The following is a 72,089-nucleotide window of genomic DNA, read 5'->3' on the forward strand; positions in this document are numbered from 1 at the left end:
TAAGGTGCTGGCTTTGACTTATACAGCTTGGGACTGCAATGCCTGACAAAGCGCCTCTTCTGCTATGAAGCCACCCATACACTATGGTCAGCATCTGAGGCCCTTCTCCAAGTGCCTCCTCTGAGGAAGGAGGCTTGCAACAAGGGAGAGGGCCTTCTCCGTGGTGCTCCCCCCAGTCTGCCGGTTGCCAACATAGCCATCTTCTCCGCATCAGATTAAGACACCTCCCTCACAGGCATCTGACAGCATATGATGGGATTTTAATGTCAGTTGTTTTATCAGGTCCTGGTATCTCATTGTAATTATTTTAGATGTTTTAAATTGTTTTTAAATGTTGCATGTTAACATTTTTAATATGTTTTGTAGTTTGTGAACTGCTTAGAAAGCTTTGGCTATTAGCATGGGTGTTGATAAGGAGAGGCCCACCTTGGCACAGGCCCCAGGTCTTCTGAGCAGCCCCAACTGCCATCGTCTTCCTTCATGCAAGTCTGCTTCTTCCCTCTGAGCTCAATCTCCTTGCAGTTACTAAGGAGGCCTCAGTACTCGCTCTATTAGAAGACCAATAGGAAGGGTAGTCTGCATGCACCAGCCTTTTAAACTAAGGGGAGACTGCCACCTTTCGTTCCACTCATTTTCTCTCTCTCTCCCACTTCTTTTCTGCCCTTACATGCCCACTGCTGGGAGCTTGCACGCAATAACTTTTAGAAGAGGGAGAGGGAAGGGAAGGAAGATCTCCATGTGAAATGTCACACAGCATCTGAGTTTACTGCCCCAAACTGGAACCTTTTGCTTCTGCAAAAATTTAGTAGCTTCAGTGCAGCAAAAGATTCATTCTCCCCCTTTAAGTTCTTCTAAATAGCTGCAGGCCTCAAGATTATTCCAAAAGGAGGGTTAAGATGATGTGACATCGTGATCAAGGAAGCACTGGGGCTTTTAAATAAGTTTTACAGTTTTAAAATTGATTGTAGCTGATTGTAGTTCAGATCACGAACTTCTTATTGCACAATTTAGAATCAGGCTAAAGAGAATAGGGAAGACCAGATCAGTTAGATACAGTCAGGGCCAGAAATATTGGAACAAGGATAACTGTTTTGGCAGTTGGCCTCTGTACACCACCACCTTGAAGTTGAAAGGAAACACACCCAAATGGGAGCGAAATCAGGACTTTCAGCTGTAATTCAAGGGGTGTGACAAAAGTGAGGCACTAACCATTCAGGAAAGACAGCCAGTGGCATACACACACACCCATCGTTGGTGGCTCATAAGAAATGGAACAAACCAACATCATTTCAAACTTAAGGATCGCCTTTAATACCTGGATGAAAATCCTTTGCAGTCAATGACTGCCTGAAGTCTGGAACCCATGGACATGACCCAATGCTGAGTTTCCTCCCTCGGGATGCTTTGCCAGGCCTTTACTGCAGCTGCCTTCAGCTGCTGCTTGTTTGTGGGTCTTTCTGCCTTCAGTCTTGTCTTCAGGAAGTGAAAAGCATGCTCTATTGGGTGGAGATCGGGTGACTGACTTGACCATTGAAGAACAAACTCTTGGGTAGCTTTTGCTGTATGCTTTGGGTCATTATCCATCTGCAATATGAAGCGGCATCCTATCAGTTTGGCAGCATTCGGCTGAATCAGAGCAGAAAGTATAGCCCTATACACTTCAGAATTCATCCTGCTGCTTTTATCAGCAGTCAGGTCATCAATCAACACCAGTGACCCAGTTCCATTGGCAGCCATACATGCCCATGCCATAACACTGCCTCCACCATGTTTGACAGATGATGTGGTATGCTTTGGAGCTGTTCCTTTCCTTCTCCATAGTTTTCTCTTCCCATCATTCTGGTACAAGTTAATCTTGGTTTCATCAGTCCAAAGAATCTTATTCCAGAACTGGGCAGGCTTTTTGAGGTGTTTGCTGGCAAAGGCTAATCTGGCCTTTCGGTTCTTGAGCGTTACCAGTGGTTTGCACCTTGTTGTGAAGCCTCTGTATTTACAGTCATAAAGCCATCTCTTGACTGTAGATGTTGACAATGACATGCCTACCTCCTCAAGAGCATTCTTGACCTGGCTAGATGTTGTGAAAGGGTTCCTCTTCACCATGAGCAGCATTCTGCGGTCATCCACTGTAGTTGTCTTCTGTGGTCTTCCAGGCCTTTTGCTGTTGCTGAGCTTGCCAGTTAATTCCTTCTTTTCCAGGATGTTCCAAACTGTTGTGTTGGCCACTCCCACTGTTTTTGCTATCTCTCTGATGGGTTTATTTTGTTTCCTCAGCCTAATGATGGCCTCCTTCACTCGCATGGACACCTCTTTGGCCCTCATGTTGGGAGTTCCAGTGAACAGCTACCAAAAGCAAATGTAACACTCAGAACCACCTCCAGGTCTTTCATCTGCTTGATTGGTCATGGGGTACCCAGGAAATAGGCCACACCTGGCTATGCAGCTGCTTGTCAGCCATTCGTTCCATTACTTATGAACCACCAACGATGGGGGAGGGGTGTATGCCACTGGCTGTCCTTCCTGAATGGTTAGTGCCCCACTTTTGTCCAACCCCTTGAATTACAGCTGAAAGTCCTGACTTCGCTCCCATCTGGGTGTGTTTCCTTTCAACTTCAATGTTGGTAGTGTACAGAGGCCAACTGCCAAAACAGTTATCCTTGTTCCAATATTTCTGGCCCTGACTGTATGAGCTCACTAATATTCCTAATGAATATGCAGTGGAGGTGAAGAATAGATTTAAGGGACTAGATGTAGTAGATAGGGTCCTGGAAGAACTATAGACAGAAGTTCGCAACATTGTTCAGGAGGCAACAACAAAAAACGTCCCAAAGAAAAAGAAAACCAAGAAGGCAAGATGGCTGTCTGCTGAGACACTGGAAGTAGCCCAAGAAAGAAGAAAAGCAAAAGGCAACAGTGATAGGGGGAGATATGCCCAAATAAATGCAAAATTCCAGAAGTTAGCCAGAAGAGATAAGGAATTATTTTTAAACAAGCAATGCGCGGAAGCGGAAGAAGATAATAGAATAGGAAGGACAAGAGACCTCTTCCAGAAAATTAGAAACATCGAAGGTAAATTCCAGGCAAAAATAGGTATGATCAAAAACAAAGATGGCAAGGACCTAACAGAAGCAGAAGAGATCAAGAAAAGGTGGCAAGAATATACGGAAGATCTGTATAGGAAGGATAATAATATCGGGGATAGATTTGACGGTGTGGTCAGTGAGCTAGAGCCAGACATCCTGAAGAGTGAGGTTGAATGGGCCTTAAGAAGCATTGCTAATAACAAGGCAGCAGGAGATGACGGTATGCCAGCTGAACTGTTTAAAATCCTGCAAGATGATGCTGTCAAGGTGATGCATGCCATATGCCAGCAAATTTGGAAAACACAAGAATGGCCAACAGATTGGAAAAAATTAACTTCTATCCCCATACCAAAAAAGGGAAGCACCAAAGAATGTTCAAACTATCGAACAGTGGCACTTATTTCACATGCCACTAAGATAATGCTCAAGATCTTGCAAGGTAGACTCCAGCAATTCATGGAACAAGAATTGCCAGATGTACAAGCTGAGTTTCGAAAAGGCAAAGGAACTAGAGACCAAATTGCCAATATCCGCTGGATAATGGAGAAAGCCAGGGAGTTTCAGAAAAACATCTATTTCTGTTTTATTGACTATTCTAAAGCCTTTGACTGTGTGGATCATAACAAATTGTGGCAAGTTCTTGGTGGTATGGGGATACCAAGTCATCTTGTCTGCCTCCTGAGGAATCTGTATAACGACCAAGTAACAACGGTAAGAACAGACCACGGAACAACGGACTGGTTTAAGATTGGGAAAGGAGTATGGCAGGGTTGTATACTCTCACCCTGCCTATTCAACCTGTATGCAGAACACATCATGCGACGTGCTGGGCTTGATGAAGCCAAGGCTGGAGTTAAAATCGCTGGAAGAAACATTAACCATCTCAGATATGCAGATGATACCACTTTGATGACTGAAAGCAAGGAGGAGCTGAGGAACCTTATGACGATGGTGAAAGAAGAAAGTGCAAAAGCTGGGTTGCAGTTAAACCTCAAAAAAACCAAGATTATGGCAACCAGCTTGATTGATAACTGGCAAATAGAGGGAGAAAACGTGGAGGCAGGGACAGACTTTGTCTTTCTAGGCGCAAAGATTACTGCAGACGCTGACTGTAGCCCAGAAATCAGAAGACGTTTACTTCTTGGGAGGACAGCAATGACAAATCTTGATAAAATAGCTAAGAGCAGAGACATCACACTGACAACAAAGGTCCACATAGTTAAAGCAGTGGTATTCCCCGTAGTAACCTATGGATGCAAGAGCTGGACCATAAGGAAGGCTGAGCGAAGGAAGATAGATGCTTTTGAACTGTGGTGCTGGAGGAAAATTCTGAGAGTGCCTTGGACTGCAAGAAGATCAACCCAGTCCATAGTCCAGGAAATAAAGCCAGACTGCTCACTTGAGGGAATGATATTAAAGGCAAAACTGAAGTACTTTGGCCACATAGTGAGAAGACAGGATACCCTGGAGAAGATGCTGATGCTAGGGAAAGTGGAAGGCCAAAGGAAGAGGGGCTGACCAAGGGCAAGATGGATGGATGATATTCTGGAGGTGATTGACTCGACCTTGGGGGAGCTGGGGGTGGTGCGGCTGACAGGAAGCTCTGGCGTGGGCTGGTCCATGAAGTCATGAAGAGTCGGAAGCAACTGACTGAATAAACAACAACAACAAACGGTTTTTAAAAAGCAAGAAAAAGCCTTCAGCCACCTTGCCTCATACAATTAATTTGTGCAATCCTTACAAGCCCTCCGCAGCCTCCTAAATTCCTCTGAAGTATTACCTCTCTGAAAGGAGCCACTTGACTTAGGGAATTCTCTCTACCCCCCACCTGCATTTTCAGTCACCATTCTTCTTTTCTTCTTCTCACCCCTGTCCTGGTCTGTCTCTTTGTTATTCCATCCAGAGCCTATTTGATAGGCTAAAGAAGTTCTGAACTGTATTTGACTTTATACAAACAGACAAGAGGTTGGTTTTTCTCCTCTTCCTCGAAGACTTAGATGAGGAGGAGGAGGAGAAAAACCAGCCTCTTGTCTGTTTGTATAACGGTTCACATAGTTGCAGAGGAACAAATCTGGAGTTGTTTTTTGTCAGTTGTCATTAACCAGCAACAGGAAGGGCTGTAGCTCAGTGGTACAGTACATGCTCGGCATGGAGAAGGTTCTAGGTTCAATCCCCATTGTCTCCAGATAGGGCTAGTAAAGAATTCCGCCTGAAACCCAGGAGAGATGCTGCCAGTCAGTGTCAACAATACTGGGCTAGATGGACCAATGTTTTGACAGGTTCCTATGTTCCTATTATCAGAAAGCTTTAATAAAAATAGAGGGGTTGGAAGTGGAGGGGAGATAAATACTGCTCACACATACAGTCCTATGTATGCCTACTTAGAAGTAAGCCCCATTGTTTAATGAGTCTTATCCCCAGGAAAGTGTGCATAGGATTCCAGCCCAAGTTATTTTTGCAGGGAGGTTTGCAGCCTGAGCTTCTGTGTGTTTACTCAGAAATAAGTCCTGAGTTGTGAGCATGGTACTGCCGGCTTAATACACTTCTCACCCAATTCCAGTCCAGTCCTATGCATGTTTTGTCATTTGTGTTTTTTTTCATTTTGCATGAACTCTAGCTTCAGTGGTGAGGAAAAGGCACTTAGTACATGCTCAAAGTTTCTCCATAACTTAGCCCTAGTTTTGAAAACAGACTCCTTGGCTGAATCCTAGTGAAGTCTTGGTGCAAATGAAGTTCTGGGGAGGAAGATACAATCAGAGCTTGTACATAATAAGGAGGAGGTAGAGGAGACATCTATTTCTATGAAGCATCTGTTTTTATGAAGAGTTGCTGGAGGATAGAACTACGAGGAGGGATTATGGAAGGGAATGGAATTGGTAGGGGAGAATGTAAGTGCTCTGTGGTGAAAGTATTCTGCATATGCTCAGAGGCAATCTATATTTAAGAACGTAAGAGCCGTGCTGCGTCATACTAAGATCCATCTAGTCCAGCATTCTCTTCACACAGTGACCAGCCAGCCGCCCATGGGAAATCCACAAGCAGGACATAAGTACAAACAGCACCCTCCCACCCAAGGTCCTCTTCATTGGTGAAATGTAAATAAATTCTAGTAATTTATGCATGCAATAATTTTATATATATATATATATATATATATATATATATATACACACACACACACACACATACATACATACATACACACACACACACACAAGTATATAAAAAAATACCTCAATGCACATGCATTGATTTCAAACCAAGTCTGAACCCCAAGCAGAATTGGACAGTCTTTATGTCCCAAAATAACATATTTTGCTTTAGTTTTGCTGAGAGCTGCAGGAGGAGGGAGGGATATGATTCAATGAGTTACAGGTCCATCTTCTAATCCGACGACACATTTTTTTTACCATGAGCTCCCATCACTGTGCTTCGGGGGAGGGCAAGGATGGGACCATAAGATAGCCATTCTTCCAATGTCAGCACACTTAACTATGGAACAGCCTTAAGCTTGATTTCAAGCATCATAATTCCCTAGCCCCTGCTCCTATCCTTATTCTGGGGGACACCTCTAATTATCTGCATTTTCACAAAAATGTACCCAAAAACTATGGGGGGGTGAAGGGAAGGGAAAGGAAAGCAAATCACTCCCTCCCCCAAATTGCAGAGCTCCCCTTCTAATGAACTGCTGCACCTATCCTTCTGAAACTTTGCAGGTTTCTTATTTAAGCTGTCTGTAACTTTCAGAGCAATGGTCTACAAGGAACATAGGGAAATAAGTATGTCCTCTTTTGGAGACCCTCAAAATGTCAAGGCTACCCTTGCACAAAAACCCCTGGGTAGGGGTGTACGAAACCCACTCACCCGTCTGGTCTGGGGCATCTGCTGGGGGGGGGGTGATCCGTCCCTCCCCCCGGAATCCTTCCTGGCCAGCTCCGCTCTGCGGCGAGTCTGCGGAGCCGCCAGCCAGGCCCATCTGCAGCCACGCAAATGCATCCATTCGCGTCTGCAGCCCAGCAGCGGATGGATGCGGATGGGCCCGGACCGGCCGGTGCCAGGTAGGGACCATCCTTACCGGACTTCACGGGGTGGCGGAGGGGAGCAGTCCATTCTGCCACTAACTCCGGGGGGCCGGATTCTAAAGAATCCAGCCTCACTGGAGTCCATGGCAGATTTCTCTGCCATCCCTACCCCTGGGGCTATCATTCTGCAATTTAGCAGACATTATTTCCTCTGATGGGGCAACAAATCCTGAAATTTCCATCCATTCTTCCAAGGAATAAAAAAGTTATTGGCAGTTCCCTTTAAAAGAAAATCAAAATATAAAGGCACATAGCACAAAAAACCCTGCACCTATTTTCTGACATTGGGCGGGTATAAACCCCTCCTAGGGGGCAACTATGCCTGCAACTATTATACAGTTCTGATCAAGAGAAAAAAGCTACAGTGTTGTTATTTCCCACGATAGTCAATAGGAAGAATAAAGACTCAATGTTCTGAACCTTGACTTGGGTTTGGTATTGAGCTGAAGTGGACTGACTCCAAATTGGCCCAAGCAGTAGTGTTAGATAAAAAGTTCTTGCTTCTGGTTGAAAGAAAGAAAGGATGCCAGGCAGGCAGCAGTGGATCCAACACTATTTTATTGATCGTTTTGCAAAACGGGTGCAGAGCAGTCTGGACCCCGAAGCACGTGTGCAAAAACCTTTTATACCTTATTACTTCTATTGTTCTCACCAGTAACCAATGAAACAGTCAGCACATCAGCTTACCAAGCCAATAGCCAATAAACAGCCAGTACACCAGCTTACCAAGCCGTTAGTCATGAGCGCGTCAGTATGGTTCCCTTCTTGCTCCGCCTACATTTTTCCCACCACTCGGGCTTCTACGTAACTGAGGCACCAACCAGTTATGGAGTCTCTTTGTCTAACAATTCCCTCCTTTAAGTCTTTACTCACGTCTTAAAGCGTCTTAAAACGGAGCCTCTTTATTGGTACAATAAAGCAAGAGCTTCTGTTTTGACAGAGCGGTTTCAATTAATCGCTGGGATAAGCCTCTGACACAGGGGATAATGCAGCAACCAAATAGTACTAAGACTCCGGCCGTTACTGCAAGCGAGATGAGGATCGAGGCCACTAGGTGTTTCCATTTTCCAAACCATCTTTCCAACCAGGCAGTCACAGGGTTGTTAATTCCTGAATTCTCGGCTAATTCCTCGGATAAGGCATTGAGGCCCCGTAAGGCCCTTGTTACTGTGCCGTCTGGAGCAGTGTTGTTAGGGATGAAGGTGCAACATCGCCCACCTAGCATAATACAAACCCCTCCTTTTTCTGCTAACATCATATCAAGAACACGCCGATTTTCCCAGGCCATTTGGCTAGTGGCATCTAGCTGCTCAGCCAATCCCTTTACAGCATCATGGGTGTAGTTTATAAACCTTTGTTGATTATAATAAATGTAATTGATCCAATCTACATTTTTGTTAATTGTCACCCACCAAAACAAGGTAGACTCAAATTCTGCAGCGATTTGATTCCTCCCTTTGAATTCATCTGGTACTCCCCGTGGCACCCCTACAGAGTCAATGTATATTTGATCATCAAAAGGGGTTACCAACCGCTTCCGTCGGGGTTGGCTAGTTCTTTCTGCTGGATGATATGCAATTGAAAAGGGGACCGCCAATTGGACTAATCCACAAGTTCCGGACCAATTAGAGGGCAACACTTCATATAACTCTAGACCTCCACAGTACCACCAGAGATCAGCCCGTGGGATTGGAAGGGAATTATTCCTAAAGCAGGTGGAATTAACACATTTTATTTTGCTTGTCAAGTTCCCCAAGTGCTCCCCCGTCCCTGTAAGGTCCTGGTGTATGCATCCAGTATGGTTTCTTTGTTGCAAAAAAACTATGGAAGGTCTAACACGATTCTTTAATTTGAGAGGAGGGTATAGCTTATTGAGAGTCTGGCACTCCTCTTCCCCCCATGCGTCAGGGTGTTGGAACAAGTGGATCATACAGGTGAGGAGGGAGGGAGTGTCCCATCCTAGAGGAAAAGGCATCACTTTCGCTACCGATCTTCCTGCAGCACAAACAAAACAGTCAGACTTATTTAAGGATTTGGCAGTATACTTTACCCATTCTAACCACACATTGTCAATTTCCTCTGTTATTGGGATTCCTAACCTGGCTTTCCAGGGACGCTTCTCTCCCTCGGGGATTTGCACCAAAGGTGGTTTGGGAATTTGCACTAGAGGTGGTTTGGGAGGCGCAGGTGTGGCGTTTTGGGGTTTTATTTTAAAGCTGTCAAGCCTAAACCCTTGAGGCATCACCACCCATGTTAATATTTCTTTGACTAGCATTATCAACACCACCCACAATACTTGCTTCATATTACAGGTTTTTTGTAATTCGAACCCGAGCTTTTCCCAGATGTTGTGACTTATATATTACAGGCGATTGTGGCTCCTGGGTGGCTTCTTCGCCTGTGTCCCTGGCAGCTTCTGGGGAGGTGTCAGGGAGCAGAGGACCGTTGCCCGTGTCCTCCTGTTCTTTCCGGGTGACAGGAGGAAGCAGGGGTCGTCTGAATGGCTTCAACCGACTGCAATGTGTCCATTTGCTAGAACCTACAAGTTTTACACATGAATGACTGATTGGTCCCACTAGGTTGGGTCCTTCCCACCCCTCCTTTAAAGCTTCTTTATTCCACTTTTTCAGCAATACTTCATCTCCCGGTTGGAAAAGATGGATGGGAGCATCTAGCGGCAATCTCTGGAATGGGACAGAGTAGGCTCGTAGCTGTGAAAGAACAGACTGTAGAGAAGTTAACTGGCCCCTTAACATTTGATCTCCCATTTCCCATTTGACCTCCTCCCTCCTTCCACAGTGTACCCGAGGCGGGAATCCAAATATTAGCTCGAAGGGGGACAGCTTTATGTCTTTTCTTGGCATTTTTCGAAGCTTTGTCAAAGCTATTGGCAGAGCCTCAACCCAAGTGAGTCTTACCCCTTGCTGGAGCTTGGTTAGAGTCTCCTTGAGACTCCGATTGGTTCTTTCAACTTGCCCACTCGCCTGGGGTCTCCAGGGGCAGTGTAGGTGCCACTCTACCCCCAGGGCTCGAGCCAACCCTTGCGTAACAGCTGAGGTGAAATGTGAGCCTTGGTCGGATTCTATAACTTCAGGCAAGGGAACCGGGGCACCACCTCCTGTAACAACTTAGCAACTACAGTTTTTGCCTGACAGTTTCTTCATGGGAACGCTTCTACCCACCCCGTCATTTGACACACTATTACAAGCAAATACCTGTAACCCCTACACGGTGGCATTTCAGCAAAATCAATCTGTACCCTCTGGAAGGGATAGTACGCCCATGGTCGCCCTCCTTTTGGTGGAGGGGGTGCCCTGGGGGAGTTAGTTTTCTGACAGACCTCGCAGGTTGTGGCTAGTTGATGGGCGCGTACAGTTAGGCCAGGAGAGACAAATAGCCTCTTGCAATAGTCAATCATGGCTGATGCCCCAGGGTGTCCAAGAGAATGATGCACTTGTTTCAGGATAGCTCCCTGCAGGGTCTGCGGGAGTAGCAGTCTTCCACCCGTCATTTGGATCCATCCATCGTCACGGGGACTCACTTTGTGTTCTTGTGCCATTTGCAACTCAGAGGGGGAGTATATGGGGCGCTCTTCCCTTCTGGGTAGGACAAGGAATGTTCCTTGGATTCCTTCCCTGGCTGCTGTCTTCGCAGCCTCATCAGCTCTTTGATTTCCTTGCTTCCACTTTTCCTCCTTTTCCCTTCCATGGGCTCGGATGTGGATAACAGCCACTTGTAAGGGTAACTGAAGGGCATCTAAGAGGTCCACAATTAAGCCGCCACTGGCATCTAGGGATCCATTTGCTGTGAGGAATCCCCTCTCTTTCCATAACTGCCCGTGAGCGTGTACAACGGCAAAAGCATACTTACTGTCAGTGTAAATATTTACCCGCTTTCCTTTGCCTGCCTGCAAAGCTCTTGTCAGGGCCACCAGTTCAGCGGATTGGGCAGAGAAATGAGGAGGCAGTCGTTCTTCATGGACACTCTTGCTTTGGGTGACGACAGCCGCCCCTGTGTAATGCTTTCCGTCTAGCATATAACTGGACCCATCTACAAACAAATCTTCGGCTCCCTCTAGTGGTTCATCTTCAAGATCTGGCCGACCCTTGGTATCTAAATCCAGCACTTCAAGACAATCATGATCTGGGAACCCCGGCCCACGTGTGGCCTGTATTGCTGGTAACAGGGTGGCGATATTGAAGCTAGAGCAGGCCTTGAAAGTGAGGCTTTCGTTCATTAGCAAGCCTATTTCATATCAGGAATGCCGAGCCGGGTTAAGGAATTTGCTTCCTCCCCCTGACCCTAGGATTTGTGGCACCCCATGTGGCACCCAGACTTCGATGGTCCCTCCCATTGTCATCTTTTCAGCTTCAGTACAGATTAAGGCCGTCGCTGCTACTGCTCTAAAGCAACTTGGCCATCCTCGTACAACAACATCAAGGACTTTGGAGTAGTAGCCCACTGGCCTCCAGGAAGGGCCCGTCCGTTGGCAGAGTACTCCCGAGGCTACGCCCTTATTCTCATGCACGTAGAGTCTAAACGGTCGACTGGGATTTGGCATGGCGAGGGCTGGTGGTGACACAAGGGCAGCTTTAAGGCTGAGGAAAGACTTATTCATTTCTTTAGTCCATTTCCATTTGTCTAATTTGTCTTTTTGCAGTGCCTCATATAATGGCCATGCTATTTCCCCATAGTCGGCTATCCATAGCCGACAGAATCCGGTTAATCCCAGGTAGGCCCTTAGCTCGCAGGGGGACATAGGGACAGGTGTGTCACAAATGACTTCAACTCTTTCTGATCCCAAGCTTCGGGTCCCCTTGGCTAGGTGGTAACCTAGGAATTTTACAGTTGGTTGAACTAACTGCACCTTCTCCCTTGACACCTTATAGCCCCCCTCTGCTAGATGATTAAAGAGGGAAATTGTCCCATTTAGGCACATGTCCTTAGCCTTGGCTGAAATCAGGAGGTCGTCACAGTACTGGAGGAGGTGCACCTCAAGGTGTTGATGGACCCAAGGCTCGAGGTCCCTTTGAAGTTGCTGGCCAAAAACGACTGGTGAAAGATTTAGCCCCTGAGGGATCACTGTCCAGGTTAGTTGAACCTTCAACTCACTCTCTGGGCTTTCCCACTCAAAAGCGAACAAAGGCCTCGAATCAGGGTGGAGTGGGATGCTAAAGAAAGCGTCTTTTAGGTCTATGACAGTGAACCATGCATGATCTCCTGGAATTCTTATGAGAAGGGTGTGTGGGTTAGGGACCACAGGGTGGGGGGCCTCAATTTGCTGGTTAATGAGGCAGAGGTCTTGCACAAGGCGAAAACCCTTGCCCCCCCTTTTTGACACAGCGAGAATGGGCGTGTTGTAGGGGGACATTATCTCGATGAGTCGACCTTCCTCTCGGAGCTTCGTTATCACTGGTTGTAGACCCAGCTTCCCTTGATGGGAAAGGGGATATTGTTTCACATGGACTGGTTTTGCCCCCTCCTTGAGAGGAATTTTGTACGGTGCTGCCGATTTGGCACTAGAGGCCCCTCCAACCCCGGCCCAAACCTGTGGATTGACTCTGTTTTCTATTAAGCACCAGTCTTCATTTGCCTCTGAGGTGGGTTCCTCTATGGCCCTAAGAAGGGCCATTTGATAGTTGCTGCTCTGTTGCCTGGGGAGCCATTCTTCCATTCTTCCATCAGGAGTGAAAGTGATCTCAATTTGGAGCTTAGTCAATAAGTCCCTCCCTAACAATGCCACCGGACAGGAGGGGGTACAGACAAACGCGTGCTCTAGTTGTGTTTCTCCAACTTTAGTAAACAAAGGACGAGAGAGGGGCACTCGCATTGCCCTTCCCTCGACCCCCATTATGGTGGTAGTTCCCCCACTTCCCGTTGGTGGCTTGTTCAAGGGGAGTATGGACAAGGCAGCCCCTGTGTCTACAAGGGCATCGTAGGAGCGGCCCCCAACTTTAATTTTGACCATGGGGTCCCGTCTTGCCTCGGAGACGGCCAAGAGGGGGCCGGGCCCCGGTCTGTCCTAATCTCTTTCTTGTTCATACAACACTCTTTGTTCTTCCCCCTTGCTTTCTTTCTCTTTCTGTTTTAGGGCTTCACAGTCTTGCTTCCAGTGTCCAATCTTTCTACAAAAAGCGCACTGATCTTTTGCTAAGGGAGGCCCTTTTCTGTTCCCCTTTCCACCACCCTTCTTAATCCCTCCTTTTTCTGGTCTGAGAATGGCAGCAAGTAGTTTTGCTTGCCTCTTATCTTTTTCTTTCTCCTCCTCCTCCTCTCGTCTTCCATAAACTTTCTGGGCTACCTCAACCAGGACTCCCAAATCAGCCGCCAGTCCTCCTTCGACTTTTTGTAACTTCTTTCTAATATCTTGGCAGCTATTTCCTACAAACTGCGTTGTGAGAATTCATAGGTTATTTGGGTCGTTCAGGTCGATGTCAGTATATTTAGCAAAGGCTTCTCTCAGCCTTTGGAGGAAAACGGCGGGGGGTTCGCTTTTGTTCTGTTTTAACGTCAAAACCTTTTGCAGATTGGGGGCCCTTCGAGCGGCCTGTTTCATGCCCGCCAAGACAAGCCGAAAGTATTCGGCATGTAATTGCCTTTGCGCTGCCGTGGCCACTCCCCAGTCAGGCCTCCCAATGGGCAAAACCTCTGCCACCCGCTCTTCAGTCGCCTGGGGGTTCTCCTCTCTAAATCTAGTTCGCGCCCCCGCAAGAATAGTCAGTTTCTGACTACGGAAACAAGTGTTCAACAACATCTGTGTGTCGTCCCAGGTAGGACTGTGTGTGAGCCTCACATTTTCCATTAAGGACAACAATGGGCCAGGGTCCTCCTCAAAGGGAGGATTGAACTGTTTCCAATTGTACAGATCAGACGTCGTAAAGGGGACGTAAACAAACATTGTCCCCTGAGGGTGTTGGGCGGTAGGATCGGGGACCTCTCTAATAGCGAAAGTTAATTTTACTGGTGGCTGAGGGTCCTTTCGTAAATTGTAATTAGGCCCTCCTTTGGTTTCCCCCTCTTTATCAGGCGCCTCTTCCTGAGTTCGAGGCCCCCAAGCACCCCTCATCTCTTTGAAATTTTTCTCGAGGGCATCCAAACGATCTTGGAGAGAGTCCTCGAACTCAGTCATAGACCCAGGGCTGGACCTTGGCTCACGGGGGGGGTCCATCTCGGGAATTTTTAATGGTTGCAACTCTTGGACAGGCTCCCTTGGAGGAAATGGAGGCTGGGGCAGGCATGGTTCCCCCGCGACAGCCGTCCCATAGGGAGGAGGAAGTAATGGATCCTCGGGGGCCGTAACTACCACCTTAGGTGTCCCTTTCCTCGTCAATTTTTTTCCAGTTATCACAGGGAGGGCCAAGGACATACAGTTCACTACCCACGGGGCGGGCCTGCCGCCGAGGGGCACGCAAGTTGCCCATGAATCAATATAGGGAAACTAGTCCCAACTTCCCCTCTGTGTTACTACTATATGCACAGCAGATACCAGGGTTGGGTCAAAAGACCCCTCGGGTGGCCATTTGGGTTCTAATACCGGCCATTCCCGGGCACAAAGAAAGACAAGGCGATCCTTTGTCATTTTAGTTCCATAATCTTGTTTGAAATGTGACCAGTTGCGCAAACTACACTCCAAGGGCGTATGGGACTCTTCCGAGGGCCTGGATTGGGACCCGCCCATGACGGTGGGATTTCACTCAACAAATCTCGCGCTTCGCCCTCCTCTGACCCAGCCCGTCGCCGAGACAAGGAAATGCAGATCAGGGCTCCTCACTCGCTTCGCCCGTAGGCGTCTCACACAATCACAAATGAACCACCGTCCCGCGTGTGTCCCCTAAAGTAAGTTGTTTCACTTACCCCAAGGCCTCCTCTGTCCCGCCCACAGCCGCGTCCAGCTGCCTATTAATCCACTGCCGGTGCCAAAAAGGGGTGATCACGTCTCCTTCTCCCTCTGACGTTGGTCTCCAAGCGCCTCCGCCGACGTGAGGAGAAGGCAGTGTAAAACAACCGCCTGTGGCCACTCCTCCTCCGCGGCCCCTCGGCTCAGTGCAAAGGGGACGCGCCCCGAAGCAGGATCCGAGTCACGGCACCAAATTGTTAGATAAAAAGTTCTTGCTTCTGGTTGAAAGAAAGAAAGGATGCCAGGCAGGCAGCAGTGGATCCAACACTATTTTATTGATCGTTTTGCAAAACGGGTGCAGAGCAGTCTGGACCCCGAAGCACGTGTGCAAAAACCTTTTATACCTTATTACTTCTATTGTTCTCACCAGTAACCAATGAAACAGTCAGCACATCAGCTTACCAAGCCAATAGCCAATAAACAGCCAGTACACCAGCTTACCAAGCCGTTAGTCATGAGCGCGTCAGTATGGTTCCCTTCTTGCTCCGCCTACATTTTTCCCGCCACTCGGGCTTCTCCGTAACTGAGGCGCCAACTGATTATGGAGTCTCTTTGTCTAACAGTAGCAAGAGGTTTTCCAAACCACTGAATCAGGGTTGAAGGGGAAGGGGTGTCAGTGTACACTTCTTATGTATATATGTATCTTATACACACACACACATATTTTAGAGGTGGGCACTGACCCCTCCACCCCACATCAACTCAGACATACACACACACATTTGTGTTAAATGAGCCTGTACTGGATCTTTTAAGAACCTAGCAACGCCCCTGGCTATTAGGTGGTATAGAAATGAAATAAACAAATGAAATGAAAACCAGCACTTTGATTTGTGCAGAGAGACAAACCTGGAATCAGTGGCCTTTAATACTAGAGTAACATGTTCACAACCGTCAGGGCTAGTTAACAGCCTGGCCACTCTATTCTGCACCAGTTTTAAGTTTTCAAGCACTTTCAGAGACAGCCAATTCCAGTCACACATTTAACGCACTGCAGTAATCTAGCCAGGATGTTACCAGAACATAAATAACTGTTTCACCGAAAGGGACATAGCTCGTGTACCAACCAAAGTTGATGGAAATACAAACTGTCCAGCCTTTTCTATCCCCGCCCACCCCCCGTCTCATGTTTTGTTTAACATCTAGCCTGAAGAAGAGTTCTGGAGAACTCAAAAGCTTACTCACTACTTTGTGACATTTTAGTTGGTCCTAATAAAATTATTACCCTTCTTCTGGAGTATTTAAAAAAAAATATGTATTGGAACAGATGGATTCTGGATTTACGTTTGTTATGCTTTTTAAGAATCAATTGAGACATTTTCTATTGGTTAAATCTTTGCAAATTTATTATGAGATTTGCCTTTGTTATTCAATAGGAAACTATATTAAGTTTAAATTGTATATATAATAATTTAAAATATAATAAACAAATTATCCTATTGTGGCTTTTGGATTTTTTTCCTAATAGACCAGCACAGCTACCTAACACTTTTGTGGCCAGTAGAGGGCAGATTTAACTTATCATGAGGCCCACAGAAGCAAATTCGGTCACTTTATTTGCATAATTCTACAATCACAGATAAGCAAAACTAGGTGAGTTTGACCAAAACCTTTTCACTGGTATACAATGACATTAAAATCTGCAAGAGTACTGATGTTGGTTGCAAATCTGTTAATTTGTTTTACAAGTGATATAGCAGAGGTGACATTAAAACACACGCAGACAACATCAATCCCTGGGTTCTTTAGTTAAAAAGCAATTTTGTGCAGGGCCAGCCCAAGATATTTTTTTGGACCCATGCTGAAGCAGACATTTGAAGATTTGTAAATCTGCCACTAGACTATCCAGTTGAAACATGTTTGGTAAACAATAACATTACATTCAACAGATTACCCTTGTAATTTGAGACTGTAAAGTTGGATTGTGAAAAGGTTTTGTCAGTCTTTATAACCCCTGTATATTACTGTGAAATTGGTTCAGTTTTTGTTTACTAATTCACATTTACCGGTACCTTTTATTGTGCAATTTATTCATTTTTATATCTCGCTTTTTTCCCCTCCAAGGAACTCAAGGCAGCTTACATGATTTGCCTCCTCTCCATTTTATCCTCACAACAACCCTGTGAAGTAGGTTAGGTTGAGAGTCAGTGACTGGCCCAAGTCACCCAGTGAGCTTCATGGCTGACTGGGGACTAGAACCCAGATCTCCTGAGTCCCATTTTATTGTTATAGTACTGTGATTTGTGCATAAAATTTCCAGTGATAGAATATTGCACAAGTGCCTCTCTCCCTGGGAGTAAAAATACAACAATAATTAATAATAAGTAAATTAATGACATGCTGCCCTTTCATGATATTCAACACCAGTTGCCTGAAGTGGTTGCCTCACTTCTGCCTAATGGTTGGGCTGGCCCTCATATTGGATAATAGGACTGAGAGAGTAAGACCTTTGCCTGAGACCTTGGAGAGCCTCCTGTAAGTCTGCGTACTAGAGCAGATGGACCAATGATGTAACCAGGTATATGCTCATAAGCTGCATCAACATGTGAAGCCCTACCCATGCTACCCTCACTCTTTCTGCTGGAACTTCCCACACTGCCTGTTTGCACCAAACTAGGAGCAGAGGATGCTTCCATGAAAAGCAATCATGCAAAGCAGCACATCTTTTCTGCTTTCAGGGTTTATCCGCAAAATCTTTTTTTAAGTTCTCATCTTACAAAGCTGTAGCACTTTCAGAATTACACAGCCCATGTGGACTTCTTCACTGTCCGCTTTATTCCCCACCCTACCCTCAATTCTCAATATACTTAATGTTACAGCTTATAAAAACAGATTCTGCCAGCTTAAAAAAATAAAAACAGTATATGGGAAAACCAGCCATTAACACCCCCTGCACACACACACCATCTCAGTTTAAGGAAGTCTCCTCCTGTATTGCTCTGTTTTGCTCATATAGACAAGAGAAAACCCCCAAAATATTGCAAAACCACACATCAGCAACCCACTTTTCTTCAAAGCAATTTAGGGAGCAATCCTACTGGGATAGGCAGCTGCCTCTGAACTCGGAGGCGACCGCCTATCCAATGCAGGGCAGGAGAAGCATGGAGGGAATCGTCCCCTCTGCACTTCAGCTGCCTTGCATTTTGCAGCTAGACAGCCAATTTCGGCTGTCTAGCCGCAGGAAGGGGGAGCGGGGGAAGCAGTGGCCGGACAACACATTGGATGTGTCATACAGGCATTGCCAACTTCCCCGCACTGGAACACCCCCAGGAACACCCCATTTTTGAACGCTTCCAAGTGCGGAGCACGGGGCCGTTCCACGTTGCCTACGAGGCAATGTGGGAGGGGGTGGAGGTCAGTTCTCAGGGAACCGACCTATCCTATGGCTAGTGGCCATAGGATTGCGCCCATAGTATTGTTTTTTAAAAAAAATTGCAACTGGTGCAGTACAATTGTGGGGAGAGGGCTTTTAGGTATGCAGCTAACTATATCCAGGTAAGCACGCTTTTTTAAAATCAGCCTATCATGTATAAAACAGGACACTGTCAATACATTAGTTCAGGAAGCATCACTGAGTTTCTTTAAATAAATTGAGTGATCAAAAAGCTGTTGGATTAAGAGAAGACTTAAGGTGCTTACAGATTTACTAATGCACTCAAAAGGACAGAAATTGCATGTTGAGGATTAATTTCCTCTGCACCATGTGCAAAGTGAGCACAATATGCAAACTCAGTATGTGATATTGTAGAGTCTATTTACAACTTACATGGTGCAGAAGTTACAGCCAAGTGCCTTGACTTGCAATTTCCATACGTTTTAATACATGATTAAATCTGTAAGCACCTTAACTCTCATCTTAAATGGAAAAGATATTTGGGGATAAAGAACCTTTCTTTTTTAAAGGAGCCCTTTTTTAAACAAAGCTTATGGAATTCTATGGGAAAAGATTATGTGGAATCTTGGGAGGGGGGTTAACTTCACTGTGGCTCCATAATATTTTTAAGAGTTGTTTCTCCTGTTTCTACAGGGGGTTTCTTTCCCCCATTTTGCATGGTTGTTTCTCCTGCCTTCCCCTGTTCTTTTTCTCCCCTGCCTGAAGAACTCTTACCCCAATCTACTTACTTGTAGCTATAGCAGCTACAAACTTCCTCACTTTAATAGCAGCCATCTTTGTTGTGGAAAGCGACAAATCAGGATTACAGGCTGTGCCTGTGCCCATCCTAAATAAATAAAAGTCATGGGGAATTTAAAAACAAATAACTTCATGAAGATAGTATGGGTTTTCACAAAAATAGGAAAGGCAAGAACTCTGAAATTTCCTCAAATTTTTGCAAGCCATTTGGGGCAGTGGGGTGGGGGTGGGGGTGGGGGGAATGAGGGTACAGTGGGAAGCAGTAGTAAACAGCAGAAATTCGCCAAAGGAGAAAATTTGACCACCTGTCATTGCACCACAGACCTGCCAATATATAGTGCTTAACGTATAAGATACTCCAGGCCAACAGTTAGAATATTTGGGCTTTAATGTGGTAGAATGTTGTTTAACCTGTCCACATGACATACAGGTGCTATTGAGGCTTTATAAATAGTTTATTTGCTTTCAAAGCAGATGAAGTAGCAGCTTTCAAAAACAAAAATACAAATACTGTGATGTGGTCTGACTCCTGACCCAAAACATAAAGCAACCTCAAAATGGTTTCGTTCTAAACCCTGTTCTTATCTTTCACTCATTTGGGTTCTGCTTAGAAGCAACAGGCCTACTAATGTGCCTTCAGTGTCATGACCTTTTGGCCTCACTATTTGCACCCCCTCCCCAGTACCCACTTTTGCGTAGTCCGTGGAAGCTTTTGCCATAATGAAATGGTGAGCTGTCATAGCGCCACAGAGCTTTTGTTGTTTTTCCTTAACAGAGTAATACAGCTACCCCCTCTGGAATTCTGTGTTTTTCACAAATAAGTATAGTGGTTATAATTTGAAAACTGTAAAATTCGCTTGCAATCAGTGTTTATTTTGTTCAGATATTTGCATAATATGAAGCTGCCCAGTAGTTTGGGAATCTGGAGCTGGCAATTCTGCCATATTTAGCTAATCCAGTATTTTGGTGGATTATTTGCCAAGCTGAGGTTATTTGCAAGATAAATCTTGGAAACTGGGGACAAAGTTCACTGGTATCATCATTAAAAATGCTGAGGTTTCTGCTGTTTTGATTAGACTGTAGGCCTGAATGAGTTTTATGCTTTTTTGCAAGGCCAAGTAAAAAGACAGGACGACCAATAATTCTTGGGCTGTTCTCAGTGAACGATTTAAGAGTATCCTCACAGCCAGACCAAGCACGCGTACTGGGAAATAAAACCCACTGAATTCTGTGGCAACTGAGTTCCCACTTATATTTGAGTAAGCCACACGTCTGCAAAGGTGATCAGATTTCTTTTGAAATCTGTTTTCAGCCCTCGCCACTCTCACTAAAAGGCGTTTTGAAGCATCATCTTCGGCACCACAGCCAACGATAAAAAAAAAATCCAGTATATAAAGTTTAACCCGAAGTCTCTCCTAGCAGCAGCCGCAGAGCAGGAGGAGCTTGCGCCCATGCGCATGCACGTGGCTCAGTTTCCCCCCTAAACAGGCAGAGGTGCCATCAAGGCTGACAGGACAAGAGCGAAAGGCGCAGGGGGCGCGAGGCGGCTCCGTTGGGCCTCCGGAGCGCGCGCCTTTTCTCTCCGGCGCCGGCGCCTCCCTTTCCGCCAGGGCGGCCCTCGGCCGGCGCCGTTGCTGGGGTTGCGCGCACCGCCCGGCAGGGGCCGCCCCGGGGCAGAGCGAGGCGGGAGTCGGGCGGGCCAGCGGCTGCGGAAGGAGGCAGGCAAGAGCCGGCGACCTGGCGCGAGGGAGGCGTCTCCCTGCAGCAGCGCTGCGCGACACAGGCAGACGCGCTGCTCGGAGCAGCCGGAGGAAGCGCCGCCGGTCCTGCTGGCAGTACCTCTTCGCCCGGCTCTGGACCGAGCGGGAGCGCTTGGCCCGGCCGGGATCTCCAGCGGCTCCGCTCCAGGCGTTCCCGCCGCAGTGGTCTCTGCGCACCGGCCCCGCTGAGCACGATGGCTCGCCAGGAACGCCGGGCTCTCCCTGCCCTTTTCCTCGTTGTCACAGCGGCAGGTAAGGAAGCGGGAAACGCGGCTTTTTCTAGTAAGGCTACCGGCCCCTAGTTGTCTTTCCAGTCGGACGTAAGTGCCATTGATGTCGACTCCCAAGTAGGGCGATGCTTAAGTTGCAGCCCATTCTCTACGAGCAGAGGCTAGATTTCTGCCCAGGGCTGCAGCCTCGGAGAAAAGGCGGGATGGAAATGTCATCGTTCAGAAGCTGAACATGAGTCAGCAGTGTGATGCTGCTGCAAAAAAGGCTAATGTGCTTTTAGGTTGCATTAATAGAACCATAGTTTCCAAGTCACAAGTAGTAATAATTCCATTTTATTCCATACCAGTCATAGGTAGGGTAGGTTGCATCACACTAATCATACCTAAAGTAGATTGCGTCAGGACTATTGTATTTAGTTATGGCACATTAAGAAGGATATAGACAGACTGGAACAGATTCAGAGGAGGGCAGCAAAAAAGGTCAGGAGTAAGGAAGAAAACAAGTCTTATGAGGGAAGGTGGTTAGCCTTGAAAAGAGAAGATTGAAGGAGGAACATGATAACAGTCTTAAAATACCCGAAGGGGGTGTCACATGGAAGAGGACAAGGGCTTGTTCTCTGCTCCCCTAGAAGGCAGGATTAACTGTAACAGGAGGGTAGAGTTTTGTTGAACATTATGAAAAGCGTAATGGTAGGAGTAGTTCTACAATGGAACCAATTACTTCGGTGGGGGTGTTTCTCCTTTGCTGGAGGTCTTCAAGCAGAGGCAAGTCAGTTGGATGCTTTAGCTCTAAATTTTCTGCATCAAGGAGGGGGTTGGACTAGATGGCCTAAAAGCCCCCTGCTCGATGATCCTATGAAACAAATAAACAAGGTGCTTTTTGAAATGATCAGCCAGTATGAGTTGCCTGAAGACACTCATGGAATAGTTGATTTTTAAAATGAAAACATCCCCCCCCTTCATCCCCAAAGAGTGTGAGTACAGATTTTCAAGTGCAGGATTTGTGCTTGATCTTAAAAATGGGCTGCAATCCTAAACACACATACTTAGAAGTAAGGTGCATTGGAATCAGTGGTACTTAATTCCAACTAAAGAGGCACAGAATTCTTGGGCAGGAAATCCCAGTGAACAGGACATAATTTACAAATGGTGTGAATATATGTGAATATTCCAGGGCTATCATCTAACTCACTTTCTTCAAAGGAGGGTGTCTGATCATTAAAAAGTTATTATTTGGTCTAGAATTTGGAGGAGGAGGAGGAAGAGAGAAGCTTGGGGAAACTGAAGCATGGTAAACATGGCTTGTATGTTGTTGAGGCCTGGAATGAGAATAGAAATAGAAAGCAAGGGACCTACAGGGTGTAATGAGTTTTCCTCAGTTAGTTAAATAGGGATATTAGACCTACTTGTCAGGTGATAATATCTAAGGACAGAAGAAAAAACAACTTGTTACTTGTTTTCCCTTGTACGATATGAGGGAAAACTTCAGCTGAAGGCTACCCACTCACCTATGAGAGTTCTTGTGGTCTATGTCTAAAAATGTAACATGTGGCACAAGCCAACACATGGTTGCAAACAGATCAGTCATACACAACTCATTGAGAAGTTAAAATTGACTACTCATCAAGCATTTGTTGGGTGGCAAAATTGAGTTTTTAGTTGTGGCCTGTGTGAAGCAGTCTTTAGAGTGTTCTTTTTAGTCAGGGGTGGGCAACTTATGGCCCTCCAGATCTTGTTAGACTGCAGCTCCCATCAATCCTAACCAACATAGTCAGTGGTGAGGGATGATGGGAGTTGTAGCCTGACAAGATCTGGAGGGCCATAAGTTGCCCATCCCTGCATTTATTGGATCACTTCTAACTGTTGGACACAGTTCACTTCTTTTTCCATAATGTTTTGTGCAATGCTGGCGGGTATATATTTTAAATTTAAAATACCTCATCTTTTGTCATAAATCCAGGCTAGTTTCCAACAATTAAAATACTTTTCTTTTTTTTTAATACACAATAAAACATTGCAGTTGGTAAATGTGTCTTAAATTTGGTAAACCTTATTTATATTCAAATCTTGTAGGCCTGAACCTACTATCAATTCAAGTGCTCCAAGGTACACCTGCAAAAACATTCAAGGGCCACTTCAGCTGTTGCATGGCAGTTATATTTTCTGTGTTTCCACTGGTGTTTCCTGCAATAAACACACAATATGATGTGGAGATGTAGATCTCTAAATGCACAGTGGACACCTACTGTGAGCTGTGGCCAATCGGGTTCTGAAGCACAGACTAAAGCTCTACCTTGTGAAATTCTGCTTGAGGCAGAGGAGCTTTGTCCCGTGTTCTAGCAAGCCCAACCAGCTAGTAGTGGTGTGACTTGGAAGATCAGTGCTTTTGTGCTGGCACAGAAGTGGTATACCTTAACTTCCTTTGTCTATTCAGCATGCTGCTACCAACGAATGAGTGCTCCTTCTTTTAGCCAGGAGGTCACTCTCAGATTGCCACTTGCTCATGATCTCCGAAGACTGTTCATTTTGTGTATGATCTCATCTGGTTCTGTGCAGCAACTATATTTTACTTAGTCTACACTGCATCTGTGAAATTTCCATGCCTCTACATCCCTCCTCCCACCCTCCCCACTTACTCACATTAGCATTTTCCAGATATCACATGGTCCCTTTCTACTGAACTAGAAAATTTAATTTGATACTTTTGATGGGGTGTTTGAATTTAGGTAAAGCAAACGTTTCAGATCAAGAGTGGGAACAGGAGGGATTACACAGTTCTGACGAAAACAGGAAAGCACAAAATCAGTGTAAAAAGTGGGAAGAGTTTAAAAAGAGGAGAACTAGGCTCCAGGTAAGACAGGCAGCCCCTCAGGGCATCTCTACACCAGCTAAAATCCTGCATTTAAAATGGGGCTTTCTGCTTCCATTTTAAATGCAGGATCACAACAACTCCCTTCCTCCCCCCCCCCCCGCACTTCTCCCCATATCTGAGTCTTCCATGATCTTCATTGATCTTGCTCCTCTTCTTGCTGCTTTTCCTCTTTTCACCGAGGAAACTCAAGCGGAACACAAAGGGGTAATTTGATAGCTCATTATCTGTGATATATTTAAAAACGGAACAAACGGCATTTGTGCAGGAGATGCCTTGAACGATCATGGTGTCATGTAAAAAGCCCGCAAACTTCCGTGAAGGCGCAATCTCAATCACAGGATAAAAGCTCCATGTGAAGGAGCCCTCAGTCATTCACATGAACTGGTAGAAATAGTAGACAATGGCATTCAACACTTCATTGGGTCTCAACAACTTTTCCTGCAATTTTGCATAATTTATTTGGGTTTTGCTAGTCATAGGGAAGAACAAGAAGCTATCCTGGACACTGAAATCATACACACACACCAAAAACGAGAAATACTGGAAATCTTGTTCACCGGCTCCTGAGATTTCAGCAGGGGCTATTCCATAAGGGTTAGAAACTTCCTTTAGAAAGGAAAAGGAAAGCCGAGAGTCTTTTAAAGTTAACATCTGCTCTCACCACCATATTCTTTGGCTTTTCTGTGTTCCTGTGAGACAGACAGCCCTGCCTATAGGTGCCTTGGAGCCAGGGTTAACAAAGTTGTGGAGGGAAGCAGGGATGTCCAGGAGAGGCTGGCTGACTCTGGTTTGAACAGGCCTAGATGAAGCCCCATTGGTGTTCTTCAAGTCAGAGGAAAATGAGGGGAGGAGGGCGTAAGGAATCCAAGAGAGGGCAAAATTATTTGGCCCAGAGGTATTATTATTGTGTAGCTTCCTTCATATGCTCTAAACCAATGCTAGAAGAATTATATACTTTTTAATGGAAGTTCTATGCAGTTAGTTTATCAAGTCAGCAGCCACCACCAAAAATAAGGGCTTTCCATGCCCCAAAATAGTAAAATTCCATAAGTCACTCAAGGTGACTGTCACAGCACAAAGTACACAGCAGTTGACTTTTTCTCCCTTAAGAAGCAGCTGATAGACATAGACCTACAACATCCAGTAAATAATTGAAAGCAGCCAGTATTACAGCAGAAGGTCAGAATGTTCATCTCAGTACTGGGAGAACTATCACAGAGTTTTGCTATACCGTATATGGAAACCAAGGGGAGCTACGCTTTTTGTTTTCTCTTTTGATCCATGCTCATATGTTTCATGCAATGTAGTGCCAATAATTCTCTGAATCTGCTTCACTTCAGCTCCTCCATCAGTGCCAGAAGTTCAGTTTACTTCAAAGCATCTGTAGGGGAGCTCTGGTTTTCCCCCTCCTCTTCCTTCCCCTGCTTGCCTCTTTCCAGATTTAAATTGTTCCAATGCTGCTGCTATCTGAAGCTGCTGTTACCTGTATTGTGCCTGTGTTACCTGTATTTTTCCCACCATGGGGCTAATAGTAGTTTCGGGGGAAGAGTTAGATCTGGAGAAAGGCACTGGGCAAAAGTGTTTTAAACCCAACCCCCCACCCCCACACTGTTTTTCCAGTCAAAATTGAAGCTCTTCGTAGCTGCCTTGGGATGCAATCCTATGCATATTTAGGCAGAAACATGTCCTACAACTCCCAGCATTCTCTGGGCAGCCATACTGGCTGGGGAATGCTGGTAGTTGTCGAACTTATTTCTGTGTAAAGGTGCATAGAATTGTGCTCTTAAGGGTTTTTTTAAAAAGCTGGGAGATCCAGTTATGGAACTCCTGCATTATGTCCATTCAGCCCTGGGGGGGTGGGGGGGGGCAAAATCTAGTCAGGAGAAAGAAGTGGCAGAGAAAAGAGTTTCAAATGATCAGGAGCTAAGGGGGAACTGAAGTTCATTCATCTGGAATAGCTAGCCAGATCTTAGGCTGCAGGGCTCTGCCCTGCTTCCATTTTGTGAAGCTTTATGAAGTTTTGGCTATGTTCTACCTTCAAGGCAGGTATGTCATCTACATTTACATCTCCCAGTGACTGGTTTATGGATTTTTTGACAGCAGTTTCACAGTAGTGGCAGCATGTTTCCTATTCTGATGCTTATTGTTGCATGGTTTGGTGGCTGCTTGGGAACAGAAAAGCTTTCCTGCTTGTTGCCAAAATTTTGGGTAATTTGTCCTTTCCTTTGTTATGACAGTATTTACTGTTTCTGTATAAAGCAACGTTGGCACACAGGACTTTCAGCAAGACTTGAGAAAAACCCAGTTTGACTAAAGGTATGCAGCAGCCTCTGCTGTCACAAAATATCTTACAAGCTCACGTGAAGCTTGTGCTTTAAAAACAAAGCAAGAATAAAACCCTGTGCTCTGCTACACAGTGCTGTGTATGGCATATACATGGCACTTTCCTAACCTTCCTCTCAGATAATCTGCTGTTGTCAGTCTGTTCTTACCTTGCATACATTTAGGTTCTGCATAGAATTATCACAGATCCAAGGCTACTCCTTGCCTTTCATTTCCTTTTGGCCATGGTTTCTCATTTCTTTTTCTCTGCCATGATGTGTGCATGTATTTATATCTGCCAACTGAGGAAAACATTAATGTAGTATATGGCAAAGTGAGCTGCAATCCACAAAAGCTTATAGCCACAATCAAATTATTAGTCTTGCATCAAGACTGTTTGTTTTTGGTTTCCTAAATAATTGGGATTTTCTGAAGAGCCATCTCCCTGCAGTCCAAAATGGGAAGAAACTCCATTTTATATAGCAATCCTACGTATGTCTATTCAGAAGTAAGCCCCATTAACTTCAGTGGGATTTCCTTCCAGGTAGCCTTAGATCTGGTTTGCACATAACAGTAACCCATGAGTTATTTAACCCATGGGTTGTTGAATTCTGGGTGGCTGTGATGTGCAAACCCAACCGCATTAATAAACCATGGTTTGTTAACAAAGAACAACCCAGAAAGAGAACCCGTAGTTGTTGGGTTGTGAACTTGAGTTTGTTTAAATCATGGTTTGTTATGTATAAACCCAGAACCGTGGCTTGTTTATAGGCTGTTTTGCCAGGTTACAAAGGTGGCGGGCAAGAGTAATTTTTAAAAAAACCTTGCCACTCTACATGCCAGTACTACAGTGCCACAAAGGCATTTGGTGATACAGGGAGGAAGCGGGTGAAGGAGGAGGGAAACAAATGATCCAGGGATTGAGAAGACAAACCATGGGTAGGGCCACAAACCATGGGTTAAATAAACTGGGGGTTAGCATTATGTGTGAACCAGAGCACAATCTCTTCTAGATTTCAAAAGAGTGACAGTGATGTTGTTCTTATTTTTAACTCTCAACTCAGTTATTTATAAGATGCAGCTGCAGTTTCATGCTTGCCAGCTACCTTTGTAATCTATAACCTAGGCCCCATCTACATGGCACCACTTTCACCCCCCACCCCATCGCAGCTGCGCAGCAATGAAGCTTTGAAATAGCATCCCCTGTGATACACTCGCAGTTTTTTGCAGGCTTCCCTAACAGACTCACAGTGCCTTTGTTTTGCCATTATACTGAAATGTGCAGCTGTGCAGTCCCATGAGCATGGGGGTGCAACACCTGATTGCCTGTTTTGTATTTGGGGGGTTCTGTTGTGTCTTTCCTTGGTTCTGTGCTCCTTCATTTCCACACCATCTGTTTGTCAGTTCCCCAGCCTGAGACTCTCGCGATGGTTCGCACTCACAAATGTGAGTGGTACGTGCCTACCCATCGCTCCAAAATGGTGGCCAGAGCGAAGATGGTCCCCCCACCCAAGACCCCCTTGGGCACAGAGTCCAAAAGCAACCATTGTGAAGATACGAAGCTGCAAAAATGTGCGAAAGTGTGATTAAGTAACTGAAAACGCCTCTCTGTGCCTCTGTAACTGCACAGCTGCCAAGGGATGGGGGGAGTAAATGGGCGTCACAGAGTGACACAAGCACTACACACGCCAACAACATGCCCACCGCAAAATGCGAAGTCAGTTCAGGGAAGGGAGAGATGGTCTGCAACCGCTGGGAAACCTTCAGCAAATGCAAAAAATTGCAGCAAAACACCACCTCGGAAATCCGCAGTTTCTGGAGAAAACCACGGATGGCTGCGAAGTGGCAACTGCATCTTCTGTCTTGAGGGACCTCAACTCGCAGCTGCCTTGGAGTAAAAGGCTCGTGTAGATGGGGCCCCAGAAAGCCTTTTAGTACTGTACAACACTTGCTTAGTTATCCTGTACGTGAAGTATACTTTCAGTGTCCAAAATTCACCAAGGATGAAGCATGCCTCTTTAAGGACATCTAAGCTTTCTGTGAATCCTGCTTGGGCCAAAAGTGGGAGTACAAATATGCTCCCATGCCCTGCTTAATCTACACAGTGGGAACCACCCATTGGCTGTGAGTCCATCTTTTGGGGAGGACAGTGGGGCGATTTGTTTAGCCAAGGCTCTGTTTATTTTCTTTCTTCCCCACTTTCATTTGACCATGACACTCAGACCATTAGCTTTATTTTGATTATTAATGAAGGCAAACAAAATCATTTTCCTCTTTGGCTTAGGGATGCCAGCTATGGTTGCATCTAGTCAAGCATTCTTTTACTCCTGATTTATCTGAAATGGGAGGAATAAAAGCATAACAAATGGTTCTTCTTTATCTCCCTTCGGTTTTATTTATTTATTTATTAAACCATTCCTATACAGCATTTCAACATTAGGTTTCAGGGTGGCTTTAAAAATTCCAGATAAAAATAACATTTTTTTAAGAAACCCATTATCCTAAAACAACAATTAAAAGCTGTATAAAAGTCAGCTCAATTAATGTTAATATCCTGGAAGAATAATGAGGTTTCTGCCCGGCACTGAACAGATCAGCGTGGACGTCAAGGGAGCCTCCCTGGGGAAAGAGTTCCAAAGACAGGATGCCAGAACTGAAAGTGCCCTCTCCCTAGTTGCTGCCCCCTTTGCACCAGACAGGGGTACCCTGAGGTGACTGTCAGCAACAGGAATGGTGTGCAGAATAGCTCTAACATTACATGGGCAACAGTGCAGAAACTATTAACATTGCTTGTGTTCACATCAAAGGGAGGGGTACAGCCCAGTGTAGATCACACAAGTAGATTAAGTACAGCATGACCACTTACTCCTTTAAACGTTGGTTTGTTGCATAATACACTGTAGAAAGTAAAATGCATTTAAAAAGAGCTGCAAAACCACATTGGGGGTGACATTGCAGTACCATCCAATCGACCCTCTGCACAGCTGGCTTCTATTGCAAACTAGCAGAATCCATTTTCTCTGCTCTTTCTGGGATGTATTCAGTGTGATGAGTGCTTCTACAGTGCTCTGCACCAAAACAGCATATGTCTCTGCACCCTTCATTACCTAAGGGCCCGTGCACTAGTCTGAACTGTGGGTTGCAGAATTCCATTCCAATCTGGGGGGGCATGGAATATGGACTTCCTGGAGGGATTCTCTTCTGAACAGCTGAAGCGACGTGTGATAACATGCTGAGCTAGCTCCACCCCTCAGTGGTTCTGAACGTGCTCCTAAAATGATGCACAGTCAGCTGAGTCATTACCTTCGTCATAGCCAATCCAAGTTAAAACATTTTCCTCTATGGTGGTGATGTTTTTAGACGGTTGCTTTTTTCTACTGTTCGTTCATTGTTTGCTGCTGTTTGATTATCTGTCAATTTTACTATTGTTTTTAGCAGGATACCTGTAAGCAGGGCTGGCATCAAGGGTAGGTTTGGTTGGGCACTAGGCAGGGGCCCACCGACAAGAGCCCCCTGGAGTTGCTCCTCCTCTGCTTGTTCACCTGCCTCTTGATCTGGCCTAGACCACGGTAGTGGTGAGGTGGAGCAGCAGTAGACGCCACTTGCTCCCTGGCTCTCTGCCTGTCAAGCAAGCAAGTGGAGCAATGGTGAGAAAGGAGATGGGGACGATGGCAGTGAGACGGTAAACTCACTGAGGGAGGGGGCCCAGGGAGGGTGTCTGGCCCAGGGGCCCTCAAAAACCTGGAGCCAGCTCTCCCTGTAAGCTGCTATGGAAACGTTTTTACATTGAAGGGAAGGGCATACCCTTGTTAAATAAATCCATTCACTCCAGTGGGTCTAAAAGCAAAGCCTGTACTAGGGGACAAAGTTGTGGTAGGAACAAAACCTAGCTTCTGCCCCTGACAGCAGGTGGCCTATGCCAGCCCCCACTGCAGGCTAGGAAGAGAAACATTCCTTCTCCCCACCCGCTCCAGCCAAAGATCCTTGCTGTATACGTACCCCTTTTCCACCCATCTACCATAATTACAGGAATTTTTCTAGTTTTACATAGAGACAGCTGTTGCCTGCAGTAACTGCAGATGTGTTCACACTCACACCCTGTACATAAACGAGATACCATCACTGTTTGTCAGAAATAAGCACACAACACTAAGCAAGACTTAATTATTCTGGACCTACCCCTGTAAGAAATCCCATTATTTTTAAAGCTTTGATTACTAGCTATTCTCCCCCCCCCCCCTTGATAATGAATGAAGTTGCTCAAATCCCTGTGGCTCCAAATGATATTTAACTATGGTTTTAAAAATTTTGCTTGCACACTCAAAAGAAGCTTGTTAAACTTCAGCTCGTTGTCTTAAAGGACAATTCCGTTTTGGAAAGGGGGAAAATCATTTTTGAAAGATCTGATGCTGTAAACAATTGTCTTAATGAGATCAGAGTTCATGCTGCGATAAAAAGCAACAAAACAAGCCAGGAGCCTCATTATGTGTTTAAAACCTCACTAGTGCTCTGTTGTTGTTTTAACAGAGACATGTGATAGTAAGCTAGCAGACCGCAGGAGTCAGAAGCCGGGTGGCTGGAAACTGAGGGCATTGTTGTTGTGTTGGATAATAAGTGAATAATAAGTTCAACATTTAATGGAGTTGCTTTGAACTCACTTGTTGACCAGCAATGTCTGGCGGTGAAGAAAGTAGGCTGGCATTCGGCCAAATGTTTACTTTTTAACGTCTTTCAGCCTTGCCTATTATAGTAGCCATTTTTTAAGTTGTTCAGATCAGTAGTGGCATAACTCCATCCTGCCTCCTTGATTTGTGCTGGGAAGTTCTCCTGTGCAACCACCTTGAAAGGAATGGGAGCTGCACAAGAGCACTATCATCTTTCTGACCAGTGCTGCCATTAGGTCAGGGATGGGCAGAATTTTGGCTTGCAGGATCTACCTATACATACGTGTGTGTGTGTTGCTTTTGCTAGAGCCAGTTGCAAAATGGGAGCTCAAGGGCTGAGCCAAACACAAAATGGTGGCTTGAGGTGGAGCCAGGTTGAGTCATGCAGAGGGGTGACCTGACTGGATTGATAGCCAATTTACATCTGAGTTACTAGGTCAGAGATTCTAACACCAGACCCTAAAAATATTGCATAAAGACTGTGTGTGTGTGTGTGCGCGCACGTGCGCGTAAAAGATTCCTTACTATAGAAAGACACTCAGTGAAAGTGGTATAACAGTTGTTTCTTTAAGTTTAGAAATGTACTCATTCTGTTGCTGGTTACAGAAATGCAGAAGAAATACTTGCTGCTTGTTGTCAGAGTTTTACTCACACTGGGCCGACGGCTGAATATTGAACTAGAATAAGGCCCTTGCAACCCAGTCCTATGCATAATTGCAACAAGCAGTTGCGGAACATAGTTATTGTTACTAATTACTATTCAGGCATTTTCAGAACATCAGTCTTGCAGACCACTTGTACTTGAAGCTGTACATTTAAGTACTTTATGCATCCTGAAGCTTCACGGAATATTAAAGTGAAAATATTGCTCAGGACTCCCTTCCGCTTCTCCTTTCTCTTCCATTTCCAAAGGAAAGTGTACACTTACATGAAAATAAGCGCTGTTGAATACAGTGGGACTTACATCTGGGTAAAGTGGATAGGCTTACAGTCTCTTCTTCCTTCCCCCTCACCCCATTTTCAAATGAACAATCCGCACTGAAGTGAGAGATACCAGCTCTGCCAATTTAGTATGGCGCTCCAGTGGAGTCATGGGAGGTTGCAAGAAAAAGGTTTGCAACTTGATGGAAAAGAACCCATAGAAATCTGCCCTATATGAAGACAAACTATTTTCTCTTCTTCCTCCCCCCCATGATAAAGCTGCTTCTGCTGTTTCTTTTGTTGCCAGTCCTTGTTACAGAGGTGTGAGGTAAGCAGGCCTAACCAGTGCTGAGTTGAGGGGAACTAGTACTTCCCGAGATTTGGAAGCTATGCTTCTATTCATGCAGCCCAAAATAGCATTGGCCTTTTTTGCAGCCACATCACATTGTTGGCTCATATTCAGCTTGTGATTGACAACAATTCCAAGATCCTTCTCACTTGTAGTATTGTTGAGCCAAGTATCTGCCATCTTGTAACTGCATTTGGTTTCTTTTTCCTAGGTGCAGAACTTGACATTTATCCCTGTTCAATTTCATTCTGTTGTTTTCTGCTCAGTGCTCCAGCCTATCAAGATCACTTTGAATTCTGTTTCTGTCTTCCAAAGTATTAGCTATCCCCAGCAATTTTGTGTCATCTGCAGATCTGATCAGCATTCCTTGCACCTCCTCCTCCAAGTCATTAATACAAATGTGGAAGAGCACTGGGCCCAGGACTGAGCCCTTCGGTACCCCGCTCGTTACCTCTCCCCAGTTTGAGAAGATCCCATTGATAAGCACACTTTGAGTCTGATTCTGTAGCCAACTGTGGATCCACCGGATCGTTGTTTCATCTAGCCCACTTTGAGCTAGTTTGCTCATCAGGATATCATGGGGCACTTTGTCGAAAGCTTTGCTGAAGTCGAGGTATATTATGTCCACAGCATTCCCACAGTCTGCAAGAGAGGTTACTAGATCAAAAAATGAGTTCAGATTAGTCTGGCAGGATTTGTTCTTGACAAATCCCTGTTGGCTTTGAGTAATCACTGCATTGTTTTCAAGGTGCTTACAGATGGATTGCTTTATCATCTGCGCCAGAATTTTCCCAGGGATTGATGTCAGACTGACTGGTCTGCAGTTCCCAGGTTCCTCCTTTTTGAAGACAGGGACAACATTAGCCCTCCTCCAATCATCTGGCACTTCACCCGTCCTCCATGATTTCTCAAAGATAATAGACAGTGGCTTCTACAAAGCCATTAACCCTTGTTTCCTGGGTCAGACCTAATGAGAAACTATAGTTAATGGAAGAGTTCTTGGTTTGTTCAATCCCATCATCAAGGTAGGAGCAGAAGGGTTGCATGTCTGCCCACAAGGATCATTCATATCTCAGCTTACTAAACGAAGATAAAATTATCCAAACCAGCCCATTATATAGTAGCACATCTGGATTTGCTGCCACATAATGTACACTTGACTGAAAGCCACAGCCAGCCCTGGGTCTGTTTGACACAGGTGTTCCCAAACATCTGTTTGTCTCATTCATATGTTACATTTTAGGCGTACACATAAAAATGTAATGTGTGAATCTGATATCACCAGCCTTAAAGAAGGCCTCTGAAATATTAATAACTTAATAACTGCATTTCACATACCAATGATGGTGCTCTGCTAGGGAAGAAAATCTGTTTTCCTAGTGTCAAAATACTGCTCTCTGAATACAGGCAGGGAAATTGTAATATCTCACAAGAGAGCCACCTACTTGAAGGGAAATATCTGAATTCCATACAACAAATAACCACAGCATAGGAAAAACAATTATGTAAAAATGGCTATTGTCTTAGAATGACCAAAGTGTTATGTGCTGAGCAAGTCATACTGCAACAGTGGTATTATCATGGTGTGACAGAAAACCTTACCTTCCCCGGTTCTGTAATCTTTGCCTCTGTTCTGTCTCAATTCATTTAATCCTGGCTTTTGATCTAGATTCACTACTTACCCTTTCTTGATTTTTGGATCCAAGACTTTTCCAACTTCTTGGATTCCAAAGGAGCCACTACATTGACCATTACCAGGTTCTGGCTGAATCATTACCACTACACAGGAAGGAAGCTCCTGTGAATTAGCTGTTAGATTTCACTTAATTCCTGTAATTTTAAAATGGTTACAGTGATTTTCAGCCAGAGCAACAGCTTATAAATATGGGCCTTTTAAAATATATATCTCTATATTAACTATCATAAACAAAAAGAGCAGCTTTGTACAGTATTAAAGGGCAAGATGAGAGGAAGCCGAAATGAGTTGTGCTTCCTTTTTTATGTTAAACATAACAACTGTCTTCCTGAATTAAACAAAAATCTGAATTCTGCAGCTTGTATTATGCAGGCTAAGCAAATTTGCATAATTTCCTTTGATTATAATTTATTCTGCAATAATTGCTATTTTGCATAATTTGTGCTCTTTCTCCTATTTGGAAAAGAGCAAGGAGCAAGCGCCATACTCTGACCACATATTCAGCAATTTTTTTTTGGCTTCTGAGATTCACCAGCATTGCCCACATCCCAGCATATTTCTGGTTGCATATTTCTGCAACCCTAAGTAGTAGAAACTTGATTTTTAAAAAAATGTTTAAAGAAAACTGAGATGGTCAGGAAACTGAGTCCTCTGATCAATACCACATTATATTGCTTTTCTGGACAAATGTGGCATATGCACATGCCTGGTCATTGTTAATCTAGTTGATTGGTCATAGAAGAAACTGTATTATGAAATCATAGTTAGCCCTGAAAGCTTTTTTGCTACAGTCTGCTGTCAGATGCATATTCATGGTGGAAGTCCAGTACAAAACGGGACATATCCTATTGCATCCAAGGCCAGGCCTGCTTGTGGAGTCATCAGCTGACTTGTCACAGTGACTTGGTGACAGAAAACAGAGACCTCTAAACTCAATAAAAGAGGCCTGGCAGTGAAGCATATTAGCCTGGTGATGGGATGTACTCCCAAGCAGCATCTGCCCAGAACTGTGGAACTGAAGATAGTGATTTATGAAAGACTGACAGGGATGCGTGACTCCCAGTACATGAAATTAAATTACCCTGGAAGAATACAGGCCACTCTAAGTCATAAACAAAATCATCTTTTTTGTGGGAAGCTTAAAACCCCTCCCTGGTTTCCTTCCACAACTCTCCCAGGATAAATGGAACAGGCTCAAACATTTTTATAGCTCATTATTAGAGTTCTTGGGCAAATCATCAAGCTACTGCCCAGAACAGCCTTTGCCAACCTGGCGCCCTCTCAGTGTGTTAGATGTCAACCCCCATCGTCCCCAGCCAGCAGTGCCTTGAGTGGGCTGGCTGGGGGTGGTGGGAGTTGTAGTCCAACACATTGGGAGGGGACCAGGTTAGGGAACACTGACCTAGAATGTTTTGGAAACCTCTGTCTGATAGATCAGTGGTCTCCAAAGTGGGGTGTGCAAACCCAGGAGGTGCGCAAGACGATCCATTGGGGTGCACGAGCCGCCTGATGATTGAGCAGCCTCCTGCTGCCTCGACAAGCTGCCCTTGTGTGCATCAGGACGGGAGCCGAGGGGGAAGCTCCATGGCATTTCTCTCTCAGCTCCAGTCCTATCCTGCCTCTGCCATGGCCACCAGGGGCAACTGCGCCAGTCTCTGCCAGGCACAGCAGAGGAAGGCACAGTTGCTTGCTCAACTGTGGCACTGGAGCAGCGGCCACCCCTCCGAAGGAGAGCACATTCCTTCCAAATTTGCTGACCTTTTCTGTGATGACAAGCGGCTGTCAGTAGTATGCCTAGCAGATTTTTTTTTTTTTTAAAGCACTTAATCTGTCCCTTCAAGGTAAAGTTGACATTTTAACAATGAGTGAGAAAGTAACTGCTTTTCGAAAGAAACCTGTGCTGCGGAGAGAGCATTTTGAAAATGGATGTTTGGAAATGTTTCCATTGGTGTGTGTGTCACCTATAAAAACATATCTGCACACTTAAAAGACTTAGGAAAGGAATTTTCTAACCTGTTTAAAAATCTTCCAAAGAGTTTCAGTGGGTTTTGAACCTATGTGTTAAAAATATAAAAATGCAACACCTTCCAATTAGTTTGCAAGAGCAACTGATTGACATCTGGGAAGATGGAAATTTACTAGCTGGATTTCAACAAAAACCTTTGCATAATTGGTGGATAGGTTTGAAAAATGAGTATCATGATTTTGTAAGCACAGCCAACAATGCACTTCTTCCATTTGGATCTACATATCTTTGTGAGGTGTCTTTTTCAGCTATGACAGCCATTAAAACCAAGTATCGAAACAAACTGAACTTAGAACCAGACCTTCAAATTGCTGTACCACAAAGCATTAAACCAAGATTTTTAAAAATAATGAAGCATATTTAATCACATTGCTCTCACTAAAAATATTATTATTAATAATAATAATATTTTTCAATGCGAGCAAAACTGTTTTTATACCATTAATAAATAAAGTAAATCATTTTTAATAGTTTATTTCATCTTTATCTCATCCTTTTAAATTTTTTGTGTATGTTTTATAACGTACATAATATATTAGTACAGCAGTACATGTATATCATTTGTAAATATACATATATTGGGGGTGCATGCTCAAAAAAGTTTTACTGATAGGGGTGCGTGATCAAAAAAGTTCAGAGACCACTGTGTTACATAGCCAAAGGCACAGAGGAGTTCAGACACTGGCCTATTTCTCACTGAGGTGGTAAACCTCTGTCTGGGCTATCCCACTTCAGACTGCAGAATAACATTTTGAAAGTCCCCTGCACATAGAAAATGGGTGTGTCAAGGAGAAAGCTATGCTACAGCCCTGCTTCTTGACAACTCCATGTACAGGGATTTGAGGGGTGGAGTGGAAGAGCATTCAGTCACGTTAGTCCCAGTCTGCACTTACGCAGTCCAGCCATATTTTCATTTCAGTGAAAGCTGAGCTACTACATCTGCTCATTTGCCCAGGTTGGTAGAAACTGATTAGTTGCCATTTAGTTGAAGATCAGAAATAGGGGTTGTGATACAGTTGCAAGTGTTGAAAGCAGGGGGGAGGAATGTGTGACCCTCCAGATGTTGTTGGGCTATGATTCCCATCATCCTTCATTGGCTATTCGGGCTAGGGCTGATGGGAGTTGTAGTCCAACAGCCTCTGGAGGGCCACATATTCCCCATCCCTGGTTTAGAGTTCCTTACTGCCTTATCAGTTACGTGAACTAAGAGAGTGGCTGCTGTTTTCTCACATGCTATTGGATTGCTGCATCAGATTGACTGCTGTGTAATGTCTGAACTCAATAACATTGGATCAAGGTTTCCCATAATTCTCTTTTTCAAAAAGAAAGTTTGAGTACATCTCTGTTGGGAACTTTGTAATCTCTGTGAATTCTTCTCTCGTCACTGGGCCTAGTCTGGTCCCATTTGTTTCAGTGGGAGAATTAAGCATGAACTTAAATCTCTCCACTGAAATCAGTGAAACTGAAAATTAATTGTTGGATTTGTTTATATGCCATTTCCCCCACTCAAAATAAAGCATAAAACAGCTCACAAAGACAATAAGACAGAACATAAACAAGAATACAGCAAAGGTATTTAAAATACATACTAAATCCATTTAACACATTTCATTAATTATCCACACTAGCTAGCTAACAAGTCCACAACATTCCACCATATATATCACCCACTAAAAGGAACAATGGCAAAACTAACCACAATTAGCCAACTAAACCTTTCTTGAACACATATTACTAAAATAAGCAGCAGCAGAAAATAAATGTCAGAAATACGTTAAAATTTAAAGCAATTAAATTAATCAACATCCAGCAGCAACATTATAATAAGGATGCAGAAAGTGCAGGTGCTTTAATCTCAGTCAACATAATAGCAGCAGAAGACATGCTCACATCTTAACTGTGGCTGGATCATGCTTTATATCAGTCTTTCCCAACCTGTGTTGGACTACAAGCTCCACCATCCCCAGCCAGCATGTGAACCTCTACTAGCAGTTACCTTGGCTTCAGGCACTTTGTGCATTCACCCACCAACTACTGGGAGGTTCTGCTGGCAAAAGATCGTAGCTGCTTTCATAGAGGTGGTTTGCGCAGAGATCAGCAGATAGTGAGGCTGTTCAGACATCACGCCAAACCATGGTAGAGCCCACTAACCATCTTGCAGCAAAACTCCTAACCATCATAGCTTTGTGTGATGTCTGAACAGGGCCAGTGTAAGCATCAAAATGTTATATAGTAGAACAAGTTGCACTGTCGACCAAGACTCCGTGTAATAGGATAGAAGCTCACATGTATGCTAAGATTTGCCCAACCGCACCACACAGCGGTCACGGGTGGGGTGACATTTGCAGCCAGCCCGAGGGGGCAGGGGCTGCACACACAGCCCCAGTGCATCACGTGAAGGGGCTTTATAAGCCAAGCATGCGCCTTTCCCCGTCCTCTGACCTTCATTTGTGCAAAGTGTCACCATTTTATTTGAAACATTAACCACTGTTTATGGATGTGGTCAGCTCAGCACTGATTAATGATAGGCTAGAACCAGAGGTTACATCTGCATGAAGCAGCTGTTTTGAGTTATTCTCAGGCTGTGGATCTGGTCCACAGAGCAGGTAATAGAAGAAAGTAGAAGAGTTTACTACTTCAAATTGGTGTCCATTGCTTCCCTCAAGGCAGAAGTGGGGAACTCCTGCCTCACCTTGAGGGCTGAATTCAGTTTTGGAGGAGCTTGTGGGTAGGCGGGTAGGGGTGAACATAAAGGGGGTGCTACCCCAAATACCAAAAATACTGGCATGTTGTAGCTTGAAGCTCTTCCTGCTAGTCACTGAGCTCTTGGAGAAGAGGCTTTTCGACCTTTTAGAATGGGGGGAAGCTGCACACAAGCCAGGAAGCCACCAAATGGTCGGTGGTTGGGGGGAAAGGTGTGTGGCCTTCTGGGGAACCCCGGAGGGCCAGATTTGCCCCCTGGGCCTGAGGTTCCCCACCACTGCCTTGAGGGGTGGATTTGTGGTTGGGGGCTGCAACCTGATGCCATGTATCTGGCGTGCACAGTCTAACCATCTGTACCAGCTCCCCACCCCCATGCAGGGCTAAATGGCAGCTTTGAGAGGGTGATTTTAGATAAGAGAAGCAGTGTGGTAGGAAAGGGTTAAGCACTCCCTCCCTGAGTGCCAAGTCCCAGATCAAATTGTGTTAGGTCTAGTTTGGTCCTCACTTCAGCAAACACTTAGCTGTGCAGTGTCGGATCAAGTTAAATTACCCAGCAAAGACCTTGAGAAATGCAGAATTGAAATATAAACTTTGGGGCGGGGGGATGGCTGGGGTAGGGTGCCAGAGGAAGGGCAAGTATTCTTCGAATTTTACTGTACAAACCCAAAAATGTAACATTTGTTCTTAACTGTCACATCAACAGCAACCTACAGGGCATCTTAATCACTGAGTTCTTGCAATGGCCAGTTTGTGGCAGCTTCTACAAGTTCTTTCCATTTCTGAAGTTGTCGGATCTGCAGCTGCTCCGTTTTCTCTTGCAGCCTTGTCTTGCATGTGTTCTTTCAATTACAGAATGCTTCAGGCTTGTTGGTAAGCAAAACTTGGTTGCATTTTGCCTTCTTTGCTTAGTCTGTTCCTGTTTCTGGAGCTCTTGACTATTTCTTCTTGGAGGGCTGCTGCTGCTTCTCTTCCCAGGGGACACTTCTGTGCTTTAACAGCTGCATGATTGTCTAAGGGGAGCTGCTTTTTCCCATCACTGCAACTTCATGACAAATGCACATCCTGTTGTGTTTTTTCTTTACCTTCATACAACTGTGAAAGGCACAGAAAGTGCTCAGGAAAAGAAGCAGCAACCCAGTCTTGAGACCAAGAGAAATGATTGCTACCTCTAAGTGTTGGCATGTCGCTTGTTGCCTTGCGGTAATGCTGTGCAAGTTTATTACTTGACCTGAAGTGCGCTGCATGACAGGCAAAAATTCAAGGCAATCCTTCATGAGTCCCTACATCAGACTGTGATCGATATAGGAAATCATTCAAATTATGTCTCCACCATCTCTCAGTTTCTGTATTCAATCTCCACACAAGCGGAGTTCAAACCAGATGCATCAGAGCCTTGATTGGGATCTCTGGTGTTTTTTGCTTTGCTAATTAGTGCTTTGAAGATCAGGCATGTGGTGCTCTGGGAGAGGGTTTTATCGTTTCCCCAAGTTAATGCACTCCACCAGCCCCTGAAGCTATTAGCTGCCCAGGTGGCTGGCTGGTATACAAGAATAGTATAATCATAGCACCTCATAGCACCCTGAAGGAATTGCCCCAAATTAAATGACAAATAGAAAATTAACATGATTAACAAAGTAAGCTTTTGCTGAAAGACTGAATAGCTAAAACTACTGGGGCCTGTCATGTATTTCTGTGAAGTAGACCTGATAAGCAGGGGGAGTAGGCCTTGGTGAAGTGAAGGCCTTTTATCTGCACATTTTCACAGTTTGGATCTCTTCACTCCTTCTTGGGCAACACCCAGCCTTATCACGTGCCATCCAGCAAACTGAAGCAGCCTCACCTCACAAGGGAGTCCTCCCAGAGCAATAAGGAACTTCTCAGATAAACGTATTTGGGAAGAGAAGAAAAGAGGATGGCTAACTCCCTAGCCTGCCTGTCTCTTTATTTCAGCCTCTATCATAGGAATTGGCAAGTGGAGGCCCCCTTCAAGTGTATCAGTTTGCTCACTTGCCCACACAGATGCAGCAGTGATATGGAGGGAGTGGTGGTTGTGGCAACAGGACAAACAGGCCAACGTTTGGAGGATAGATCAAACCCATCCATGCCCTGGTCCAAATAGTCCTCCTGTAGAACTACTTGCTGACCCTGGGCTTTATAACAATCAGGTTCCTAGATAGAATTTGTAGTCTAAGGGTCAAGCTACACATTACGTTAATTACGTACTGTTAAGTAGGTTGGTTTCAGTGAAGGCTCTTTTATTTAACCCCCATGCTGCCTGTGGGTGTGGAATTTCAGGAACCGAACAGCTGAGGGGGAAAAGGTTTAAATCTCCCTTCTCAGCGAGCAGTCATCCTGATCTGGATTGGGTCCATGCACATTTGCTCTAGAGTAAAAAACAAAGCAAGCTCAGTTGCATGCTGCATAATTAATGTTACATGTGGTTTGACCCTGTGTAAACTGTCATGTGATACAGTTAGAATACAGTAGTGTAAGACGTAACCCATCTGTAAACCCAGTTCATCTCTTTTGTATGAACCCAGTATGAACTCTTTGGCCCAGAAAATTCTGTTCAGCACAATCTTCTTAAATAAATGTGTGTCCACCCCCCAACCCCTCGCTCCCCCCCCCCAAACACACACACACAGGGTCTGAAAGAAAAGAATGACCTGGGTTGCAAAATCAAAATGAGCCACCATTGTTTTCCCCTCCAGCAAGCCATGCTGCCTGGGTTCAGATGACATGACAAGCTGCATCTAGACAGTGATTATGGCGATCGCACCTAGCACATGCCACATTTTAAATAAGGCGCCATGGCTTATTTTGGTTGTGCGAACTGGCCCACTGTTTTAACATCCCTCACAGAAGCCTGGGCATCTAAATTAGCCATTCCACTTATACCAGTTCTAGATCACCCCCTTTTCCTTGAAGCTCAGAAATATGCTTAATTTCAGTATTTGGAGAGTACTGGGCTTGGGTGTGTCTATAGACTCAGGGATCTTTTCAGTGGACCTGCACCTAAGTCATACAAACAAAACTCTACACAACTTCAGGAAACTAAACCGACTTGGTTTCAAGTGTTTCAGGTGCAGCACCTTTCCACAAACCTAAGAGTAATTAAATAGGTCACCTACCCACTTACTACGTTCACATTTTTAATAATAAAAAGTAAATATACAATAATATTCAAATCCAGCATTTATTCAATTTTGGGTGATTTCTTCAATACCAATCTAGAAAGTATAAAAGTATGAGAAGCCCATGTGGGAGGAATATAAGTTCAGAAGAGTGGGCAGGCGTGTTCATCAGATAACATTTCAAAAGCATTTCCTCCAAAGTTGAGGAATGTTTTTTTTAAAACATTTATCCATTGTCAGTATTTATCTCTACTGAAGTTCTATCACATCTATGGATCTCCAATGTGCCAGGACCTCTCCACATGGTAGAAATGCTCAGACATTTCGGGATCAGATCTGCGAGAAATAAGCAAAATTATCCACCTGTCCTTGATTCCTACGTCCAAATTAGTTTTATTAATTTTTAATAAATTAGTTTTATTAAAAATATTTAATGCGGGACTTTAAAGATATGACACTGCTTATTGGCTCTTCTTTGCTACTAGATAAGAGGTAACATCTAATGTTTGTTTGATGTAGAACATTGATACCAGCAAGTTTGGCCTTAATGGAAAAACTACCACAACAAGTCTATACAGTCAGTAGTAACTCCCACTTGCAGCCCAGTGGTTTCACTTCATTTCATTTGTCACGAAGAATCCCTTTATTCAACATTTCTCCATATAGCATAAATCCTTTTGGAAATATCTGATTGCTACATAATCTGACTATACTAAATGTCTTAGTTTAGTGAACAACATTACTATATTCAACGTTATGTTCTTTTGGTACTTTCTCACTGGTATTACAAATTCTGATTTGTATGTGAATGTGTAATCTCTTTCATTTGTTAAAACTGTTTCAATAAAAATATAATTTAAATAAAAAATAAATTCCCTCACACCAGGAATGCTGACACAGATGGAGTCCACAGACTCTTAGGCGGCCCAGTGAAACCTGAAACCTGGATTTCTAAAATGTGTAGTTGTAAATAACTTATTCTAATACAGTTCTTGTCTTCATTTCTGTCCACCAGGACTCTCAGGACAGCTTGCAACAAGTCCATAAAAACAATGTAATAATTTAAAAAATATAATACACTTATAAATCACTTGAAAATCCAATAAAAACCACAATCGGCAGTAAGAGTTTTTATTTTAAAAAAGCAACAGAGATTCAAATTAAAACAAGTTTTCTGCCTTCAGAGGGTGAGAGTGACGAACCACCCAGATTCTACTAGAGTGACAAGCAATTATAGTGTGTTTAAAGCTATTTTTCTCCCATAACGGAATTTCCTGCATGCAGAGTTGACCTAGGAGTAACCTGACCTGGAGATTATAGTAAATACCACAAGGCAAAACATTAAACTTTCTGGTTCTCAAGGCAGGTACATGTTGCTGTAGGATTTTAGTCAAGCACTTTATCTGCTGGAGGCTACCTAGAGGGCAGGTCAGAAACATATACTGTCTATTTATATCCACCATTTAAAATTCAGCCCTGGTTATTTTACAGCAGCTGCCTATTTTGTTGTTATATGTTGGCCTCTGGCTGGGATTAACCAGAGCCATTTTAATTACTATTTTTGCATTTAAAAGTAATTAAACCAAGGCAGAGACATCAAATGGCTATTAGTCAGATATATTATCTCCAGTATCAGAAGCAGTATGTTTCTGAATACCAGTTGATGGGGAACATAAACAGGAGGATGCAGTTGGGCTCATGTCCTGCTTCTGGGCTTCCCATAGGCATCTGGTTGGCCACAGTGGGGAAGAGAATGCTGGTCTGAAGCAGCACAGCTCTTCTTATGTCCGTAACTATAAGAACATAGGAAGCTGTCTTACACTGAGTCAGCCCGTGGATTCATCTAGCTCAGTATTGTCTACACTAACTGGGTTTCAGGCAGGGATCTTTTGCAACCCTACCCAGAAATGCTGTGGACTGAGCATTTTGCACGCAAGACATTCTGGGGGCTGCAGGGCTGGGTGGTGACAGGAGGTGGGGCAAGTGAGCACAGCTTAAGATGACACATGAACATCACCTCTGGTTTATCCTGAGCTGTTCCAAACACGAATTCCCCTTCCTCAGGACTACAGAATGCATTGTGTTTTCCTTACAGAAAGTGTTCAATTATTGGTAAAGGCAGACATAATGTTTTAAAACCACTGAGACCTATTTAAAAGTACAATGCAGAACATGTTTCTCTCCCCAGGGTGAGCTTTGAAGAACTGGTTCTGCAAGCTTGCAGTGGGGTTCCATTTGAGTCTGTTGGTAACATCCTTGACATCCCAACTGGTGTCTCTTCTCAGTTGGATATTTTAAAAATAAGGTGATGTGTGAATGTGTCTGTATCTAAAGTTATAGTATAAAGTTAAGTTTAAGAGGAGGACAACCTACCTGAAGCATTATGGGGGGAGGCCAGATTGACAGCTGTGTTTGACTTGGTGATACATAAATGTGTAAGGCAAGTTGTTAAGTCAGGATGGCACCATAACTAATAAACCTGCTGTATTCACTGTTAAAATGTTACATCTGTTTTAATGTTTAAATGGAAAACTCCACCTGTCACCATTACACTTGAAGCTTGGAAATGACAAGCCCTTTAAAATATTATTTTTCTAAGCATTATAGAGGACAAATCTGATAATACTTCAGTTGGTGAATTCTCCCTGTACAGTTCTTCTGCATCAGTTTCTTCAATCTATCTTCTGCCAGAGACATTTAAAGGCAGAAAAGTATTCTTAGATGGTTGCCAGTCTGAAATCACCAGATCAGTTTATTCCGATCCTCAGTTGCTTGTATTAATTGTGATATTAACTTTCTCCTTCCAAGTCCTTTGGTACTTCATATTCTGAAGCATTTGCCATTGACGAGGACTGGAAAAGGTCAGAACTTTATGAACCTGGTGTTTCATGAACAGGTAGTCCTAGCACAAAAGCAATAATGACTTTCAAGAAATGTGCTTTCACAGGGACAAAAGAAGTTCTTAAGTGTGTATATTATTAGCCCCATAAGCCAGCCCTGAATATTTTAGCTACAATGCATTCTGGAATTCAGTACAATACCTGTCAAGCAGTGGGTGTAGAAACAAATGGCTTAATTTCAGGATCTGTTCTTCTATACAAAGGCAGATATATGTGACCATATGACATGCTTGATAAGCACCCAAGTCCAAAGAAATGTTATACGCATTCTTTCAAGAGTAGTTTGCGTAGTACTGTTATATTTGGTTTCTGTGTCCATTCTGCAAAAATGGATGAAGAGAAAGATTTGCAGCGGAAGTAGGAGTCTTAGTGAGAAGAGGCACACCTTTGTAGAGCAGAGGTTTTGAAGTTCAGTCTGATTTATTTCAGGGCAAGCTCTGAAAAAAACGTTCTGTAGTTTTTTGGAGTTGGTTCAACTCAAATACGGAAAACACAGCTGTGGATGACGCCAGTTGGCTAGCGCAGCTTCCTTGCCAATCTTTGGAGTGGTCTTGCCAGTTTAGCTTTTCTTTTTTAATAAAGTGACTGACGAAGGAACAGTTAAACATTGTATGTGTCCTGCCTTTTTTAAAAGGCCTTCCTGAACCATGAGAGAAGGGGACAAGGCTGATAGAAGAACCAGCATTCAATTTGTTTGTAAATCGTTGCGTGAAACAAGTTTCAACGTCAGGCTTAAGTTCAGTCACCCTATGGGTGAAAAACATGCTGTGGTCACTGCTGTAATGTTATGTCTATCTTCTCCCTCTAAAAACAGGAATATATTGGGCTTGGTTATATGTAACGGTACCTTTAAAGTTTTGCAGAGACTTTACACACCAGAATATTTCAACTCAGAATTGGCTATATATGACAAATGTGATTTTTGACAAGTAGACATCAAGCAGCATTCTGAGTACTTTGCTTAAAAAAGAAAAAGAAAAAAAAGTGGGATATAAATTCTGCACCAAGAAAAAGTGAACTCCGCAAAGGTATAAATTGTTCAAAATTAGGGGTTGCCTTTTTTTCACAATTAACTCTGTTTCTACTAGTCATGGGGAAGAGTCAGGAAGTGTGCAGGGGGCTCAGCCACCATCCCCGGACTGCTGGAACCCTGATTCTGCCACTCCTTTCATTTCAGAGGGTTGCTGTTCATGCTCACACACTCTCAGGTTTGCTGCTGTAGGAGGCTAGAGGCCTGCCAAAATTCTCAAGAAGCTGAATTCTGGTTTTCTGGCCAGAAAAATACACAGTCTGTCAGGGAATCCTTTGTTGATAGTCTCCAGCATTTCCCCTCTAGAGGGCAAGATTTCATCACATTTGAGGAAGTGGCTCTAACTGTGGGGTCCTGCCCCCCCCACCCCTTCCCAGAGAACAAGACACTTGAAGGGGAGAGGAAGTTAGGGGGGTTCTGCAGCCAGAGGCAGATTCCTCCCAGCAGTAGAATATCTGTGCTGTGGCCACCAAAGCTGTTCTGCTAAATATGGAAGCTACAGAGAGGCTGGGAATATACTGGAGCTTCTTCCCTGGTTGGCTGGAACAGGTGGAATCATTATTTTCCCTCTCAAACCTGAACAGAATCTGCTGCGTTATTTGAAAATCTTTTCTAATCCAAAACCAGAAATGAACCAAAACGTTGCCAGTTCAGAATAAGGGCCTACCTCTGGTTTCCATTTCAATTCACTTACTTTGCTCACCAATATAAATAGGGATATTTGTCCAGTATGCAACTTCTTTGAACACCTGTTTGGTAGTTGGTAACTGTTTGGTTACCAACTACCTAGGGAGGTGGTGGGCTCTCCCACACTGGAGGCGTTCAAGACGAGGCTGGACAGCCATCTGTCAGGGATGCTCTAACTTGGATTCCTGCATTGAGCAGGGGGTTGGACTCGATGGCCTTGTAGGCCCCTTCCAACCCTACTATTCTATGATTCTATTATTCTAATCACAGTTTGCAGTAGGGAATATTCATCTTAGAAAACGTTAAAAGTTCTACCTACATACCAACACCTGTCTAAAGTCTTCTATTACTATTGCAGTGGTAGGTTTTACAGCAAAATGCCCATCATATATGTTCCAATCTCCCTGTTGACCAGAGACAGTTCCTGTTTTCTCGCATGTGTGCCTATTTTGGTTTGGGGGGAGATTTTAGTGATGCCTTTTGAAAACGTGTGAGGGTGCTTTCAGGAAGACAGCTCCTAGGGCTACCAATCAAAAGGCATTGTGCAGCAGCTGTCTTTTCCTCCAGAACAGATTTGTTATGGTAAGACAAAAGCAGAAAGAAGCAGTGGGGAAACAGGAGAGTTACAAATGGAAGACAACAATGTCTGGACCCCCGTGAGGCTGTGCAAATAAAAGCCTCCTCTTAGTGAATGTACAGGTACATTTTGATCTACAAGGTTCCCTTTCACCCCAGAGCCACCTATTCAGATAACAAATGTTGCTGGATGTGTGAGTTGCAGCTACTCTTTAATACACACAGCTTGATCCATTGTGAGATTTTAAACATTCTATTTTACTCCCTCGAGGTTGCAGGGTGGGGGAGTTGAAAAAGGAAATGGTTATTTACCTTGTTTCAGAAGCTGTAGCAGGGACAGGCTGTAGTAGAGAGAGTCAAAGAAGACAGGATGCAGCCAGCAAAGGAGAGCCTTCAGCAAAGTGTAGTTTGTATGTGCCTAGGAGTGTTGGCTATTGGACAGCTGGTCCATGATGAAAGGTAACGATGTTATGTGTATCTTCACCTGGGAAATATTGGAAGGTATGGCATCCTTATGATGTGAGTATGGCAAGAGGACATCTACATTGCAAGGTCCCCTGGAGACATAGGGCATCTCTGTGTGGGATCCGTGTCAGGATGGATAAGACCTCCCAGTGTCGGGAGTGGAACGTAGGCTTTGCTCTCGTCCGAACGGTGTCCCCCAAATGCAGTGCTTTAATTTTTCCACAGGGGTGAAAGGGCTACTTCTGTTTGTTTGTTTGTTTAGGTTTTCTTTTTATCCCATCTCTCCTCTATAATAGCCCTCAAGGTGGCTTACAACTCCTGTTAAAGACTAATTAACAGCCTAAAAACAAATTAAGCAGAGCAAATACAGCAGAGTGAAGTACAGATGAACAACAATTCTAATATTAATTGGCAAACCATGATAGACCTAACCTGGCATCTAAAACATAATGACAGCAGCAGGTGACTTTGCCTGGGGAGGGAATTCCACACGTGGGGTGCCACCACAGGAAAGGCCTTCTCTCCAGTAGTCATTTGCCCTTCCTGTGATAGCAGAGGCATCTGGAGAGGGGCCTCTGTTGAACCATTCATTTCTATGGGAGAAAGTAAAGCGATGCTCTCAGGGACACTGTTGGCATGGGAAATACAACCTGTTTCCTCCCCGTTCCAGTCACTGAGAATCCCATTTGCTCCTTCCTTCATAGCCCCATCTCTTCATCTGCATTACCCCTGTCCTGGGTTCTGCTTCTTGGTCATGCTCAAGTGTGAAGAATATCGCCAATAGGGTTAGGTGGACGGAAGATGGCTGGCCAGCTGGAAGGCTAATAATACATGTATGTATGTTCACCTCTACAGGCTTAAATATCTACTCTGCTTCTTCAACCAGTGCACCTACTATCAACACACCTACTCCCTCAAAATTAGTTACCTCAGGAAGAACAGAATCTGATGATCAAACTGCTACATCCAATGACAGCACTTTATTGAGCACCATGCCAGTAACTGCTGCATCAGCCACCCTGTCCCTTAGGACCACATTGGGACTTACAGAACAGAACCACATCACAGTTCCTACTGTCGCTGCCTCAACAGTGGACATTTTGGCTACAACCCCCCTATCAAGAACACTGAATGTTTCAACAGCTAATTCATCACCACAGTCAAGCACTGGATTAAAAAGTACAGAACGCACAGTGGCCTCTGTGACTTCAGTTGCTAGCCTGACAACAGATACCATTCCCCCCTCAGAAACCCCAGCAGTCACCCCTTCGCATAATAGGAGTGTGTCATCCACCATTGTTGCTTCAACTGTTGTTACAAACCTTAGCACAACTGTTGTTACCCAATTGCCAGCCTCAAAAACAATAGCAGTAACTGTGACCACAAGCAAGAAACTCCCTACAGAAGAGGCAACATCTAGAGAGACTCCTGGGGCACCCACCTCCCCAGGCCCCATAGAAGGGCTGACATCTTCGCAAGTGACATTAGCAAGTAAAGCCACCCCAGAGACCTCCCTCGCTGATGGCACCACTTCCTCTGCAGGGGTAACTATGCAAGAGGTTCCACATGCTTTGAGTTCAGGTGAGCCTTACTGGTTTTGTTGCTTTTTCCCTGTTATTTTGAAGTATAAGGCAGAAGTAAATGTTGCTTTTTAAGTAATCAGAAAGGCAAGTCAGATTTTATATCCCACCCAAAATCCGGCAGTGCAAAAGGAGGCATACCCTGCAAACAATATTCTCCCATGTTCTAAGCCTCTGTGAGCAAAATCACAGTAGTCATGGGCAGTGGGGAAGATATGCCATTAGGGAATTCCAAGATAGCTGTAATTTAGAGTTAGAAAAGATGCATGACACTTAAAAGTGGCACATTTATGACAGCATAGTCTAGCCCTTTGAAATTTCCATTCCTTTCTTGCATTTCCCTAATGGGCGAATGTGCATATCATATAGCAGGAACCCCTATGTCCCCCCAAAATAAGTCCTTTTGGAGTCTGAATAATCAATATTCTTACTAGTGTTTAGCCTTGCTGGTGTTTATCCTCAAGTTTTTGTTGTCAAAGCACATTCTAAAAACTTTTATTTACACTTAGGGTGCAATCCTATGCATGCATAGACAGAAATAAGTCCTACAACTAGCTCTGGCTAAGCATGCATAGGATTGCCTGGTTAAAAATCTTAATGTTCTGACCTAACTTAAATGCTGGATGTTGAGACTCTGAGCTATAAATAGGCCTTCTGAGGGGAGGGAGAGACTGTTCAACTGGGGCAGGGGCCTGAGGTGGTATTTGCCAGCCCAACTGCCTGCCTCTTTCTCCTGGAATCCTTCCTACCCCTTGTTTAAACCATAAGCAGATGTGATTTATTCAAACCTATTTTGGGGCACTAACTGATCCTAAACTTTGACTTTGGGCCAGTCACAGACTCAGCCCAACCTACCTCACAGGGTTGTTGTTGTGAGGATAAAATAGAGAGGTGGAGGATAATGTAAGTTCCTTGGAAAGGCAGGAGGAAAAAAGGCAGAATATAAATGCAATAAATAAACAAACACACACAAATATTCCGTTCTTTCTAGTTAGGCAATTTAGGAGCATGCAAAAACCAAACACACCTGAAAGCTTTGGTAGGATGAAGCGTGCCCGTACTAGTTTTTGCTTACCACTCGTGTGAAGGAATTATTATTGCCCACATAATATCAGTGGTTATGAGGACAAACAGTCTGTATGCCCACAATGGCAACTTAAAAGAACCGCTGTCATTACCACTGCAGGAGCCTTCGTATTTGGGCTTTATCTTTTAAAGGGGAGAGACAAGGGGGAAGAGACCATGTAAAGAACCTCCAGTACTCAAGAGATGGAATTTCATTCACTACAAGGGTCCATGTACCCAAGTCCTTTTCCAGTGGAGATGTTTTTTCTTCCTTTTTTACGAAGTTCAAGATGAAAATGGGAAGGGGGAAGCTTAAATTCCACCCTCCTGAATCACCATGGTCCTGATTCGAATTAGGGCTGCACGCAGTTACACAGTGGTAGGTAAGCCAATCTGCTACGTGTGATTTAAAGACTTATCTAGTTTGGCCCTGAGCTAGTATAAAAGCTGGAGTAGCATTTAGACACACATAAGAGCATGAACTTTGTACTCAGAAGTACACAGATCAAATCTCATAGCCATGACGACACTTAATGGCTCTAGGCAAGCAGCTATTCTCTCAGCATCACCCCTGCCATTTATGAAAGGTGGATAATAATACTGGCCTGTGTGAAGTACTTGAAATGCATTATGTCAGTGCTATTTATGATGATAATGATAATGTGGCAGTGCTTAATTAAGTCCCAACTCTGTTTTCTTAATCTGACATTTCTAAAGAATTGTTTGACCAAGCTGAAGTATAAAAACAACACGTTTATTCAGACTTAATTTTTTACAAATTGCAGGATTTGGAGGTGGTGCCTAATTCCAGATCCCATTCTTATAGCTCTCTCTCTGTGCTAAAATCTTCCTTGGACTACCACATTTCCTGCATTAGAGGGCAGCATGCAAATGTGCTGTATTGAATTATAATGATGAAAAATATCTGGCGAGTTGAAGATGGAGCTGTGGTAACTGAGCATTCAACCTGTGTGCATCTCTTTTCCTGTGCAGGAAGCATTGCAGCTATTACTATAACAGTGATTGCAGTGGTTCTGTTGGTGTTTGGCATAGCCGCATTTCTGAAAATCAGGTAAGAATTGGCACCCGCTTATTTAGAGAAGAGGCAGTAGTAGTTCCTTGGGGGGAGGCCAGCTTCTCAGCTATTGCTCCGAGTTGAAAGTGGAAGAGCCTGTAGAACATTCACTTTCTGAACCATCTCATTTTCATTCACTGAAAGGGATCATACAACTTCAACTATTTTCCCCACCTTTTAAGCCCCCTTCTCTGTTAACACCCCTTTTCTCTGTAGCCCATAACATGTGCACTATTCTTTCTCTGCATCACTAAACTCCCTCCTCTTCTGCCTCCATCCCTTAGCAGCTGCTGCCGCTACTACACATGCGCACACATTCTTTCTCTTTCACCCTCTGCACCAGCAGCAGCACCAGCCGGCATCACCATCTGTTGTTTTCCCTCTTTTTCTGTTACTTCACCCACAGATCTGTCTGCATACCATCTGTTACCCCTCTTTTTCTCTCCACACCCCTAGCGCTCTCTTCTGTCTTTGCACCCTCATCTGTTACCCCCAACAGATCTCCACCGCCACAGGTCTTTCTGTGACCCCATCTCTTCATTCCCCCTTTCTCTGCTTTCCGTTATTCTGCATCCACTTACTCACCTTTATTCCTACCAATGGGAGCTTCCCTCCAGAGGCAAGTAGCACCCATGGGCAGGGGGCAATTTCTGTTGAGACCTCAGCAGGTCTCAACAATGGTTAAACCCACCCTACCTGAATGCCACAATCCCAGTCTGGATCCACCACCCCGGCTGCATTTGTTCTTTACGTTTAATGCCTTGCATAGCTTGGCCCTGAGCTCTTTCGGGGTGGGAGGGGGAAGCGAGCTCCTTGCAGCTTTGGGGTCTGATGCTGAGGCAGGGTGACCTTCCCTTTGCTGATGTTCTTCCTGAACCCCATTCAGCAGGTGGACATGCTGCAAGAACTATGACGAGGGGGTTATTTGTTAATCACAGTTTGATCTCTCAAGGCAACACTTCCTTGACAAGCACTGTTGGATGTCTGATCAGCCTGGTAGTTTACGTAATAAAGGAGAGAGGGAGGAGACAGGATGCCAGAGGGATTTCTTTCCCAGCCATGTGTTCTAGGGCTCCCTCTCTCCATGCTGTGCAGGGTGAATAGCAATGCCTGAGAAGGAGGCCCAGTAATAAGCGTAGGCTGAGCAGAGTAAATTGCTGTTTCTTTTTCCTCCTCAGGCATTCTTCTTACGGACGACTCTTTGATGATCATGACTATGGATCCTGGGGAAACTACAACAACCCTCTCTATGATGACTCTTAATCAAAGAACGTTAATCAAGCCAAAAACTCTCCTTATATTTATGAAGCACCTATTTCACCAATAGCGCCATGGCCTGATATGATATACTTCTACATACAACTCCCGTGTTTTTCCTTCTCCAGCTGTTTCTTCTGATGAACCATCCCAGTTTCAGTACAGGCCAAATCCCACAAAATGAAATGGACCAAAGTGAAGCTTACAGCAACAAACCAGGCAAAGGCTGGAATCTGTACCCACAGGAATATTGCTCATAGGCATACTAAGTCCAAATCTTACGTTATATAATGTTGTTAGGATCTCTGCAAAAGGAGGAAACTCCATGGAAGGTTTCTATATCAGTACTGCTGTGGCTGCTGAGTTCCCAGCAACTTGTTTATGACCAGTGAAGCTTTAGTGGGAGATCTGCTAGGCAGAAAGAATGCGGCCTCTTTAGTAGTCAGTTAGCAAATGTTTGTGGTAGAGGTTGCTGAGGAGGGAATCTCATAAGATTAATAAGAGATCTTGGCTCTTTATTGCCTTTACCAGGTTGGTCTCCTTATGAGAGTGTTCACATTTAGAAAGGTTGGAACAAACTGATACTACACTGAAGTTCTTGTTAAGTGTTTTGTTACGGATCTACTTCAACTCAAAGGGCGAACTACACAGAGCTGCTGCTATAAATGGCAGCCCCGTGTCATGTTCCCTGCTGCACCTAGCAACAGGCAACCTGATGCTTTCCAGATGTTTTGGACTACAACCACCATAATCCCTGGCCATTGGCCATGCTGGCTGGGGCTTATAGACATTGTAGTCCAAAACGCCTGGAGGGCACTAGGTTGCCTATGACCTGTCATTTGTCTAAGTGTCCTTCCACCAGTGGCAGCAAATGATATGGAGCAGGGATAGTGAAGTGCACACTATAACGATGTCAGAACCGGTAAGCTGAGCTAGAACATTACTGAGGTGGAGAAGGTGAATTCAACCTCGTGCAGCAGCCCTGCGTTTTTTCTAACACACAGTTCTGTCCTAAGACTGCTGAGGGGGAACACAGATTGATGAAGCCTTGCTGTATCAGAGCTAGGGATGCACAAAAGTCACTTACCTGGTCTCGCAGCTTGCTTTGCGGTGGGGGGGAGGCCTTTGCTGCTCCCCCCGAAGTTCAGGCCGGGGGGGAGGCTTCCCGCCTCGCCCGGCCGAAATTCAGGCTGGGGGGGAGAAGCGTCCCGTCTCCCCGGCCGCGAACTTCTAAAGAAAAAAAAAAACTCCCCTGTGATAGGCTACGTAACAATTAACGTAGCCTATCACGGCTAGATCTGCAAAGTCAGCTGTGATAGGCTACGTTAATCGTCACGTAGCCTATCACGGGTGACTTTGGGAAGAAAAAAAAAAGCGTGTACGCAAATGGCGGCCCCCATAGGGAGCTGCCATTCGCATTCCTTATTTGGTCCCTGTAGTCTACGTAAAGATTTACGTAGACTACGGCGAAAATAAGGGCAACGCTATTTGCGTTGTCCTTATTTTCGCCGTAGTCTACGTAAATCTTTACGTAGACTACAGGGACCAAATAAGGAACGCGAATGGCGGCTCCCTATGGGGGCCGCCATTAGCCATACGCGCTTTTTTTTTTTTTTAAGCCACCCATGATAGGCTACGTGACGATTAACGTAGCCTATCACGGCTGACTTTGCAAATCTAGCTGTGATAGGCTACGTTAATCGTTATGTAGCCTATCACAGGGGCGTTCGTGGTTTTTTTACTTTTCTTGTAATGGCGGCGATGGCGGCAGCCGGTCAAAAGACTGGCTGCCGCCCCCGCCCCTGCCCCTTACGAAGACCTGCCGAACCGCCGCCGGGACCCGCTGCCGGGAGGGGCATTCGTGAAAGGTAAGTCCCATCCCGGGCGGGGGGGCGGAGAATTTCTCCCCGAACAACCTTCGGAGGACCGAATGCGTTGGCACTCGGCCCCCCGAAGTTTCGGGGAGAAATTCTCCCCCATCCCTAACAGAGCCCCCTACAGCATAAAGCAATTACCATCCGGGAGATTGTTTTTGGAAGGTTATAATGATGAACCATGTGCCCTTGTACCTAGAACACCTTGCTCTGAAGCCTCTTTTGAGAGTAAAGTTATTGTTGTCTCCTAAATACAGAGGACCTGATGCTATGATCTTTAATAAAGTTCATTTTGCTTGGAATCGGTGAAAAAGCAAGCTGTTTTTAAAAGAGTATATTTACATAAAGAGCACATTTACATAGTTACATGATTTCCAAAGAAAAACACTAGTTACAGCATTATATTATTCACTTCATTCTTATCGACCAAGCAAAAAACAAACCAGATAAGACCTGGAAAAACAAATGTTCAAAGGCACTTTCATACCTGAAGCTTGTACTTAATTTAGTACAGTTTACACACTTTTAGGAATATTAGATAAGTAGGTTGTCACCTTAGAGCTCCTCTGTGCACAGATGAATGCACATTCACATAATCAGAAAGCAGCAGCAGAAGAATTTGTAACCCAATGGGCACTCCAGCCAATGTAAATGGATACTTTAAGCAGAACGTGAAGAAAACCCTCTGAGACAATCCACTTACCTGGGAGTAAGCCCAAATGAACTCAACTACACTTACTTCAGAGTAAACAAAGAATTACTGTGCGAGATTACAGGATTGAAATTAACTCCCTTTCAGCTTTTCAAGCAAAGGTTGCTAACATTAAGCCCAACTCAGAAGCAACCAAATGTTTACATTTTCTGTTATAGAAAACAGGAAAAACAATGCCATATGAGAGAAGAAATTGATCTGAATTCCTGCACCACTGTATTTCCTACCTTCTCGGCATGCAAAGCCTAATTATCACTTCCCTGTCCCTTTCCACTTTTCAGTGTGCAAAGTCACATTTGATGTGTTCTTCTGATTTTGCAAACAGGTTTGCTGTCAAGCTACACTTTATGCAGAGTTCTATGGGGGGGGGGAAATACATCCTTTCATTTTTCTACCAAACCCAAGCAATCTGGGCAGGATGTGTATGGGTTGAAGGAGGGCTGTGGGGGAGGGGGCTGCTCAGTTGTCACACAGGCTGTCATCAAGTAGTTGCTGCTGTGTCCAAGGCCAGAGGCATGGCATGCACCTACAGCAAAAAATTGAGCTGCTTGTGCTTTTTTGCAAAACTTTGCCTCTTTGGAACTTTTTTCATTAAGTGCTGTGTGAGAATTCTTGTGCTGAACCCTTAAAAGCATACCATGGTATACTTCTCTAAAATTTGAAGCGGCTAAAACAGCTAATGGCCTGCACTATGAATAAACTTTGAAAATAGTAAAGATAAAAATCTAGGAAGCTGCCTTACACCGGGTCAGAATGCTGGTCCATCTAGGGGCTCTCCAGGGGTTCAGACAGGAGTTTTTCCTAGCCCTACCTGGAGCTGCCAGGGATCGAAACTGTGGCCTTCTGCATGCAAAGGATGTACGCTACTACTGAGCACTCCTTCTTTCATGCTGGTTTTCTATAAAAGTAAACCTGCTATGCACAAGCTGCTAACAGAGAGCATTATTTGTCGTTCTTAATAACCCTTAAAAAGTATTTCCCCTTTGCTTTCCAAAGCTGTGAGGTATGTCAACACAGGGGTGTGGTATGTTTTTAAGAGCTGAGTGTAGGGCATTGCTCTTGGGTGAAGGGTATGGGGCTTGTCTTTTCCCTGTTAGCTGCTTTCTTATAATAGAATCACTCTGCACACTGCTGCCATTGCAGAGTACATGTAGAGAGCCTACTCAACACATCCAGACACATTCAGCCTGAATTAAAAAATGAGGAGGGGTTGGAAACTTCATAAAAGGTCATGTCACACATAAAAATGATGGGTGGGCTTGGGGAGGGAGGCTACAGGGGGGAGGGCTGAGAAGAGAGAGGGGGAAGGCTGAGAACCAATCCATAAAGTCCCAATTTTGCATTGGACATTTCTTTGCTACACACTGTATATTATTCTGCTTCCATGTTTCCTGGAGGAGACCCCAGCCATTTATGCTTGGGTGTGCCATTCACAATTGCATTTTGCTATCTAACTTCTGATACCTTTTGTACCAAGGCCAAGTGTGAAATAGCTCTCATACAGTTTAGGTCAGAGGGGTATAGTGTCTATTACTGACACTATGGAGTACACTATGACACTATGGGTACAGTGTCTATTGCGTCAATTTCAACATATAATTGTACATTAAAATTACTAAAAAGAGCCAAAAATAACGGAGAGCCTCCCAGAATAGTTTGTCACATATGGCTTTAGGATATGGTCTCAATGCTCCTTTCCTAACCTTGGGTAAGGACTGAGGTAAGTATTGTTCTACACTATAATTTGGGTTACCCTTGAACTGGCAGCAGCATAGAGCTGGTGTCAGACTTGCTAAGAGATGTGATGAAAGTCGCAGTTTGAATTTCACAACTTGTGGCCCTCCAGATGTTTGAGCCTACGCCCCATCCCTTACCACTGGCTGTGCTGGCTAAGGCTAATGGGAGTTGTAGTCCAACAACATTTGGAGGGCCACAAGTTCCCAGTTCCTGTTCTAGATGATGAATTGGGGGGGAAGTAGTTTTAATTGATGGTGACAAATTTTAATTGGTAAGGCTTTGAATTATTTTTAAAATGTGTACCCAACCTTATGGCTCCAGAATTGATGGCACGCTTCCTTTTATGTTACAATAGGAAATTTTAGATCGATGGCCTTTCTAACAGTAAATTGTACCATTTTTATGAAGCTTTAATTATCTTACACTCATGGCAATATTACTGAAGCCACAATGCCCTCACTCTGAATGTATGTTGAAAGGTAGAGAATGCATCCCCATTACTGACAAAAACTCCCTGCCTAGCTGTGTTGCAGTCATTTCACTGCCCACCCTCAGTCTTGCTGCCATGCACAACAACCGAAGGTGCATCGGCCCAGTTGCCTTGGCAATGGACACATGTGCCCTCCTTGACACCCCCTCACACAAACACTGAGCTGGGTAGGGATACTCAAGAAAAACATTGCTATGATGTACTGCTGGTGCTGCTTCCCTCAGTGCTGGTATATCACACTTCGGAATCACAACACTTAGGACTGCTTTGGCCAGTGTAAATTGCTGCCTAAAGTAATGAGGAGAATCACGTACGCTGCCTTGGGTTCCTTGCAAGAGGAAAAAAAAGTGGGATATAAATGCAATAAGCAAATAAAGTGATGAATTGTTCTTATTTATTGGACTAGGATTTGGTGGGGAGGAGGAAGAATTCTTACTTTTTCAATTAGTGCTGGAGCATCCACCTCCTAAAAGAACCATTGCAATGACCACTGGAAACCCACTGAGTACTTCACAAATTAAAGAAAAACCTACAAACAATCCAAGATTTATATGAATTAGCATGTCTGTTTTTAGCAGGGTTATCCATTTACAGTGAAATCCTCTACATGTCTACTCAAAAGTAATTCCTATTGATTTCAGTTGCACTTACTCATGGAGTGTCTACACCAGCGATTTACTCCAAGCCAGCTGCGTGTTGAGGTTGTTTGGAATATGTTACGTCATGGCCATCCAACAGCGACCCCAGAGCTTATCATGGAAAAACCAGATTTCCTGAGACTGGTTGAAGTCTGATTCTTTTCCTCGAGTTGGCTTCTCCCCGGTATAGTTGCTGTGTGCCCCAACCCCCACATTGGCCTCCAGTATGCCAGCCCTGCTCAGGGGTGTGCCTTTCACCATGACCCTGGTCAAGGGGTGTTTCCTGTGTGTTTCCCTACACAAGCCAATTCGTGTCTCCTCGGAAGTCACTCCCATTGTGCACAATGAGGCTTGTCCCCTGAATGCTCACATCAGAACTTACATAGATTCCCCTCAATTGAAATGGCACGGTTTAAAGCACATTCCCTAAATGCTCTAAAGCGCCACCTTGAGGCTCCAATTCTCCATTGTTTGGTTTATTGCCTTAGGGAGTAACTACTTCACAGCTTCATTATAGAGATCCTGCAGTTAGAAAGGGGGCTGGTTTCTTATGCCTGTGTTCTCTCCCCCTGCCCTTTCCCAGCACAAGCCATATGTGTGTCTACTCAGAAGTAACTCCCACTGTGCTCAATGATGCTTGCTCCTGAAATGCAGGTGCATTTGGAGCTTCAGGGGAAAGGAGAAAGGGGGGAGGGGGAGCCTCTCTTATTGGTTGAGCAGCCCCTGCCAGTCAGATGACATTCACTCCAACCCCCACCTGGAAGTATGTTCTGTGAAGGTATTCTTACTGGTGCGGAGCACTTGCTCGAGGAGTCCTGCATGGACCAAAGCACAGCAAAGCTGATTCCTTTAAAAAAATCTGGTACTCCTCCATTTGCTTCTCCTTCCGTTGTTGTGGAGACACGGTCTCGGATAAGTGCAGCCTTAGTTTCCAGGCCTCACAATCTGGCTAGCATTAAGTCGGCCATCTTTCTTTCTGGGAAGAGGATTTCAGTAACAGATGGAAAACACTTATATGTCACTGCATATAATTTTGGACTCTAGCAGTCTCTCCACAAGTCACACACGGTAAAGGCTTTAGTTCTTAATAATGCAACCAGAATTTTCCATTCTAGAAAATAGGCTGCCAGCCATTTGACAGGAGAAATATTGTCAAACTGACCACCTGTTATTTTGAAAGCGAGGGAGGAAAAGGAGGCAGCTCACAGGATTGAAGGCAAAAAAGCCCTTGTTCAAATCCTCACAACATCCCTACAAGATATTAACTTAGTTACAGGTAATATCTCTGTTAATAGAGGTTAGCAGGTAGAGAGGTGCCTTTCCTTCTATCCCTGCCTGTTCCCCTCAGCTGTCTTCAGGATGGGCCTTAATTGCCACTCTCTAGCTAGCCACTGGGACTTCAGCAAAGGTCAGGGGGCAGGGTTCACCATAGCCCCAAATCCCCCAAATCAGTGCTGGTGTGCTAAACCACAGAGTTAGTCATTAGAGGAGTGAGCAGGAGGGTGGAGGAGATGCCTTTGTGGCAATCTGGTGGTGGGGGCAGTGTAGCTGAAGTCAAGTGGGAGCCAAGTAATTTGCAGAATGGAGCTATTGGCCCATCTGGGCATCCTTCTGGTTGACTTTTGGGTTGCACTCTCTTGGTGGGCCTGTGGGCTTCTCTTGGGTCTTTTTGTAGTGAAGTTGCCCAGGGCCTTTGATGCAGCCCCCATGGGTGCTCTAACCGCTGCCAAATCCCCACCATCAATTTCTCATCCACCCACTTTTCCCCCCTCCCTACCCCCACGCATGTGCGTACACACACGTGCGTGCGCATACCACCACCACCTCTGCTCTCCCAGCACTTGGTGCTCTCAGGTGTGATTGCTTGAGGATGAGTGGGGAAAGCCTCTCCTAACCCCTAGCAATCCCTCTTCCAAGATAATGCTTTAAACCATTTTTTTTTTTGTCTTCCCTGGTAGAGAGGTCACTGTTGTTGCTCCACAGAAACAATTCAGAAATATACTCGCTACTGTTTATCTACCCAAAAACAAAAGACAGCAGCAAAGGAAGGAGTTCGTGATCTTTCTAACTCAGATCTTATTTCATACCCCCCAAAGTGATTTCTCCCCCTGAGATTTTGTAAAAAAAACACAAAATACCCTGCTGACATCAATGCAGATTAAGTCCATCATTTTAAGTCCATAAGTGCACCGGCAGTGTCTGTAGATGAGAGGTGTGGTTATATCAGATCTGCAAAGTATTACAACGTTGTTACATCCATTTTGCCAGCAAAGGGGCAGGGGGAATATAGTGTATGACATCCCGTTGTTAGCAAGCCTAGCATTGTGTTTCTTTTTGTTTTTTTAGGAAAACGTGTGAGGGAGACCATGAAATAGCTGCAGTGTAATTAATTAAAGACTGGTGGGGTTATAAGAATTGGGAAAGAATTGAGGGTTTCAGCCACTGGTGGAAAGGCATAATCCAACAGCAGATCCACCCAGTGATAGACATCAGCTCTACCCATTGTGAAATAAGAGAAGGGTAGACATGTTTCTCAGAGGCCAGGCCTACCAAGCCCAGGCCTCATCGCTGCTCAGTCATCACTACCAGAAAGGGTTGATTTGTTATCTGGCAGTAGTTCTGTATGCATATACTTTGCCCCCTGTGGAAAATCCCTGCAGATGCCCATGTGTAACCACTGGTATATTTCTCAAGGCATGACCTATGTCCAGGTCATGCCTTGAAAAAGCTGGACCTGCTTCTTTGCAAATTCTTTCCTGTTTATATTCCGTGCTGTTCATATTCAGCGCATATGGGTGAATCACTAAAATCCAAAGAAAAGGGAATGTTGTTTTTCCTACTTACAGGCAGCATGGGCTTGATTCAATCTACAACTTCTCCTTTTGCAATGACACACTTTTTAGGTAACATAATGCTACTTGCGTTCTGTATTTGTACAGTGGTTTTACTACAGTAAGCAGAAACGTTAGCAAACTAAGTTTTTAGGACTAACCCTCCCTGGAAATTTTTGTTTTCTGCATCTTCTAACATCTCAAATGATCCTTCTCCTGAAAGTTGTCTTACAGTTCCAGTGACTTCTTTTGCCTCACTGGAAGGTATTACTACTGCTTTGCTTTCTGCAGCTCTTACTATTATCCTAGTAGTTTTCTTTTGCATCCTCTCCTGCTCTTTGCATATTGAGCATGCCTTGGCCCATATAGCATCAGTCTTCAGTTTCTTCAGGAATTGTGGGCCAGCTATTTGTTCACAGTCATCCTTAAATTTCCATAGGATATTAGTACCCACAATAACTGGGACTCCAGCAGGAGGATTTTGATCTGGACATATTAGAGCAAAAACTATCTGACTCTTTTCTGTTCCACAATTTTCTTTAGGAAAGTTGACCTGAACAATCACATACCCTAGATAAGGGACTTCTTGACCTCCTGCACCTGTTACTTTAAGTGTTTCTTCCAATGGGTGCAATTCTATATGTGACAAATGCTGCTTGTAAAATCCTGAAGTTATGCAGGTAACCTGAGAACCTGTATCTATTAAGCACACACGTGATACTCCTTCTATAAACATCTGTGTATGGCATGGGCCTCCCACCAGTTCACATAGCACCCTGTTCACTCTTTTACTTTTGTGGGTGATTTCTCAATGTTTTGCCCCAGCTTTGACATTTTCATCTGTCTGTGAAGATTTCAAGGACTGGCATGATAACCGTTGCTCTTGTCTAGAAATTAATTTCTTTTGCACTAATTCAACATTGCTTGCTTTAGTACATTCAGTCCTAGAGTGACCCTCCATTCCACAGTTGTAACAGAAAAACCAACAGCTATTTGAAATAGGTCTGTCTGGGGGCGAAATCCTGGTGTTTTCTTGTTTTGGCCTTTTCACCCTCTTTTAATAAGCTTTTCCATTAACTTGGCAATAATTTCATCAATATGGGTCAGTTGGTCTTCTATTTTCCTTGGCTCTCTTACCGCAGAGTTTACAGGTTTTGCTGACTCAATGATAAGGTATGAACTGCTAGATTTATATGATGGTTTACCTAACTGTTGCCGTTTTCTTTGCTCTTTCAGTTCTTTCTCCCCTTCGTATTGTCTGACTTTGTACAGTAATTCTGAAAATGGCATCTTAGAACTATTAGTAGTATCTAGATTATCACGCAGATGGAGCTGCACAATCAGGAATTCATCCCAGCACCCACAAATGAATTGTTTGATGAGCTGCACCTCTGGATTTTCCAGCATCAAGGTCTTCTTCTCCATTACCTTTCTCCAGCAGTTTTTTAATTATCTCAAATACTCAGTGGGTTTTTCTGAAGATTTCTGAAAAGTCTCTAAAAACTGAGCGTAGAGTTCATCACTGCCAGAAACAGAACTATATATCTTTTCTAGGTGCATCAAACATTCTTCCGCAGTGGAACTTTGACCTGCATTTAAAGCTTCATTCAAAGCTGGGGGTGCTAAGCTCTCAATTAACTTCCTTTTTTTTCCTTTGGAAGATATTTCTGGATCATCTAGTAGCTGTTGCACTTGAAGCTTCCATGTATCAAAATCTACCTCACTAGGAGGTTTTGGTGAAAGACCAGAAAAACACTTCAGTTTGAAGGATGCATAATTATAGGCAGCGGAGGCCTCATCAGACTTTATTACATGTTCTACTATTACTCTAGATACCCCTTCAGGGATGGTGAAGTTGGGTGTAGAATGTACGGGTACATCAGGGGAAGAAAATGTGTCCCTGGCTGAAGAGGGTGTAGGTGGAGTGCCAGCTATTTGTTCATCACCTAGGTTCCCTTCTGTTAAGGAATGACCAGAAAGGGTCTTCCTTATGCCCATAGGAAAAACACTCCATTTACCATTTAATTTAAGTTGTTTACAATCTGTTCTTATCATTCTAGCTGTACACACTTTACTGTACTCACAGATAGCAGTGTCTTGCTGACTACCTCGCATTCTTTTAAATCCAGTAACAGTCCCATACTCTCCTAAAGCATGCATCGGCTCCTCATCTGTATCAGTAGGATGAATGCCACTCAATCTAACAGAGCAGTCTGGATCAAACTTATACTGTTTACATAGTTCCATATTTACAGCAGTATTTTAAACAAATACCTCACAAGGAAAATTTCTTATAGTTGGGATTAAAATTACTAATTACTGTTTACAAGTATGGATGGCGCTGTCCCTGTTCAGGCACCGTTTTCTTATGTAACCCACAATTACATTAGATAGGAGAAGTGGGCAGGTTCAGTCTTTTCTGACGGTGTGACTCCCATCCATATTTGCAATAACAAAGAAAAGAAACAACATCAGAGATCAAATTTAAATGTATATTTAAAAAAAGAAATACTTTTCATTGATACACAAAACAGTAATACACAGTCAAGTGATAGTGATATCTTGACATTATTGACAGTTCGGTTGCTATTGCTCCATAGCAGCAAAGAAGTCATAAGGTTCCTTCAGCTATTAACAGGGTGCAAAGAAGAAGAAGGGAAAAAACCCGATGAGCTCACAGTCCTTTTATAGTTGTTCCAGACTTCTTGTGCAGGAATCTAAATCTTCATTCTTAGTTGCTTGTAACCTAAAAACAAGCAAAGCAGGCCTGTGAATAACAGAGTCTGAGGGCTTTCGCTCAGGAGCAACTGCCTCTTCTTGAGTGAGGTTGGACTGCTGGACCCTTCTCTTTACATACATAATTCAAATATATTTATCTAACAATATTTAATTATATCTTCTAATATAGGCAGATACATATTTTACAATATTACAAAATTATGACTCTGCTATTAAAGTCTATATTAAAGTTTATATTAATCTCACCAAAACAATGTCTAACCATTCCCACAAGTAATCTTTGATCTCTAATTAATAATTTGGTCTCAACACATATCTAAAAACAAGCAAAGCAGGCAATAACAGAGTCTGAGGGCCTTCCCTCTGGAGCCGCTTTCTCTTCTTGAGCAAGGTTGGACTGCTGGAATCTTCTCAAAGAAGCCCACCTGCCCGGAAGACTACTTGCTGAACATGCTCCAATAGCTGGTTCTAGAAAGAGAGCGGGGAGGGCAATGACCCCACCCAGTGCTGGCGAACAGGGGCATGCTAGGTTTACCATTCTTTTAACAATGTTGGGAGCAACAACTGCAGCATGCTTTAGTGCTAATGAGCAGTGATGCAAATCTCCCCCAAAAGTAAAAGAATGGTCTGGAAGTCCACAGAATCTGCGCAGAAGAAGCTGGTTTGCAGCAGAATCCACAGGTCAGATAAATAGAAATCTGAACTCATTTGAATCCATTGCAGATTTTGCCAACATCCCTGACTAAAAGTAGGTTATTTAATTTCTCTGCTCTTTCCCCGCTAAGAAGTGGCAAGTCAGTTAGCGGTACAACATAAATTAGCAATACAAGATCAACAATTACAAAATAATAATATACAAAACAGCACCAATATATTATTGTATAATAATATACAAAACAGCACCAATGTCTGTAAAGAGAGCAAATATACCAATTCAGGGGGATAAAACTGCCGTTTCAATTATCATTAAAAGGTTGGTGAAGAAGGATGCTCTTCACCATTTCTCAGAAGGTGGAATGAGAGGAGGACAGGCACATCTCCCACGGGAGAGAGTTTCAAAGCTTTGTTGCCAACACAGTCAAGGTTTTGTCTGAATCAGATGATTTATCAGAGCTCTCCAATGCAAGTGAAGAAACTTCAGCTATGTTAGAGACACCTACAGAAGTGTCTTTAGAACCTCATAGGACAGAAAGAATTAGAACCAAACCCACAAGATTCAAAGATTATGTTCTAGACCTTGCTATTGTTCCACAAGATCAAGTTTCTCAGTGGTTAAGACGCTGAACTGCAGACTGGAAGGTCGGCAGGTCAGCAGTTCGAGACCTGAGTGCTGCGTGACGGAGTGAGCTCCTGTCTTCAGTCCCAGCTTCTGCCAACCTAGCAGTTCGAAAGCAAGAAATTGCAAGTAGATAAATAGGTACCGCCTCGGCGGGAAAGGTAACAGCGTTCCATGCACCTTGGTGTTCAGTCATGCCGGCCACATGACCACAGAAGCGTCTTCGGACAGCGCTGGTTCTTCAGCTTAGAAACGGGGATGAGCACCGCACCCTAGAGTCGGACACGACTGGTTGGGGACACCTTTACCTTTTTACCTTTTAATGTCAGTATTGTTCCAAATTATTGAAGGGAAGAACATTTATGTAAGCAGTTAGAAGTTATAATTTTTAATAACTGTTGGGACATCCGTAGTTTAGCAGGGGAGAATGTAACCCACTGGTATATTTTTCTTTAAGAATTCTGAATGGGAATATCCCTGCACATGCTCAATAAAGGAGTGAGATAGGGAGTGGCCACCATTTTAGGCAGTTACCAAAATACAGTGTGGAAGAAGGTTGCTGTCTCCTCCCTGTAAGACCCTGAACCCTTGAGACAGGGCTGTTTAACAAGTTGTTTCTGTGTTGCTGGATCCTGGTCTATTTTGGGAAGCTTGCTGCTGAGCTGGAGTGAACCAACTAGAGACTGTTTTCTTTTGTTGGCCAGCAGAAACGTCAAGCTTCAGAGAGAAGTTTTATTTATATTTTCTTTGTTGTGGATTCAAGCAGAAAGACAGAACTTTGGGAGGGCTGGGCTTTGTTTTATTGTTTTGGTGATTAGTGAATTGTTATGCATGTTAAATTATTACATGTGCATTGTTATTGTTTTTAATTAAATTAAAATTATATATGTTAATTGTCTCTGTACAAGACCTTTGCTGTGAGTCCCTTTAGAGACCCTGAAGAAAAGTGTTACACATGCACTGAAGGTTCAAGCCTGGGAGCTCCTGCATGTGGAACCTATGCTGTTCACAGGGCTAAAGCTTCTTGTGTAATCTGCCTGGTCTGGGTGTATATGGCTGGGTCGAAGGCTGGGGAATCACAATTCCATCAGCAGCCATTCCAGCAGCAAACAGAGATGACAGAGAGAGCAGGGCCTTTTCACCAGCCCTGCTAAAAGGCCGCTTGCTTTTTTCCCCTTCCCTTCCCTTCCCACCCCTTTATCCTTTTGTGCCATATCTTTTTAGATGAGAAGCCTGCAGAAGGAGGGGGGGACTTCCCCCTTTTTATTGATGTTATGTAAGCCACTCTGGGAGACTTTTTGGTGGAGGAATGGGATAAAAATGCTTTAAATAAATAAAATGAAATCACAAATGCTCCATGAGGCAGCCTTTCCCTTCTTGTGGCTGTGAGGCTTATTGAGAGAAAGAGAGAGAAGGAGAGATGCTCTCTGGGGCAGGCGGTGCAGGCTCTTAATTTTGCCTGCTTCCCCCACCCCCTCTTTTGCCTGTGGCATGAATGCTGCTGACCAGGCTTCCAAAGGGTGAGTTTTGTTCTCAGTCCATATATACTGGATGCACCACGGTGGTTTATGCTATTAAAGGCACCGTGGTGTTTTTTGTGTCTTCCAAGTTGCCTCATGTGTATGTGATGGGGGAGGGTGATGATGTCTGGTGATGCCATGGGTTGGTTTTATTTACTTACTTACTTACTTACTAAAATATATGTATATCTCACTTTTTGGGCCCTTCACAGAGTTGCCTATGCAGCTCACAAAAGTCAGTTAAACACTATGCAATCAATACATAAAACCATGAACCAGGCTAACGTCGGCAGCCAGATACTAAAATCACAGAAAGGGGAAAAATCAACCATATGACTAGAGAGATTTTGATAGAACACCGAAACACCAATCAGGGGTAGGGAATTTTCAGCCTGGGTGTCTCAACTGAAAAGGCCCTGTTCTGCAACCCAGCCAAATGGACCTCCAATGAGAAGGAGACATGAAGTGGAGCATCTGTGAATTATCACAGTGGGCAAGCAAGCTCATGCAGGACAAAGTGGTCCTCCCATTGGCTAACATAGGGAGTGGGTTGTCATGAACAGGCTGCTCTGTGACGGGTTGGTGTCGGTGAAGGAGAGGAGAGCATGCACTGGGGTTGCACTGTTCTTGAAGTGATATTTTACTGTCGACTTTGCTTCTGAGAGTGCATAGGATCCCAATAAGCTGTACATGTTATACTGATGTCAACCACCACTGTAGCTGGGACTGCAGGATTGCTCTGCCTTTCTCTCTGCTGTTTAAAAGACACAGACAACATTAAAACAAACTATAGATGGAAACTTAGTGGTATTTTTAGACAAGAAAAAAAGAAAAACAATTTCACTTTGTTATTATGTACTATTGATCACACAAGAGTAGCCTTGGTAGAGTGTTCAGTAAATGACAGCAAAACTCTCACCTTCTTCTGACTTGCAAACCTTGATGCTCCAAAATTGCCTGTTGAAATCATCATCATTCTACATAATCAAGTATCATAATCATAATAGTTGCTTAACCAACTAGAAGAATACTGTCCTGGCTGGATTTTTAGCCTTTGGACTAGTTATGTTTTGCATACATGCCAAAATGCTGGGCTAGTTACCAGAGGGTTTTGGGTAGAGTTAGAATGTTTGTTTTTCTTTTTAAGCCGACGTCAGCAGCAGCAGTTTTGCTAAATGCAGGCCCAGTGATGCAGTGGTAAATTTTGAAGTGTGGGTGCTCATCATGATAGCCCCCATGGCCACCCCACCAGAGAGTCCCAAAAGGCAGGAGCTGGGTAGATCCATATCATCAAACCAGCTCTAGCGGTTTTCATTTCCACCAGGAGCAGGTTTTTGTAAAGCTAATGGGTTTTAATTTCTATTCAAAGCCAAGACACCCCAAAATTATTTGCATTGCAAGAGGGAACAATATATTGCTGCTGGGAAAGTCAGTTTCTACCCCCAGCTTCTGTAAGGAGAGCAGCTAAGCACAGAGGGAACAGGGGAGTTGGAGGGGGCTGCAGATGACTGCTGATTTAAAAAGTGTGGCGCTGCATCCCTGTGAACCCTGACTCCACTACACCACTTGCATGCATGCACTGTGTAGCTCCCATTCATTCACTAAGAAGCAAGGTTGTTGAGCTCCACGCCCCAGCTCACCTTTGTGCACTTCCTTGTAGTCCGTCCCAACAAGTTCTCTTGATCCAAGAAAAGCCAGGTTGGCAGTGGTAGAGCTTTAGGGGTTGTTCTTATATCCATCTTCATACAGAAATCTTCCACTACAACCCACACAGTCTCAGCCACTGTATTTCGCATCCCCAGCCACAGGAGCAAGAAACCTTTTCTAATAGCTTTGTTGCAGCTTGAATCATGGCCCTGGCCACATGCCAGAATTTTTTTAAATCAAAAGTTGGCAACTCTGTTCTGAAATGCATAACAAGGCCTATAGTATCAATGCACCCCTCGGGAATTGTAACAGAAGCCATTGACATCTTGCATTTGTTCCAATGGGGATATCTCATGGGTAGGTTGCCAGATCGGAGGCACCATCATACAGTATGTCTCCAAGTTTACCACTTCCTACACAGACGGTTTTATTTATTATTAACATTTATATACCACCTTATCTGCTAAAGAGCCATAGAGACGGTGTACAGCAATTTAAAACAGTAAAACCTTAAAACAGTACAAACAAGAACATGAAAAGCATCAAAACTACACATTGGGGGGGAGGGGTTTAGACAGGTTGGGACCAGTATGCCAGTCAGGTATGGTTACACCTCCACCAAAGAGAAAACATCTGCAGAAGTGCCTTTATCAATGACACCTCCTCTGATGCAGCTCAGGCTCCCATTATATCCACGAAGTGTCAGTGTCTAAATGTAACGTAAGTAATTGATCGTTTGTTTGCTAATGAATGCTGATATGCAAGGAGCAGCTCTGTTTCGTGAAGACTGCAGGAAACTAGGACAGGCCTGGCGCTTAACTGCGAGCATCTCTCAACTGACTGAATTCGAGTGCCAGGAATGGTCAAAGCTGAGTCAGGGAGAGGTGGTCTCTTGAGCAATTCAGGTCACATGATCTTATCTCAGAAGGCAATACTGGGCCATGTGGAAAACACTTCAAATCCAGATGCAGTCAGCATCTTCCCTGCGGCTGGAGCAACCGGCACAACTGCAAGCTTTTCCTAGGCTGGCAGCAATACCCCCATCACCTTGAACAACCTACTCAAATGCATCGCATGTTAAGAACATGCCTCAGTAAGAAAGAGAACCATGTTCAGGAGGGGGGCATGTATCTAAAACACTGGAGCCTGACATCAGTGAATCTGCTTTAGGTTTCAAGCAGAACCAGTCAGAACTCTAAAGGAGCTTGCCAAGGGGCTGAACCTATTTGGGGGGGGGGAGTATTTTTCTTTTTAAGCAGACAGCAGCAGCAGTTTCGCTAAATGCAGGCCCAGTGGTGTCGTGGTAAATTCTGAAGTTCAGGTGCTCTTCATGTCAGTCCCCATGGCCGCCACCCCACCCCCAGGGGGTCCAGAAATGCAGGCAGCTGTGTGGATCCATATCTACAAAGCAGGTCTAGCCTCTTTCGTCTGCACCAGGAGCAGGTCTTTTGTAAAACTAATGGGTTTTCGTTTTCCATTTAAAGCCAAGACACCCCAGAATACTTTGCATTATGACAGGGAACAATCTATTGTTGCTGGGGAAATCCATTTCTCCCCCCAGCTTCTGTGAGGCTTGCAGCTAAGCTCAGAGGGAACAGGAAAGTCGGAGGGGACTGCCAGATGACATCAGCATTCCTGCCAATAAAAAGAGTGCCGGAGCTGCCTCCCTGTGAACTGCTGATAGGTTCAGCACCTTGGAGAGCTCCTTTAGCGTTTTGGCTGGTTCTGACTGAAACTCAGAGCAGATTCACTGTTCCACCGACACTGAAGTCTCCACTGATCCTCCACTAATCTAAAACTGGATTACTGCAGGCGATGTACACAGTCCTCCCAATTATCTCTGCTCATGGGTTCGGCACATTTCGAAAATCTACAAGACCCATTTGTCTAGAAACAACAGTGGGGTAAAAGAGGCATACATACACCAGCCTTCCCCAACCTGGCATCCTTCAGGTATGTTGGGCTCCAACCCCCATCATCCCAGCCAGGCTGGGAGTGATGGGAGTTGCAGTCCAACACATCTGGGTTGAGGAGCACCGCCGTACACAGTGCCTCAGTCATACCAACTTTAATACTTTTGAAGGGGGGGACCCTAAAGCCTCCAGACTAAAGTCATGCTAGTGTCTTGAGGCACTACGGGTAGCACTAGGCTAGGAATAAGGGGGCGGTGCAAACTGGCCCAAACGTGGTATCAGCTATGAACTGCATCAGCCACTACAGCTGCAAGGTTTGAACTGTAGATTCATCAACTAAAAACTTTAGTTGACGTTAGAGTTTAGGAAACACATATGTACTTCTAAAGTTAAAATTGCTTTTGGAGTAGTATGAAAAAGAATATTAAAGATGCCCCTTTGTTACCACCTGCCTTCGATTACCCGGGCTTACATGTGTAATTGCTGACGTATAAAATCTTAGATTTTGGGTGGAGATGCACCACATGGAAATTGCTGCTAATTGATACTAAGGGGAAATTAGCGACTGAATACAGATCAAAGCCGTAACTTTTTGTGAACCGCCCAGAGAGCTTTGGCTATTGGGCGGTATAGAAATGAAGTGAAATCAGTCAATCAATCAATCAAAATAATACAGGTTTCTTTACAGAAGCCAAGATTAATTAATATGCAAGCTTTGTGCAGAACTGGACAGTTGGTTAAACAAACACTTCAGCTTGGACCTGCTGCTACTCTACTAGATGTCTAGAACAAGGAAGCAAAGAGAAAGAGAGAGAGATGCAGAGGAATTTCTGATGCCAAATACACGAAGTGTGTGTGTGTTGGGGGGGGTGCTGGGGGCAAATTTGACATGTAAGTGGCACAAGGTTGGGAAATACAAGAGGTTGGATGAAGAGATGCTGGAGAGAACTTGGGAAAAATATGAAAAGAAAGAAAGAAGTCAGAGTGCAGATACTTAGCTATTCCAGAGAGGGTTCTTTCCAAAAGGCTCATGGTGATCCAGGAATTCATCAGGTGGAGCAGATTCCAGGGCTCTTGAGGTTGCTGTTCATGAATGGATGATGTGGTGGAACCCCCCCCCCCGCCCCGCCCCGCTTCTACAGAAACAATCACTGGGTTGTTTTCATTCCCACAAATGCAAATGCTTCCAGGTGGGGGGGGGGGGGCAAAGGCAGGCATGCCTTATAAGGTTCCCCTGCAGCAATCAAAACAAAAAGCCTGGGTTCTCCACAAACCCTCCTAAGCTGGCTAAAGAGAAAGAGGTAACCTGCTACTTGGCTGGAGAAAAAGGATTGGAAAAGACTTAAATGGGCTGGGGACCTGGGGTGGATCTGGCAAATAACTCTCTCACTTGCTACTGGACAGCACCTTTGCAAACCTTGGGCTCATGGGGAGGTGTTTTCCTAAGAGAAAGAAGAACAGAAGGGGTTCTGTGTTGATCTTGACTGTCACCTTGGGGTTTGGGGTGGAGCAGGTTCCTATCCTTGATGGCTGTTGACAACTGCGAACGTGTTTACTGGTAGCTGTGAAGCTTCATGAAAGCCATGTTGTTCCCCCCAGTCTCTGGACTGGCCAATTCAGGGTGCACCTTGGATTAGTTTGGTGAGAATAGTGACTCAGCAATTACATAGACATTTGCAGATTCCAGAGTTCCCAGTGAGGGTATAGAGGTCAGCAAGTGTCAACAACAGTTCTCTTGCCCTTGCTGATCACAAGCCCTGCTTAATCAGCCCTCCAGAACAAAATGAAGATTCTGAGTAGATATGTGAGGCACACTTCAAAAATAACGGTAAGGCTGAGCTCCTCAATAAGATGATATACAGTTACAGTACTTCTTCAAACGATAGTTACTTTTGCTTGTTAAATATCAGTGCAATCCTATGCATATTGACTTGGGGCCATTTGCTTTATGGATCACTGTTTTGCAATAGAAATTGCATGTATGGGGCCCCAATCCAGATCTGGCCCATAGTGTGTGTGGGGGGGAGGGTCAAAGCCCATCTACCCCTCATGCTAGGGTCTGGATTGGGGGGGCCTGTGCTACTCTAGAGTAAAAATTTAAAAGTCGTTGCTACTAGCTCTGTCTTTAAAGTAGTTAATGTTTTGGCCCTCCAAACCAAGTCCTACTGGGTTCAACAGGACTTACTCCAAGATGAAATAGTTTCTAAAA

At 44.3% G+C, this 72,089-nt stretch overlaps 2 protein-coding genes across 2 annotated transcripts; one reads left to right on the forward strand and one right to left on the reverse strand.

Annotated features, from left to right (window-relative positions):
• The first annotated feature begins 20,673 nt into the window (after positions 1 to 20,673).
• Positions 20,674 to 53,926, forward strand: PARM1 (prostate androgen-regulated mucin-like protein 1). The gene is made up of 4 exons (XM_084857474.1): positions 20,674 to 21,203; positions 48,382 to 49,107; positions 51,165 to 51,243; positions 52,425 to 53,926. Exons 1-4 carry the CDS (start codon positions 21,146 to 21,148, stop codon positions 52,507 to 52,509), a joined length of 948 nt encoding a protein of 315 aa, XP_084713600.1. The 5' UTR covers positions 20,674 to 21,145; the 3' UTR covers positions 52,510 to 53,926.
• An 8,308-nt stretch (positions 53,927 to 62,234) lies between these two features.
• Positions 62,235 to 63,032, reverse strand: LOC146344492 (modulator of apoptosis 1-like). The gene has a single exon (XM_084859793.1). It carries the CDS (start codon positions 63,030 to 63,032, stop codon positions 62,235 to 62,237), a length of 798 nt encoding a protein of 265 aa, XP_084715919.1.
• Between the last annotated feature and the right edge of the window lie 9,057 nt (positions 63,033 to 72,089).

Source organism: Heloderma suspectum, chromosome 5 (assembly GCF_057233095.1).
Source record: "Heloderma suspectum isolate Gila_16-S chromosome 5, 16-S_ref, whole genome shotgun sequence".
Taxonomy (NCBI): domain Eukaryota; kingdom Metazoa; phylum Chordata; class Lepidosauria; order Squamata; family Helodermatidae; genus Heloderma; species Heloderma suspectum.

What these genes read in the sequence shown, in the direction of transcription:
- PARM1 (XM_084857474.1), top strand. Translation starts at nt 21,146, where the DNA reads ATGGCTCGCCAGGAACGCCGGGCTCTCCCTGCCCTTTTCCTCGTTGTC. An exon ending in CCTCGTTGTCACAGCGGCAG is followed by an intron (nt 21,204 to 48,381) that starts GTAAGGAAGCGG and finishes TCACCTCTACAG; the next exon opens with GCTTAAATATCTACTCTGCT. An exon ending in GCCGCATTTCTGAAAATCAG is followed by an intron (nt 51,244 to 52,424) that starts GTAAGAATTGGC and finishes TTTCCTCCTCAG; the next exon opens with GCATTCTTCTTACGGACGAC.
- LOC146344492 (XM_084859793.1), bottom strand. Translation starts at nt 63,032, where the DNA reads ATGGAACTATGTAAACAGTATAAGTTTGATCCAGACTGCTCTGTTAGA.